General features: G+C 33.2%; 4 protein-coding genes and 1 pseudogene across 11 annotated transcripts; all 5 read right to left on the bottom strand.

Annotated features, from left to right (window-relative positions):
* Positions 1 to 2,720: 2,720 nt before the first annotated feature.
* Positions 2,721 to 9,655, bottom strand: LOC115963831 (protein TRIGALACTOSYLDIACYLGLYCEROL 2, chloroplastic-like). Of its 2 annotated transcripts, none has more exons than XM_031083015.1 (6): positions 9,507 to 9,651; positions 7,672 to 8,358; positions 7,191 to 7,520; positions 5,287 to 5,402; positions 3,360 to 3,450; positions 2,721 to 3,251 (listed from the first exon to the last, which is right to left on the bottom strand). In XM_031083015.1, the coding sequence occupies exons 2-6, from the start codon at positions 8,185 to 8,187 to the stop codon at positions 3,159 to 3,161; spliced, it is 1,146 nt and encodes a 381-aa protein (XP_030938875.1). In that variant the 5' UTR covers positions 8,188 to 8,358; positions 9,507 to 9,651; the 3' UTR covers positions 2,721 to 3,158. The 2 variants fall into 2 exon arrangements, 1 of the variants encoding a protein (XP_030938875.1); XR_004085927.1 differs by having other exon boundaries at positions 3,162 to 3,251; positions 3,360 to 3,467; positions 9,507 to 9,655.
* Positions 9,656 to 13,711: 4,056 nt separating this feature from the next.
* Positions 13,712 to 17,234, bottom strand: LOC115962719 (60S ribosomal protein L38). The gene is made up of 3 exons (XM_031081596.1): positions 17,131 to 17,234; positions 15,905 to 16,088; positions 13,712 to 13,964 (listed from the first exon to the last, which is right to left on the bottom strand). The coding sequence occupies exons 1-3, from the start codon at positions 17,131 to 17,133 to the stop codon at positions 13,942 to 13,944; spliced, it is 210 nt and encodes a 69-aa protein (XP_030937456.1). The 5' UTR covers positions 17,134 to 17,234; the 3' UTR covers positions 13,712 to 13,941.
* Positions 17,235 to 24,490: 7,256 nt separating this feature from the next.
* LOC115963956 (protein SHORT-ROOT) lies at positions 24,491 to 26,343 on the bottom strand. The gene has a single exon (XM_031083217.1). The coding sequence runs from the start codon at positions 26,225 to 26,227 to the stop codon at positions 24,923 to 24,925; it is 1,305 nt and encodes a 434-aa protein (XP_030939077.1). The 5' UTR covers positions 26,228 to 26,343; the 3' UTR covers positions 24,491 to 24,922.
* An 8,540-nt stretch (positions 26,344 to 34,883) lies between these two features.
* LOC115965547 lies at positions 34,884 to 51,657 on the bottom strand. Of its 7 annotated transcripts, XM_031084790.1 has the most exons (13): positions 51,364 to 51,657; positions 50,052 to 50,242; positions 49,904 to 49,964; positions 49,515 to 49,563; positions 48,247 to 48,301; positions 48,078 to 48,165; positions 47,270 to 47,388; positions 44,659 to 44,784; positions 43,245 to 43,338; positions 38,945 to 39,099; positions 38,693 to 38,786; positions 37,994 to 38,090; positions 37,693 to 37,880 (listed from the first exon to the last, which is right to left on the bottom strand). In XM_031084790.1, exons 1-13 carry the CDS (start codon positions 51,524 to 51,526, stop codon positions 37,841 to 37,843), a joined length of 1,332 nt encoding a protein of 443 aa, XP_030940650.1. In that variant the 5' UTR covers positions 51,527 to 51,657; the 3' UTR covers positions 37,693 to 37,840. The 7 variants fall into 7 exon arrangements, 5 of the variants coding, with proteins under 5 accessions (XP_030940651.1, XP_030940653.1, XP_030940650.1 ...); XM_031084793.1 differs by lacking the exons at positions 37,693 to 37,880; positions 38,693 to 38,786 and adding an exon at positions 35,027 to 35,106; XM_031084792.1 differs by lacking the exon at positions 38,693 to 38,786.
* A 5,452-nt stretch (positions 51,658 to 57,109) lies between these two features.
* LOC115966072 lies at positions 57,110 to 60,610 on the bottom strand (annotated as a pseudogene).
* Between the last annotated feature and the right edge of the window lie 11,479 nt (positions 60,611 to 72,089).

Below are 72,089 nucleotides of genomic sequence, written 5' to 3' on the forward strand. Positions count from 1 at the left end.
CAAATAAAACAGTGTAAAAGAAAAGTTGTTAGACACCACCCATAGTTGATCCAGGAAAGTATGTACTTTCTAAAACTATGCGAAATTCTCTACGACTTTGTTTAGCAAAAATTATTTCAAGAAAGCCTATATTATGGAGAATTTCGCATAAAATACAAGAATAACTAGGAATGTTAGAATTTTGTAGTTAAATGTTTAAATTTATCATATTTTAATAACTTGAACTTTTGGAACAATCAGTCATTTAACATGATATAAAAGTAAGAAATTCTAAGTAGTTAGAATTGTATAATTAAATGATTAAATTCATCATATCTCAATACTTAAATTTTTGAAACAATTGATAATTTAACAAGAAATCTATTTTGGGTACTAACTTTGTGGGCAAAAATTGCCACAAACCATGGAACAATGTTTCAAAAAGCACGTACTTTAAGAAACTAAGAGAAATTCTCTCTAACTTGGTTGGCACAATGCTAGAGTAGTAGCATGGAGGGCCGATTAACTATAGCATAGTGGACGGCATGATGTTACTTTTGAGAGAGACCACAGAGCCAGACTTCTTGAGGCCTCTTTTTTTAATAGCCACGTGACATGATTTTATTGGTAACCCTCTCCATATCAACATTAATTTGCACAAGATAAGAAAGAAATGATGGGTTTTGGTGGAATTTCATTAAAGCCCAAAAAGCCCACAGTTGCTTGAATTGAGCTTCCTTACTAAGAATCCACATATTTTTGGATGGGGTTTTTGGCCCATCAAGCTCTTCACTCCATGGGATAGGCTCATGACCCATATTATTTCTCAACTTTATAAATTGGGCCTAACGTTCTTATTTTCCCTACATCACGAATTGGACTCTTGACCTACTATTTTTCCTCACTTCATAGAACAAGCTCAAAGCCCAAATCTTGCTATTTCATTGATCTAGGCTCACCATCCACATCATTTCTCTCGTCATGTAATGGACTTCCTCAATGAAAAACCATATGTACACATAAATTACATAATAGGTTCAAAGGGAAAATGCCCAACTACAAGCCAATTGAATTATTTGGTCCATAAAGGCACTAAAGCATAAAGCCCATTAATATCTCTTGAAGAACAAAGTCTAAATGGATGAAATAAGACATCAAGTCCATTTCACTAAATGATGACAAATTAGTGAGAAGAGAAAAACACTCAAGATGTCAAAGGACAAGTTTTGACAAATTTCAACCAACTTTAATCCAGTTTAACAAAGGGTTGATTAAGGTCCAAACAGGCCTATTCACTTTGATTAAGTATCAAAGCAATGAATTCTATAAATTTATGGCCAAATCTCACATTTGACCAACTTTGATCAAGTTTGTTTGAGTTTGACCAAGCATTAGCCAAAAATCCAATCGTTTTATTAAAGCAAGTTTGGTTCCATCTTAAAGAGAACATTCATGAGTTGAAATTGGGTTTGGAACGAGAGAAATCTCATGAAAATAGAGAAAGTCTGACTCAAAACACTAGGCTTAAAAATGGGAAAACTTTGATAAAAACCATTTTGGGTTGCTATGCTGTCCTGCTTGTAACTTTTTATATCGAGATTTGAAGTGCAAGTTTATTACCATTAGAAAATTGGCGTCACAACCTTTCTAACACACGATCTCTTAAAATTTTTAGTTAACAAAAGATTCGTGCAGTCTCTCAAAATTCTTAGTTCATGTATTACATATATTGGAAAAGTAAAAGTGTTTTTGGAGTGCCTATGACCACATCGAAATGGATGCCTACTTGAGATAAGTGGGGTCTCACAAATGACCTATGTGGTCTGAGAATTCCATGATATTTTTAGAAAGCAATGTTGCAAAAGACCCAATTGAGATATGTGTGAGCCCACCCATGAAAGTCACATGCATGAAAAATGTCCAGAAATGAGATTTCCATTTGTCAAGTTCACAAATGTTCTCTCTTTCTCAACTCATTCAAAGGGAGCTCTCGCGTTCTTTCTTTTTAAAGAATTTGAAATTTATTTAGCGTTTCATGTTCACATGTTAAACGGAAACATCCAAAATTCAAATCCTCTCTACCCTATTGTAACTATCCAATCAAATAAATAAAATTTGAGATTCAAGAGTGGGTCTTATAAGTCTCCCAAGGGCTGGGCTAAACAAGGCAAATGAAATAATGGACACTAAGGCCCGTTTGGTAAGTGAGTTTGAGAATTGTTATTTAGAGTTTTTAGGAATTTTTTGAAATACACGTGGATGAAAAAATGTATTGAAATGTGTGTAAGTGTGTTTGAAATATGAAAATTGTTGTTTGAACTTGGTGACCAAACAGGCCCATAGTGCAAATCAGTGAAGTGAGCTGCTATGTGTGGACCATAAGATAAAAATATCTGGGTTAAGCCATACACCTTGAAGAAATTATCGGAGGTCGGATATAATTCGCAGTGGACCAGGTATGCCGACTGAAATTTAATATTTTGTATATCATAGCTTACACACACCCAAAAAATAGTTTGGCTTGTGATGTATACATTAACAAAGATATTAAAAAATAATAATAAAGATCACAAACAGTCACCGAAAGATATTAGGAAAAGGGGGCAACCCACACAAAAATATTTAGCCAGTTAATGAGTTTATAAAAACACGTAGAATAGTATCCATACATTTTTAGAGTGCACTAGTAAGTCAGTCACATGATAAACTTCCAAAAGCTTTCAACATGGAGAAATGGACAATTACATACTGCCAAACATAGTTCTGGCTGAACATTTCTGATAAGTGCCATGGAGTTCTTTGTATTTTATTAAGCTAAAAGAACTGAACCGATGGAAACAAATGGATCCGCCAAGATACACTTAGGTGTCCAATTTTTGACTTGAAATTAATGTTTTCTATAGTAACAAACATAATCTCCACTGAAAATCATTAACATTTTCACTGCTAACAGGGGAAAGGATAAACAGTCCACAAAACTCGTATTGACATTTCCACTCTGACAAAAGAATGGAACAATGTAGTATAGCGTTGGATGCTTTTGTGCTACCCAAAAACAAAAAAAAACTTAAGGAGCAACACTACGGTTTCTCCCCACCGATAAATGGAGGATAGCATTTTTTTTAATCAGCAAATTTGCCACTGTAAGCTACTGTCCTATTTCCACCTTTTCTTTGTCTTCACAATAGCCTGCTAAGGGACTTGATAAGCAATTTTAAATTCTGTCTTGTAGCCTCATCACCCGTGAATCCCAAAATATCAGAGCTTATATTCTACAATGGTGAAAAAATATATTAAAAAAAAAAAAAACCAAATTTGCGCAAGAAATTACTTTGTAACTTCTGCAATTAGTAAGCAAGCAACTGCAAAAAGGATCTCACCTCAATGTTCTTCAAGGTAAAAATCAGGGTGTAAATGGACTTTTGAATCACCTCAGTGTTCTCAGGGGTCATAATTGATGAATGCACCCTTCTGCAGAAAAATATACACTAAACCAAAGTAAGCCAGTAACTGAGAGAGACAGAGAGATCAACATCTTATGAACAGTCCTAGTTTCATAACAGGTCATGCACAGAAATCACATTCCAGTATTCTTAAATAAGAACTTGAACAAGCTTAAGAGTGAAATATGGACAAAGTCATTCCTCTCTCTCTATCTCCCCTCCCCCCCCAAAAAAAAAAAACCCCCACAGATAATTTCACCCTCCAAGCCTATTTATAGGGGTTAGAGATGCCATTTAGTCTAAAGACTACTGAAATTTGATCAAGGTCATTCTAAAATACATTGAGATCAGATAACCAAATCGCACACTTTAAGGTAAAATTACTGGACAAGCAACCAGCAGTTCAAAAGAATCTATGTCATCACATGTATAACCCAGGTGTTATGTTGGTATCCTAGACTAACAGTGTAAAGGTGCGAAGGGTACTGTAGTGGTGGCAATGGTGGTGGAACAGGACAAGATGGTTTAATGGAAATTATGACAAACGTGAATCAGGATGGTGGAATGGAATGATTGTCAACAATATTTTCCTAGGGAAAAATAAAGAGTACAGATCCAAAATCAAGGATTGCAATTTTCAGGTTTCACAAGTTATCTAATCCAACCCAACCCCAAAAGGATTCAGTTTCTAAAACCATGTTTATTCTCAAAGTCAAATCCATACTAAAGTAATAGTTGCATCCTAGGTCTTATTTCTCTCCTATGAAACATGGTTAAATTTTTTATTTTATATATATATACACACACACACATCCACTTGGTGGGTTTTGAACCTACGACCTTGATTTGCCTATTATGGTGGGTATAGGGTTTTGATAGGAAAGATAAAGAACTTGATTTGGGGTTCTTAGGAAGAAGGAAAAAAGAGAAATATATAGTGTTTAGTGGCTATATGAACAATAGTCATTAACTGTACCACAAGAAAGAGAAAAACAAAAGAGAACAAATTCATCTTGAATATACTTTTAATTCAATGGCACTCCACTCGTATATATCTTGAATATAGAAGTTTGCGAAGTAATAACAAATTATTCTTCCATGGCAGCGTCATTGTTAGACCTACATGAAATGCAGCTCAACTTAATCCTATAACTAGCCCAAAAGCAAGCCAAGCATGAGCTGCTAAATTATGTCTGATAGTCAAGCATGAGAAGAGAGGCTTTGGCACGTTTAGCTCATGGAGAGGTTTGGAGCTTCTTGATTTTCTTATGTCTAAGTTGAGGTAAGGCAAGCTTGCCTTGAGAAATTCTTGGTTTTCTGGTGGTCATCATTTTCAAATTATTGCCCAACAATACCATGGGCTAGTACAAAAACAAGCCCCAAAAAAGTCATCATTTTGAGACTCAAGCTTGGCTTACTTAGGAATGGCATTTTGTCTCATTTTCTCAACCTAACCTTGGATTAATAATTTTATACATAAAAGTATCACAATTCAGGACTTGTCATGACATGCCTCATCATATTGAACCAAGAAGGTGATGAAGGTGTCAAAGCTAACAATGAGACTTAAACCAAGGTCTGGATTTCACAGACGTTACCAAGGTCTCACTCAACCAAGACTAGTAATTTAACAAAATCTCCCCCCCCCCCTCCTCTCTCTCTCTCTCTCTCTCTCTCTCTCTCTCTCTCTCTCTCTCTCTCTCTCTCTCTCTCTCTGTGGTGGCATTTTTATTTTTTTTAAGAGGGGGGAAGGGGGGATGTAGAGGGGGCCTTACTGTTAGTTTCCATCTTCTAAAATATATCCACATGATAAAAGACCCTGCAGCCAAAAAAATAAAGACTAAAGGAGGTTGCAATAACTCACCTCAAATCCTCAGATGCTTGTGTAAGACTTCTGGTTAGATTCTCAACTTCCTTTAGCAGACCACTGTCACGAACCTCAGCCAGCAAAGGTTGAATATCATCAGCCATGGCTTTGATCTGAGACATCACTACAACAAATAAAATAGTTCTGCATTAAAATACATAAAATACTGAGAACAACTGTCAATATGAAATTCTGAACCATTTACATAGGACACAAGCACATAAACTCACACAATGCTTCTTTTTGGACAAGTAAACATACACACAAAATACAGTGCCATACATTACTAACTTGCCTCTGACCCTTGATGCCTTTTTAAAACTTGTATTTATCAGATATAAAAAGTCATTGCTAGAATGCAGTGTGCCCTCACAAGAAATGATGTGGTCCTGCTACGACTTTATGACAAGGAGGCACTTGCAACAGATGTGGAGAAGATAAAACTTAGTTTGGGAGGACCAGATAACCTAAACTGAAAGCAAGTCTAAAGTAAACTTGCCTTCATAGGAGTGGTATGCTATGACCAATAACTTCAACTGACATATTTTTCCAATTCAGAACTTCAAAAAGGAACATGACATACACCATCTAATTGTTTTCAATCCAGCTGCTCAATCAAAGTATAAAGCAACATACTAGATGACTTTTGAACATAAAAATGGATTTTTTTTTTTTTTACTAGATGAATTTTGAAGATTAAATTCAAATCCTTTTATTCCCACAAATCAACAGCTACATTCTCCTAATCCTAAATTTGAGAAATGAGAAGTTTCCACTTACAAAACAGATTGGTGTCCACCAACATCATGTAACACTCAATACTAAAGAAGCAATTCCTCCCAGCTGATTTCCATTAAAACAAGATGCAACTCACACTCTAAAAAATGCTAATCTCACAGCATTTTTTTCACAAAGGCTTCACAATTTCACCAATGATTCGAATTTTATTTTAAACATGTTCTTTTAAGGTTGAAACTGAAAAATAAAATAAAATACATTGGTGAATGCCAAAGATTGTATGAACTATGAAGTTACTCACCAGGACACACTCACACAAACTGAATATTAAATTGAAGCAAAATATCCAGACGAATTCAGGTTTTGTTAATGCACATGAAATTGTCATTGGCTTACATATATAATAAAAATATAGTTCTAATTCTGTTAGTTTAATGCTCAATTCTAACTTAGCAAACATTCAAAGAATTTTTTTAAGTTTATGTACCTACTTATCAAAAATTTAGAAAGTTCATGTTCCAACTTGAATTGACATCCATATACACTTGATACATTCATAACCTCAGTAATATTACTGCTTGGACGCGTCAATGAGCTACTTCTTTAATTTTGCAAGAACTTCCCTCATTTGTACAAATCCAAGGAGAGGCCCAATTTCTCTCTCTCTCTCTCTCTCTCTCTCTCTCTATATATATATATATATATATATATGCTGGATGCCAAATGGCTAAAGCCAATGTCCCTAAGTTCTCTCTATTAAATTTTTTACAATTACATTATACTCACACTATAATCCTTTGCCCTCCAGCATATCTTAATTAACAAACTTGTATCAGTGATGTTTCCAAGGTTGCACAGCCATAGATCACTCACTAAAAATGGGAAATAATTGTGCTTTAAGTAATTACATGAACTCTTTAAAGAAGTAGCTCATTTGGTGCACATAAACAATATGAATAATAAACAGCTTGGTGCAAATAAGCGATAAAAAACTTAGATAGTGAGGCCCAGTTTTGGTTAGTTATTACCAAACCATTTAGTTTAAGTATACTTTTCCTCCTTCCTACTCTCAGATAGCCTATGGTTATTCACTTCAACAATTTATTCAAGAGAATAGACTCATCATAAATTGAGGATAAAATAATAAGAAAGGCACATCACACCTTTGTAAGCAGTGGCTTTGCCTCTTCAACAACTAGAGATACTCGTTCAGCCAGCGAATAAGTATTGGCAATACCAATTTCCTCTACCTCCCGTCCAAGACGAGTAAATATCCCAACCAAAGCATCCAGACTTACTCCTTGATATCCCTTCAGCTTCTGCCTATCGCATAAGATAAGACCCTCTTTAACACATTCTTTGTCAAGAGGCCCTGCTGAAGGTGTTGGTATTGGATCTCGAGGTGTAATATCAATCATGGTTTCCATGAGAAGACCAGACTGGTTTACTTCAACCAGGGAATTCCGAGGTATGATTATTTTATCATCTTCAACCTACAAACAGGTGAAAAAATTAAGTAGTATCCACACCAAATAAAATCCTGATCACATCAACTTCAAAAACAACAAGTCCAGAATTTGATTGTAAGATGGAAACATAAGTAAAATCACATATCCATAATGAAAAAATGGCAGTCAAACACACCTCAACCTCTGCTTCAATACTCTTCAGGGAAGGATTAACGCGTATGACATTGCCAACAGTCACCCCTCTAATCCTCACGGGTGTTCCTGTGGAAATACCACAAGCCTGGGAAAATTCAAAGAAAGTATTGTACTTCCTGAATTTAGACCGGATTTGGAATGCCCTCAACCAAGCCAAACTGAGCGCAAAAATAACCGCGCCAGATACTAGAAACAACCCCACCCCACCTTCCCAAATGCTCCCACGTCCAAAACCAAAATCACTCAATGGCCGTAATGTTTGCCTCCAAATGTTCCTAGGAACATCCAAAACAACTGCAAGTGGATTCTTTTTTGTTGAAGAGGACGGCTGGCTATGTCCTGCATCAGCAGACATGGCAATTACTCTGGTGAGTTTCTTGCATGGTCTTGATGGAAGACAAGGCAAGCAATTTGAAGAACTAGGTGGGAGGGTAGTCAATGATGAAGATAGCACTGTTGGGCATGTTGAGACCTGAACAAAAGATTTACCAACCATCTTATTCAGAGTCCTAATCACCAATACTGAGATTGCAGAAAATTTCTCCGCACTATTTGTTCTCAATGCCAACTTCTTGAGCCAATTCTAACAATCTAAAAAGGGGTTTCTTATGAATCTTAAACTGCTGAAACTTCTAAAGAGCCAGTTCGATGGACTGCAAAACAAACCCTAGAAACAAAGGGGGGGAAAAGATTCATCAGGAATAGTTGTCATAAGCCTAACAATGGAACAAAAATTCAGTCAATTATAATAGGCATACACTGATAGAAAAAATCATTCATGCACAATTTGGTTAACAAAAACATGTAAAACAAGTTAAAATAAATATCGAAAGTAAGTTTTTATGTAAGTTGTTTTCAGTTAAATCAAAAGATTAAAAATTAAAAGATAAAAGCTAATTCGTAATTTTTGCATAGAAAAGGGAAAGTAATTAGATTCCAATGTTCTTGTTTTTGTTTTGAAACTGAAGGTAAATAAATAAGTAAAATTACAAAACATCAAGTTAGTAAAGCAATAGCATTAAGATCAGTTGCACAGAGGTAAGGTAATGTCCTAACCAACCACAATCTATTACTTAAAACATTGTTTTCCCTCAACCGTTCCTACATTTTTCTTAGCAACCAAACAGAGCATTGGACTCCCCCCATTTTCCAAAATTTTCATCTAAATCAAACAGTGCTTACATTACATATCTTCAAACCACTTGTTTTAATCAAATTCAATGATAATCCAGAGTTGCAAATTATTAAGTAAATAAATAAATCGTCTCCACATTACCAAATAACTAAAATCACACAATTCCCACAAAATCTACTAGATTCAAAACCTAAATAACCCTTTGTTTGAATACTGAAAATTTTCAGGAAATGTGAAAAGACAACTAAAAAAACACACTCATCTGAACTACAGTACTGCACTTAGTTTGTACTAACATAGTTGAAAAGGAAAAAAAAATTTGAGCTTTCTGTTTGGCCATTTAATTTCTCTAATCTTACAACATAATGAAGAAATATTTGTTTGGAATTCATCAAAACAAAAGATAAATCAAGACCCAATTGAGGAATTCACTCACAATAATGGAGATAAATAATATGTACCAGATGGATACAGTATGCAAGCTCAAAATCAAGACCCACTTTCAACTAAAAATGAAACAAACCCAAGTACAAGAAACAAAATCTTTTAAGTGTCTCAAATTTTTGCAAGCAACAAATCCCAATCCCAACAAAGACAAAAACCCATTAAAATCAATATAACTCTTGAAATAGGAAACCATTCTCAAAATGGGGACATGGGTTTTTGTTTTTTTTTTTTACCTTTGAGCTAGGGTTCGAGGAGTCTGAGGATTTTTTATTCCAGTGTCATTTGCATTTTCTCCTCGCAGATGCAGATGGGGACAAAGCTAAACGAGGTTTTTGATGATTTTATTTACTAAAGGAAACATAAACGTGCAAAAATGGTAAAGTATTTAGAGTTGGGTCATTTTGAAGGTTTTGAGGAGGTGTATTGGTAATTTTATTAGGAATGGTTAGTGGGAAATGGGACCCGCATTTTTTTTATTCAACCCCCCTTGGGTTTTTAGTTTGGTGACTCGGGTCTGGTTCAAACTATTATCATTCCAAGCACGTTTGGTACACTATAATAATTATTATATTAAAATAAAAATGAGTATTACAAGAAATACATTAAGTTAAAATGTAATAAGTATTACTATTTATTAGTTTGGTGACCATTTAGGAATAGAATCCTGAATACGCATCCACAATTTAATAGAATACAAAAAGAATGTGCAATTAAATCATTTTTAAGTCAAGTTTCCTAAAATACACTTATTTTAGGGGGGAAATTATTGTATACTTCCGGAATATCATAAATGTGTACTCCCTCTTTTCACATGAATGGTGGATCCCACTAATTAAATTCATGGTGGGACCCACCATTCATGTGAGAGGAGAGAGTATACATTTATAGTACTCCGGGAGTACTTAATAATTTTTCATTTTAGGGTATTCAAAATAGAGCTAATAATTAACAGGAAAAATTTATTTTATTTCCTTTTGAAGATGTGGTAACTAATGACTTTTTAGGAAATTTTTTAAAAAGTAATTACATAAGGTGAAGGAATAGATATTCAATACTTTTGATAAAAAATAATTACTCTTCATTTTAAAGAATAACTATTCATAAGGAATAACTATTCATTGTAATAAAAACATAACCAAACAACCGAATAATTATGCTATAGAAATATCTATTACATTACAGTATTTATTACAGTCTACCAAACGTACCCTTCATAATGAGTTTTCTCTCAACATTTTCCTCATCCATCGTCAACACAAACCTTCAAAGCTAAACTCACAAAAAAAATTCATTTTTCATCCTTAAATTATTGAAAATTTTTTATTTATATCCTTAAAATTTGCTAAAAGTTTATATTTCATCTCTAAATTATTGAAAAAAAATTTCATCCTTATTTTTGTCTCTAAAATATTGAATTTTTTTTTTCTACAAAGTTTAGGGATTAAAAAAGAACTTTTTAAAGTTCAAGAACGAAAAACAAATTTTTGATAAAATTTAGGGACCAAAATAGTATTTTACCCAAAAATCAAACAAAAAATGGGAAAATCAAGAGATTTAAGGCCAAAATCAAAATAGAAAATTTGGGAAAATGAAATAGAAGAGAGAGAGAAAGAGAAAGGATGACACCAAAGGGGATGACATCCACTTCGGTGATGGCGGTTCTATGCGTATAGCTTAGGCCATGCCTGGGCTTATGCAAGAAGAGAGAGAATCCAATGGAGGTAGAATCTCAGAGCAGTGGAGGTTTGGTGTAGAGAGATGGAGAGCCATGGGAAGCATTGAAGCAGGAAGTTTTGAAAGGAGAGAAGGCAGAGAAGAAGAAAGAGTCAATGGAGATGAGAGACTGTAAAATAATAAATAAATAAAACTTTTACCCTCACAAATTCAGAATGTTGTTATAGTGAATGCCAAAAATTTTGAGATTTGAGAGATATAGGTGTGTGGGGACCAGTTAAGTAGGAAGTATTGTTAAAGCAGCATTAATTGGGCCTATGGCCCAATTTGAGGATGTTAGATCATCCAAGGAGGCCCAAATAAGGTCATAAGGGGAATGAAATGAAGAGAGGAGTAGAGACAATGTGAGATAGGGCCCAATAACCGTCCAAGGACAAAAACCTTCTCGACAACATGTGTCCGAGGTGAATCTGAGTGCCTTATCATCGCGGACTTACTTCGGGGTTATATCACAACTAAGGGTAAGATATTGGGCTAGGGATAAGAATAAAAAAGTAGACAAATATCTTCAAAAGTTGCTACCTCTGCATTAATTGCCTCTCAACCAATTTTCTAGCCCCATTAATGTGGAAGTGACGCCTGAACAGTAATCAAACAGCCTTACAGCTACTGGTTGATAGTTCTAGGAAGTGTTGGATGGGACAGGAAGGAATCCCTCGAATCTAACCTACACGTGTGTGGTAAGGATGACACCAAGATTACAGTATATAACATGAAAGAATGCACTAAGAGATGGGATTGGAACTCTTGTACAATTTTTGTTTTGAAGAAAACCATATGAAACAAATAACTTAGTTTGTTTCGAGGATAAAATTTGCTAATCTTATTTGTGTCAAACCGTCTTGAATCATTAAGTCTAATCGTTTTTCTTCTGGGATAAATCTAGTTCTTCTATCCACGCTCTACAAATTTATTGTTTGGGCCGTTAGCGTTTAAGCTCAATTTGGTTTTGGGACCAATCCAATTTCAGTTCTTACAAGGTGGGTTTTTTGTGTGTGTGTGTGTCAAATGCTAAATACACCCGGTGTCAATGCTCCAAGATAAAATCATAAAAGTGGATTACCTTGAAACTCACTTTTTTTTTTTTTTCACATCTCTTTGGCATGAATTTCACATTTTTGTTTTCCTTAGCCACATTGTTTTGTCTTACTTCTAGCTAAGAAAATGAAAAATAAAATAAAATCATTTGTGTGCTAGGTTTTTATATTAAAATCTCCATATTGTAGTACTATTTGATTGATTGATTGAAGGGCTTTCCTCGATATTATTATATTTCAACAATTGGGCATTACTTCCAAATTTTTTAAAGATTGGTTATAGACCATCAACATATTAGTTGAGATTTGTCATGTGTGCTGTAATAAATGTCGTAACGTGTATCTTAACTCTTCAAATATATATTCATCAAATACAATTACCTATATTTTAACAAAGAAAATTTTGTGAATAAAAATTAAAAATAGAAACCAAGGTAATCCTCTCTCAAATCCTAATTCTTGACCTCATTACACGAAATTGAATGTCCTTTTTTCTCCTCTTTTAAGTTATTCTAGGAAGAAAGCTTTTGATGAAATGCAAGGTATGAAATGTAGCTTCTATTCACCTTGGTTTAACAATTAGCACATTAAAAGCCCAATGTATCAAAAGTAATTATTTATGATACAAAAAGTTCAAATGATGCCAACTTATAAACATGATTCAGGATGGCGATTCGACATGGCCTCCAGCTATATCAAAATAGATAGTGTTTATTCTTTCTTTTTCTTTTTTCTTTTTTTGGTGGAAAAATCGATCCTTAATCCTCCTCATAAAAAAGAGTAAGCAATGTTTGTCTAGAAATATGTGGTGATTTTTATTGAGTATATGTAATTGTTTTTTTTTTTTTTTTTTTTAAATTTTATGGTTCATTAATATTAGATTTTTAGTATTTTGTACTCATTAACTCACTTGACACAAAAATTAAAAAACTTAAATAGACACATGATACATGCTTAAGTGGATAATTATGATACAATCCCCACATAAATTTAGACACGTGTAAAATTGGATTATAATTTCAAATTCTAATTCAACTTTCTCTATGTTTTACCTATTAAAATATATATATATATATATATAGATGACTTATAAATTTAATTTTTTTTTAATTATATGATTATGTTTTTTATGATTTATTAAATTAGATTCCTCATTTTCTACACTAAATTAACTAATTTGACACAACTTTAAAAATTTAGATTAAATTTAGATTAGATGAGACACGTGACTCAAAATGAAACTCTAATTGAAATTAAATTTCTACATTAAATTAATTCACTTGGTACAAAATTCTGAAATTTAGATTAGAGGAAACACGAGGCGCAAAATTAAACTTTAATTGAATTTCAATTTGAAATTTAATTAAATTTTCTCTCATCTTTACCTATTATTATATATATAAATTAGTATGTATTTTTTTTTTAATTTAGTTAATATTCTAAAAATACTTCAACTAATCACATGCCAATTAATAATTAATTTATATTATTTAAATTGGTATCTTGATGAGATTTTACTTATTTAAGATCTAATTAACCATGCTAAAAGCCTTAAAAGGGATTTCTTGAACTCTGACCATGAACAATAATTAGAAAAGTGATAGTGAAGGCTCTACAGAATAATCAACTGGCCAGAGGATAGAATGCAACCATCGCAGCTAAAGACATAACAAACATGTAAAATGAACTATTAAATAGAAACTGGAATAATACAAAAATTAAGTTTAATCCAGAATCAACTAATGGCAAGAGCCAAGTACACCTAGCAATTAAGTAAATATCAATCTCAAATTTGTTGTTATAACGATGTATTTCAATCAAACAGCATAAGACAAAACTAAATCTTGGTCTAATCTCCCTAGTAAACATTTGACATGCCTGGGTCCATGGTCCACATTCACAGGTCTTGCACACTCAAACCTGCAAACATGAAATGTATGAATAAATTAATAGATCCACACACCACAAATTAACAGAGTCAACAAGCATAGTTCTCTCACACCAAGGGTGAAGATAGAAAATTGGACACAAAAAAGCCAACACTCCATCTTACAACCAGAGAACATCAAAATCAAGTTTAAATGCATAAAAAATTCTTCTATATTTGTTATAGAAACATGATCAGAATTATAATAAAACAAAACTAAAAGCTTGCCTTTTAGTTGAATTAAAATCAATTGGTGAAATCATATGTATAGTTTCAAGACCACACAGCCTAGGAGGACACAATTAACAATTCATTTGGAAGGTTTTGCATTTGACCATGAGGAAAAGCTTTAGAAGGGGGAAGGCTACCCTGTGAATTTAAGAAGGCTTACACACAAGAAATTCACTACCTCATTCAGTATAAGCAAGGCTTCATCACTTGACCCAAAAACATACACTATGTCATGACCCGAATGTCAACAGGGTATAGGCCCATGAGTAATGATAACAAGGAACCTGTAAAAACTCTAGATTCCACAAATCAAAGAAATCCCTTGTCTTGCACTTGAAACATCTTGGATCATCTTTCCACTTCTACAAAAATACCCTTTTGTAGCTAGAATATTCCAAATATATTCTTAACAAACATTTTGGGCTTAAATAATAATTAACAAGACAAGGGGTCTAGCTTGAATTTATGGACATCAAAATGTCATTTACAGCTACCTTTGGGGTTTGAGTTGTGAGAACAAGCACATAATATGGGGTAAAATACCAAAATCACACAAGCACCACTCCTACCATTTCACTAACTTTGTATGGCACATGCTATAGAAGAAATTGTAAATTTGAATATTTGAAATATATTTGATTTATACTACTCATATATCTTGCAAAAGATACTTGTGTTAGAATAGATGACCAAAAAGCCCACATGAAATTTTTCCTTCCTTGTCACCAACAAATCGGCACATAGTAAGTCATGAGGCATGGACTTAACTTACTCTCAAAATATGATAAAGATAATTGAATAACATTTGATGCATACTGATGTATCTTGCCAAGATTTTTGCATTTTATTCACAAATGGCTAAGTAACAGGTTAATTTATATATAACAACTTCTCAATGTGTGACAAAAACATTATAGTTAATGTTCTAGCACAATTAAGACACTACGTAAATTACAAATTTTTGTTTTATATATAAATATATGATTATGGTAAGGATGCCTGTAAATTGGTAAGGCAAGCTTGGCAATATAAAAAACTCTGATTTTTAAAAAAAATTGTAATATTTTGGGGGGTTGAAAAGAGGTGATGATGTGGGTAACATTGAGCTGGTAAAAAAAAATCAAGTAAGAAAATGGTAACACCTAACACAACAAAATAACTAAAACAAACATCAACATTTAAAAAAAAAAAAAAAGGATCACGTACATGGCAATCCATAACAAATTGTGATATTATGAATGACCATGTAAACAAAACATATTAAAATGGTTTGGTGATTGGTATATCATCTTTAATTGGCTCCATAATTTGAAAGTAGAATGGAATTGAATATAAGGCCTACTTTATTAATCTTAAGTAAAGGAACCATCTGACTATAATACATTAATACTCTAAAAAGAACAAGGCCTTGTCTAATTTATTATGTAATTACTATCAGTTATTATTTTTTTAAATGTAAATTTGAAGATAATTTTCTTTTATCTCCTATTTTCAAGAGACATAAAGTCACATTCAATGCAATGACATCTTAACTAGTTAAAAGAAAAGAAAAAATGAATGAATGAAAATTTTCTTATTACACTACAAATCCATATAGACAGGAAACAATTCCCCAAATGTGTTTGTAGTTTATTCATCATTAACAAAGATTCAATATAAAGACAATATATGTGATTCCTAAAGATAATTTTGCATCACTAACCTGGAGGAAGAGACTGCTTCAACTTGTCAGCCTTCTCAGAGTCGAAGACACACAATGTGTACAGATACTTGGAGCAACGGACCTTGAACTTAACCACATCTTTGCTCCTCTTGATTTTCACAGAGCGTGCATCTTTCCTTCTGGCAGTGAGAAGGAAGTCCTTAATCTCATGGATTTGCTTCGGCTGTAAACCATAATCCCAAACAGAACTTTGCATTAGAAGACAATAAATAAAAGCACAAATGGCATACAATATCAGTGAATAAGTTGGCATCTCAACCACAGAAACCAAACATTAATAACATTAACACAAACCATAGGTAACGAGTAAAACAAAAATAACATAGATAAGTCAGCATACTAGGTGATATGTCAACCACAGCAACCAAAAATGACAATATTTGAAAATTTAAACTAGAACCTATCAAACCAATGCAAGACACCATACAATGCAACCGAAAAAATATATCTATATCTATATCTAGCACAGGATCTTTTTTGTCACAGAAACAAGTTATAAGAGGATAATATGGATGACAGTTTAATCTATAATCAACATGACCCATATCAAGCCTGGATCACTTTTCTCTCAGAAACCACGATTCATGCTCTGCATGTGCATTTTCATTATTTTGCTACTTTTTTTCTCAATTTCTACACAAACTATTTGAATTTCCAATAAATAAAAACCCTATACTTTTCTCTCAGCAACCACATTTCATGCTCAACGTGCATTTTCATAACTTTACTACTTTTTTCTCAATTCTACACAATACCATATACCTTAAAACCCAACTATTTGAATTTCCAATAAATAAAACCCTATACCGTAAACCCTAAACCCAACTATTTGATATCCCATTACAACTAAATCATCAAATGAGAGAACAAGTTCCAATTAATAAAGCCTTATACCTTAAACCCAGAAAAACCAAATATTTGAATTTTCATTACAACTAAACCATAAAACAAAATAAACCCAGAAAACCCAAATCTCATATCAACTAAATCCTTCCACATAAACCAAAACCCAGAATAAAAAAACATTAAAAACCCACTTTCATACACTCAAAACAAAGATGTGACAACCCATTTTCATCATCAAATGAAGAAAAAAAAAAACACACAAACGTACAGATGCAACTACATGTATATACATATAAACATACTCAAAAAGTACCAGAAAACTGAACAAAAAAAATGAGCAAAAGACAGATCCAAAATACCATTTTGCTTTCGGGGATTTGAGGGCCTCTTTGGTGAAGTTTGGCAAGCTCCGAACCCTAGCTAAGTTTTGATCTTTGAATATAAATATATAGGTCACTCATAAACCCTAGTTTTAAAGTGTATTGACTGTTTTAGCCCTATGGATTTGTTTATATTACGCTCTGGACCGTGGAGCTATGGGCTTGGGTTTACTTGGTCTAGGCCTAATAGAGTAATTGTCTTGGACTGGGTTTGTGTTTAACTGAGTATCAACACTCCATAGCCCTTTCTCTTATAAAAAAAAAACTCCATGGCCCATTTTATAATTTTTTTTAAAAACACTCCATGGCCCAAGTACTTTTAATGGGTTGGTTTCTTAGGCTTGTTGGGTCAACGCAGATATACCAAAGCCCATGAGATAATGGACTTGAATAATAAAGTTGAATAGCGAAAAAGAAATCTTAGAGGTTGTTTGGATGCAAAAATTTCATCACTCAATTTCCGTCACTTAATTTCCATCACTCATCACTTATCACTCATAACTCATCACTTAATTTTTCACACCTGTTTGGTACCATCACTTACTTTCCATCACTCAATATTTTTCACACTATTTGTGGGCCCCATACCTATCACTCGATGTAGCCTTTCCCCCCCCCCCCAGTACTCAGAAACCCGAACCCAGTGAAAAAAAAAAAAAAAAGAAACCCAGGAGGAGAAGACCGAACCCAGGAGAAGAAAGAAAAAAAAAAGTCAAAAGGTGCGGCTGAGTTATGACTAGTGGGTTCCCCATGTGTGTTTAATTACAAAAATACCATTGAGTTATGACTTATAGAAACTGAAAACAGATTTCCATAATTCATAACTCAAAAATCAGATAATTGAGTGATAGAAATAGAGTTATGGAAACAGAGTTATCGTGCAGCTAAACGGATATTGAACTATGGGTCCCATCATTTTTGAGTTATGAGTTATGGAAATAGAGAATTGACTTATGGAAACAAGCCATCCAAACAGCCTCTTATTTATTTTGTACTTTCCGCTCTATGAGAAAATGGGCCATGGAAAACTAACTATTATTTATAAATAATAAATTAACATGGTTACATATTTGTAAGGACAAAATTTGTTTATAAATTAACATTGTTACATATTTTAAAAATCTAACTACTAGATTACAAGTTCTTTAAGTTTTTAATGTGCATGTTAAATTTTGTTCAAATGAGATATTATTTATTTCGTGATTCATAAACTTATTTCTTATGCATAACTTAAGACTACAAAAATTTGAAATATAAACATTTGATTGCTGACATAGCTATTAATTTTTTATTTTATGAAAATTTTGCAAGCATGAATAACATAATAAAAAAATGCAATCGAATGGTGGATTTGTCAAAATTCACATCTAATAATAAAAAAAAAAAGGCGAGTTTGTTGGCAAACTTTGTTTTTGTTTTTGTTTTTTGGGGAAAAAATAATAGTAGAATTTTAGTTTTAAATGATAATAGATTTTTTTTTTTTTTTGAATCATTTAAAGAAAGATACTTCCACGTAAAAAAAATCTTCAATTTATTACATAATGATTAAAATTCATTCATATATTCTTTTAATCACATGACATACTTAATATTGGTATATAAATTATTTAAATGACTTAATAAGTCATGTGATTAAAATACATGTGTGTCATCTTCTAAATCAACACGTATAAGTTAGAGGAATTTGGAGATAAAACTTATCCTTTCATTCATCAATTTTTTCATTAAATATTTTCAAAACACCTTTTATCTATAACTAAATTTTTAAATAAACGAGCTAAAACTTTTATAAATAGTACGTTGGTTAGAGAGGTTGATCTATAGATTCCCATCTATATCCAATCCCAACAAGAATAGAAGCAAGTCACTTCCAGCTTGGCTTGTAGTTGTAGTCTTTTAGCTTATGTGGTGGTTGGCCTTCCTACATGCACGCGCCCGCCAAAATGCCTCCTTGATTTTGGACGATATTTATTTGTTTGAATAAAATTTTTAATTATTCGTTTGTTTTCTCATCCTTCTTTGTCCAAACTACACTCCCTTATCTAGTTTTTCTTCTCTCACGAAAATATGAAATATCTTAGTTTTTCTAATTATATAAAATAATTTTTTTTTTCATAAATTTCATGTATGCATGTACCATAAACTGGTATATAACCATATTCGAACCTATGATGACTAAAAAAGAAAGCTGACTCCCAAAAATATCTTTTAATTAACATTTCATTTGTTTCAAAATCAAGGTGTGCATGGGTTAGATTAGAGAGTTCTTTCAAACCATTATGATCTTGTTAGGTTGAGAAATTTTTAATTCAATCTAACACATCACATTTGTAGAAACTAACCCAAACCACATGAGTCAGACTAGCAAGTTTTACTGAAATTCATATCAGGTAAAAATTTGGGATTTATTCAAGCACTTTTAAAATAAATCATTATAATTCACATAATATGCCTAAATTATATTTTAAATTTCTAAATTCATCAAAACTAATTCTCAAAATTTCATAACAAATCAAACTAAAAGTATTATAATAAAGGTGATAAAATAAATTTATATGCATCAAGTCAAGCTCGATGAGTTGAAATAAAATCAACCCAAACTCAACCTAATCCCTGAGGTTCAAAATAAAATTTCAACCTCACTTAACTCATGAATAACCTACTTGAGGTATTTGGGTTGGGTTGGGTTGAGCTAGGTTAGTTTTGTCCGGTTGGTGGGTTAGATACATAGCCCTAATTTCAATGGAAAATATTTTATGTTTTTTCTTGTGTTTGGTTTGCCAAAAGATCTTGTTTAACTAAAAATCTCTTCCAAAGGCAATAGAATATAACTCCAAAGAGGATGAAAGTGTTTTCCACTTTTGAGAAGCATGGAATATATATTTTCCATTATTCCTTTGTTTCCTTGCCCTTGTTATTTCTTTGCACCGCCATTGATAATGTCATCACCCCTACTGTCACTATTGCCATTGCCACCACCATCATCACAATTGTCGTCATCACCATTATCGTTGTTGTTATCACTGCACTGCCACCATTACATAATTTGAAAATCTAACCATTAGATTGCAAGTTTGTGCATCAAATTGGATATTATTTAATACATGATTCATAAACTTATTTTTTATGCATAATTTAAAACCACAAAATTTTGAAATATAAACAATTAATTGCTGACATAGCTATTAATTTTTTATCTTCTAAAATTTTTGCAAGCATGGATGACATAATAAGAAAATGCAATTTAATGGTAAATTTGCCAAAATTCACATCTAATAATATATATATATATATATATAGTTTGTTGGAAAACTTTTTTTTTTTTTGAGAAAAATAATAATAGTAGAATTCTACTTTTAAATGATAATAGATTTTTTTTTTTTGAATCATTTTAAAGAAAGATTATTCCACATAAAAAAATCTTCAATTTATTACATAATGATTAAATTCATTTATATATTCTTTTAATCACATGACATACTTAACATTTATATATAAATTATTTAAATGACTTAATAAGTCATTGTATCATCTTCTAAATCAACATGTATAAGTTAGAGGAATTTGGAGATAAATTTTAACCTTTCATTCATCAATGTTTTCATCAAATATTTTCAAAACACCTATATTTATAAATAAATTTTTAGTTAGAGAGGTTGGCGAATTACTATGATCGATAGATTCCCCATCTATATCCAATCCTAACGAGAATAGAAGTGAGTCACTTCCGACTTGGCTTGTAGTTGTAGTCTTTTAGCTTATGTGGTGGTTGGCCTTTCTACCTATACACGCCCATGAGAATGCCTCCTTGGTTTTGGGCGATATTTATTTGTTTGAATAAAAATTCAAATTATTCCCTTGTTTTCTCCCCTTTCTTTGCCCAAACTGCACTCCTCCATCTAGTTTTTCTTTTCTCAGGACAATATGAAATATCTTTGTTTTTCCAATAATATACAATAAAAAATAAAAAATAAATTCACAAATTTCATGTATGCATGTACCATAAACTGGTTTACAACCATATTTGAACCTATTATGACTGTAAAAAGAAAGTTGACTCCCAAATTATGATCTTGTTAGGTTGAGAAATTTTTAATTCAATCTAACACATCACATGTGTAGAAACTAACCCAACCCACATGAGTCAAACTAGCAAGTTTTACTTAAATTTATACCGGGTAAAAACTTGGGATTTATTTAATCACTTTTTTTTTAAAATAAATTATTATAATTCACATAATATGCCTAAATTATTATTCAAATTTCTAAATTCATCAAAATTAATTCTCAAAACTTCATAACAAATCAAACTAAAAATATTATAATAAAGGTAATAAAATAAACTTGTATGCATCAAGTCAAGCCAAATGAGTTGAAAAAAAATCAACCCGAACTCCACCTAATCCCCAAGGTTCAAAATAAACTTTTAACCCAACCTAACTCATGAATAACCTACCTGAGGCATTTGGGTTGGGTTGGGTTGAGTTGAGGTAGGTTAGTTTTGTCCGGTTGGATGCATAGCTCTAGTTTCAATGGAAATTATTGTGTTTTTTCTTGTGTTTGATGTGCCAAAAGATCTTGTTTGACTAAAAATCTCTTCCAAAGGTAATAGAATATAACTCCAAAGAGGATGAAAGTGTTTTCCAATTTTATATATTTTCCATTATTCCTTTGTTTCCTTACCCTTGTTATTTCTTTGCGCCACCATCGATAATGTCATCACTCCCACCGTCGCTATTGTCATTGCCACCATTGTCACCACAATTGTCGCCATCACCATTGTCGTTGATGCTGTCGCTACCAACAATACCACCATCATCACCACTATCACTCTCTCATTTCTAAATGAATAATAATTTTGATTTCATTTTGTTAAATTTTATACTTAAAACCATGAAATTTGATTATCTATATAAAATAACTTTAATTAATTAAGTTTTAATTCATCAAATTAATCTTGACTTGGTTATTATTAAATAAATTTATTCACCTGATATTTAAATATGAAAAATATTACTTAAATTTATTGCCTTAGACCCCAATCATGTTGAGTGGCCTAGTTAACGGCCAACAATTCCCATATTTCTCCACTCCCTATTTGTAAAAATAAAAACCTGTCTTCTCACATTTACAAAAACCGTTACGCCATTTTGGGGACTTAGCTTTTTATAAAGTTACAGATCTTTTTTACAAGCTTATCTGCTTTGAAAAGAAACATTGGCCGACCTTTCTCAAAAGATTAGTACTAGACATTGTATATAGTCTTGAAAAAAAAAGGTGGAAAGAGAAAAATAATTGTAAAGTAAGATGAAAAAATGTTCTCTAATAAGTGTCCTTATTTGTGCACATACGTGTGCACAAGCATGGCACAAGGGAAATGTGGTGACAGAGAGAAAGAGAGAGAGAGAGAGAGTTCCACCATTTCCTCCCAAGAAGATATGATAAACAAGTAACACTAAAGAGAACTGATAGTACCAAGTCTTATCTAAAACTAGAAAAGTTGGTTTCCACTATATAATGTTGGCTTAAAGCCAGTACATGAGTCTGGTAATTAAAAGGCAAATATGCTATTCAAATCACTGGACAGCAGAGCAAACATGGGATTCAGTGGTTGGCTTCTGCTTGCCACCAAGGTTTGTTTTGGGACCCCCCTCTTATTCCTTTATGTCAATTTACTTGTATACTTCCACACAACAAAGTCTCTCTATAGTCTACACCCTTTAAAAACTTTTCCAATGGTGATTCTTCTTCTTATTTTTTTTATAGAGAATTTCATGAGGCAGTTTGTTTCTCTCTTAATGGCCGGAAAGATGAAAAAAAAGAAAGATAATGACTGATTGCTCTCAAATTGCCAAAGGTATTGAAATTTGTCAAAGTGGGGTCTTGAAAATTGGAAAACTTTTGATGCAATTCTAACCTTCAACTATTCTGGTCTGAAGAGGCTGCTCCTGAAATGATTTAGGTGGAATGATACAAATACATGATTCTACAAAAGATATCCTGTCACTCGAGATTCAGAATGAAAAGAAAGGATATTGTGTGTATGCTATTGTTTAACAAAATTTTCTTTTTAGTATTTTAATTTATTTACTTATGTATAACTTTTTAAAATTTCACTTTTTTAAGTTATAAATATATTTTAAATCAATTTTTAACAAATAAGTTTTTAGTTAGGATATGAATTAACTCCAATGCACTAGAGCCGACATGATATGAACGTGTGTCCACATCGTGTCGACTCTTGTGCACTGAAGCTAGCTAACCCTTACTCTTTTGAAAAGGCTCCATGACGCACATGTGTATCAGCCTTAGGTCAACATGTAAATTATAGCCTATGTTTTAGAAATATAAGCCTATGTTTTCTAGTCTCCCTTGAACACCTCATCCCATCTTGCTTACCTTTGGAGAAACACTATAGGGCACTTCATAGGAACACTATATGTGTAAACTCTTTACAAAGTCTACTACATATTAGGGCACTTCATATGACAATGCCACCTTTTTCATTTGATTTTTTTTTTTTAATAAAATGTAACCTGTGGTTCCTGGGCGAATGCATGGGAATGATGATGATCTGTGATGATATGCATAACATGACAGTCAACTTTCTGTATCGCTTTGTAAAAGAGCTCTTGCAGTACTTTCTGTACGTTTAGCATTTTTTTTCTGAAAAGGAGAGGTCCCAAACTTGATTCAAAATATTTCTAAAGCTTAATTATCATTCAAATTTAATTACCAATGATTAGTTTAGCTTTTGTTTACTGATTTCATCCAAATTGTTTTTTATTTTTTGGTTGTCAGTCATGAATTTTCACTTTTATTTCTGATATTACATCTACTTTCCTAATTACTAGTTCTAGATATGCATAATACCATTTCATACCAGTAAGATTAATTCAACATTACTGTTGAGTAAACCACATTAGTAATCCACAGAATAGTTGTTATAGATTTGCAAGCCACCCTAATTTTTAATAAAATTAAACACAACCAGATAGCCAGCCAGATAGGCAACTATTTATATTCTGGTCTCAATATTTGGGGTCTATATCAACAGATATGAATTAGTAGGCTTAAAAAGTGAAATATGTCGGCAACATTATAATAGAAAACCTAGTTTCAACCCTATTAGCTTATTTGCTAATTTTTTATTTGTTGAAAGTATGTAAAAGTACAGATGTATCTGAAAAAAGAATTAAACAAAACGCATTAATCACTTGTATATATATACTAAAATTGCAGTAGACAAACTCTCCCAAACTACTCATGAGTCATGAGTCATGACACATATATACCCACAGCTTTGCAAACTGAAAAATGTAATATAAATAAAATCGATCTGTATTACACTTCAAACACTTACACAATGCACACACACATACATAGGCGTTTATATGTGTGTAATATTCCTTATACATAAATCCACTTACGGATGAGAGGGAAGGAAATAAGCAAGCAATCCAAACGGGAAGTACAATGCCATTGGATAAATTATAAAGCGAGGTACAAGTGCAAACACCTTCAAACAAGAGCAATGAAATAAAAAGAAAAAGAAGCAACACAAACTCCCAAGCATAAAGCTGAAGAAAAGTTGGACATAAATATAAGACTACAAATGCGCATGAATAATAAGAAGATAGAAAATAAAAAGATAAGATTAGCTAGCTTGAAACTCCATATAATGTTCATGGCTTCCAATAACTTGTGCATTAATCCCATGCTAAACTTGAGTGTATAGGCTAGCAATGGTCCTTATTATACCATATATCAATTATGGTTTCCATGCTGAAGCCCAAAGTACTGGTTCTTCCTTCCATGTCAAGTAAATTCCTGAGTCATCATGATCTCCTTGTGGTAGCACAAGTGCCCAACCAGCTTTGTACCTCTTTAGCAATGCCTTGACATCATCCACAACATCATCACTAAACCCAACTGGTGAAAATGCCTCCTTGAGCCTCTCAGACCATTGGCTCCCTCTCTCCCTTCTCTCAGAATCTTCTTCACTACTTTTTTCATCATCACAAGCCAAAACCCTAACTATGCTCCTTGAGCAATCCCTCTCCAACATTAATCGCTCATTACTTGTTGGGACAAAGCTTTCCTCTAGCATCTCAAAGTACAATGTATAGAACCTAAGGCACTCTTCAAAGCACTTCACAAAGTCATCTCTTGAGCTTGATAAGTCTGCTTCTTCTTCAACAATGGTCACAACTCGAGGCCTAAGCGATTGGAACATTTGAATCACAGCTCCTCTTTCCTCTACTTCGACTCTTCTCAAGGCCCCAATACAATTCACCACAGTAGCTTCATCCTCTTGAACACCTAGTACTTCTTTTGTGAGCTCTGCCAAATGATTTAGCCCCATTATAGCATTAAACTCAAAGGGTACTCCCATTAATCTTGCAAACTTTTCCATTCTCTGACCTACTTCCTTCATGACTGACTTGACTGTACTAGTTGTCACCACAACAGTAAGCTTTAAATGAGGGGTGTCATCATTTCTTGTAGCCAAAGCTTCTAGCAAAGTAGGCCATTGGGTGCAAAGGGTGTTGCTTATATCAATTATGTGAAGTTTGGTCTCACCCTCTAAAGCTTCCAAAATAGCACCATTTGAAGCTACATGACCAAAAGTCATCCATGGACTTACCTCTTGGAACTTTAGTATCAATTTCCTAGCTGAATCAAAGGAGTGGCTCTTTTCAGCCACTGAAGTTAGTGTTTTGTAGCATCGTTGGCCGGACTCCGTGGCCTTACAAAATAGAGCTTGTAAGAAATAAGATGCTAATTTCTGATCACAATCTCCATAAGGTGAAGCAAGCTCATTCAACATCCATAGAAGTTGATGGATTTTGCTAGAGTCCTTCTCGGATATAGCTTGTGCACACTCCTTGAGAAGTCTTGAGGCCCATTTACCTGATGCACTAGGCAGCACACCAGAGTCAGATGATCGGCTTGTCGATGTGTGGCTATGTTGAGGCTGATTGTTGCTATGCATATCTATTGCTGCCTGACCATTGCTCTGCTGGGTGGACTGGAAGAAGGGTGATTCTTCCGGAGTGAAAAGAGTTATGTCCATGTGGGTTATGGAGCCCCTTTGACTCTAAGCCACATTTGCAAAGCTCAATTTCATTTTAGGCTCAGAAATGGCCAAGTACAACACTGTAATATAGAAAGCAATATATAATAGTTGAGGTCGTTTTCGTTCTAGTTTATTTATAGCTTTGTATCACTATTAAATAAAATATTTTTAAAGGCTTATAATTATTTAAGACAAGGTACACTTGTGAACAAAAGCGAATTGTTTTCTATATATGCTTGAAAGAATACAAAGATATTGCAACCACCTGGGAACTGTAGGTATGGCTCTAAATTAACATAGTGAGGGTAAAATTCAAAACTGTTACTCCACAAAGTTAAAAGAAATAGGTCAATTAAGTTACTACAACGGTACAACCCCATCTCCCTCTAAATCCTTAAGAAAATGTCTATCCACAATTTTAGTTGCCACGGGCCAGGTTCTTCTCTAAAAACCGTTCTAAGGAAGAAAGGGATTAGGGACAACAATTCATTGAAATGGAAAGAGCCAATTTCACAATTATAAGTCCTAACTTTATCATTTGGATCTAATAGTTTATATAGTATTATATCATTTATAATTTTAAATGACATAATATTGAACACTTAGATTTACAATATTTAATCTTGATGATAAAATAGATTCATTATTTTATTTCAAATGAAGATGGTCTTTTATTTTTTATTTATTTTTATCATGTCAAATAAAGCTTAAAGAATAATCACATGATTGTAGCATCTAGATTGACATTGCCTGCCCCCAACAATAGATTTTGATGCAGGAGGTTTGGAAAAGAATAAATAATTTATTCTCTTAAATAAAATATGTGCATGGAAATGGAATCCCCATTATTTAAATAGCTACTCCGTCAAGCTAAAGGAAAAATAACAAACGACATATTTGTTTTTAGTTAAATCAAACAAAGAGATGATGATAAAAGCTATAGTACTTGAAAAAGACAGACTCTTGGGGCTTAGTATGCTCAGATTCTACCTCAATTTTGTCAACTTTTTACTATTACTACCGTTACTACAAAAAAAATCTATCTTACTAAAATTTTTGTGCCTGCACTTATTATTTTTATCATTGTCTTTTGTATATGTATAAATTGTTGACAATGACGATGGATTACCATCACCGCATAGTAGAAGAAATGACCACCAATAATAGCAATAATAATAATATCATGGTATCTCTTTAGAGTATATGTTACCTAGTAACATCAAAAAAAGATTAATTATATAATATATAGAAATGCTACTGTAGCTATATTTATCTAGTTCCACCACTATCATCAAGTTTTTTTTTTTTTTTTTTTGATGGGACTATCATTAAGTTATTGATGCTGTCTATAGTTACTTGTCACCTAGTAGTACTAGTCAAAGTGACACAACATGTTTATTAACCGCACTCGAAGAAGGGTCTACTATAAAGCCTCCATTTGATAAAGAAATTAGAGAATTGATGACGAAATGATTTATCATGCACTAATCACTTTACCATATGAAATAAGATTTCAGTATGAAAAGTATCTTGCTAGTTTATTTTGGATAATTTAATGTGTATCAAAAAATGGGAAATCCACGGAAAGTTACAACTCCCACCGCGTAACAGTACTGCACCTACACGTTTGTGATACATTAGCATTTTTGGTTTAATCTATAGTACTTTTTTTTCAGTTTAATAATGATAAACATTGGAATCTTTTTTCCTCTAATGGCAAAAGTACATGTCTGTTTGCCTCCACTTTATTTGTTTAGCTTTTATCTTTTAAATACAGTTTTTTAAAATCTTTTTTTTCTTATTTTTCAAAATACAAGTATATTTTAACATATTTTCAATAATAAAAAAACACTTAAGAAAAATTTAAATAAATTAATGTGAAAAGCACATGTAGTAAAAAAAAAAAAAAAAGGCATCCTAGGTTTTATAAGTACAATAGAATAAATTTCTCTTAGCATAATTTCATATTTTTCAGAGTATAACCATCCCAATTGACAAAGGTGGAGTAAAGGATTCAATCCTTTCCACAAGACCAAGAGAATCCTAAAAAGTAAGAGAAAAAGGATAAATAACACTTTCCTTTTGGTTGATAACGACAATCAAACACAAGCTGCAATATAAAAGATGATTAATTTATTTTTATTATTATCTTATTTTCTAAATATAGTTAATCTACAGAATATGCTTGGCATCACTTTCTAATCCTATATTGAACAACATTAAAGAAGAAAATAAAAACATTTTAAACGAAGTCATCCTCGTATAGAAATCATAGGAGAAAGCAAAGTCCCTCGAACACCCTTTAAAGTCTTCATCTATGCCAAAAAATTGGGTCCAATTTAAGAGTTTTTGCAAACTTTCATGTTTTGACGGCTAAATAAATTAACATTTATAGGAAAAATATCTATTCAATTAAGCTTCTATTAATATAAAGTAATGGTTTAGAAGGTGAATAAACCAAATTATAATGGTATCTAAATGAATGTTATTCCTTACCAATGATTAAAAAAGACGACAAGGTAGAGAAGTTCTTCATTTTTTTAAACAGCCAATCATTGGAGAAAATGTCTTTGCCTCAGCATCATCTTTTCCTTGATTATTATTAGGGTTGTGTTAACGGGCACCTTAGTGCCCATTAAGAGCAACTTTTGACCTTTTTTTTTTTACAATTTTTTTTTTCTTTGCAATTATATGTCATATTTTTTAGTGTGGGGTCAACTTTGTAGAGAAGAAAAATATATTAAGATAACCAAAATGATTAGTTTTATGTCATTTTCATTAATTTATTTTATTAAATACAACCTTAACAAGTACATATGGGTGCTTGTTAACATTATTATTATTATTTGTTATTTGTAAAAGATGGTCTCTTTTAGGCGATTCCATTCATGGTGGTCCATGTTATTGCAGCCTTCCTTGTCTCATCATTTTTTTTTCATAGAAAAATAGGCTCATAGGGTAAATCTAACGTGTGATACTCGAGCACGGCAACTACCTTACAATTTTTTTTTTTTTTTTTTTTTTGGAGAAAGACCTTACAAACTTTTGAGTTTCTTTTACCAAAAAAAGAACTTTTTCGTTTCAATTTCATCAAGATTAAGGCTGAAGCTGGACCAGCAGTCATGTAAATCAAATGAATGGACCACAGATCGATCTGATATAGCTGAGATAAACAAATTTATCAGGTAGAATTGGACAACAAGGATGGAAAAGTAATAGTAGAGAGTTGATAAACACGTCGAGCTTTTTCAAGTATTTGAATGTTTAAACTCGGCTCAACATTAAAAGTAAAATGTTCAAATTCCACATGAATTTGATTCAAGCCGATGTTTGAGCTTGAACTTGTCAAAAAAATCCAAAACCTCGAGTCTAGCTTAGCTTGACTTGATTCATTAATTCAACCGAACTTGAGCTCAAATTCAAGTTCAATATCAAGTTCATGGATCAAATACAAGTAAATTACCAAGTCATTTTAAGTATATTGTCAAGCTCATTTGATTTGGATAAGAAATTCAAACTCCCAATTAATTAAAAATTTAATAAGATATGAGTTCATTTTCAAGCTCATACAAAACTTATTAGTTATTACCAAGTATATAAATGAGTTTCTTAGACTATTTTAATCAATCCCCTATTGTTCACAGGTTTGTTCATGAACAATTTGTTTTGTTCGGGCTTGGCTCGTTTGCTAAACAATCCTAAAACTAAGGCTCAAACTTGGTTTATTTATAAACAAACAAACATGAAAAAAATTCATATCGAGTTAAGAACAAGCTATTTATAAATAGCTTGGTTTATTTATAACCTTAAGCATAAGTATATTTTTTCAACTATTTTGACATTTCTTTTAATATTTGCCCCTATTGATTGCATTTTCGGTTTAGCTTATTTTTATTCTAGGAAAAAAAAGTACAAATTTTTAAAACCATACATTTTTTGAAGCATGATTATATTTTTGTCCATCTTATTTTTTAATTAAAAATAAGCTAATAAAAAAAAAAAATCATACAACATGAATATTTAGGGTGTCTAGCTAGTTAGCACTTAGCACCATGAGAGAAGTGCTTTAAGAGTGTTAAAGCTCTTTTAGTAAAATTGCCAAATGTTCTTTAAGTGGTATTTAAAATTGATATTTGAAGCTTTTAAGAAGGAAAAAAAAATCTACAATTCGTTGTTCGTGCTTTAGAAATACAAAATATTAAAGTACCATTCACTATAATTTGTGTCAAATTCCGATAAATTTTTTTGTGTTAAAGCTTTATATCCCACAAGTTTAACTACAATTAAAATTCTAACTCTTATAATAATACCAAATCAACACTTATTTGCTAGAAGGTAAGAAAAAAAAAGGAATAAGTTAGCTTATTTTGTTTCTTTTTATATATATATATATATATATAATTTATTTGATAAAATGTGAGATAAAAAGTTGATTTAAGCCCAAAAAAGAAAAACTTGAAGAAAAAAAATTCTGCCAAAGGACTATACTCGTTTAGTATAGCTTATATTTTATACTATTTTAACATACTATAACTAGAAAAAAAAAAATAATAGTGGGTTCCAGTTAACTCAAATGGTAAAGTCTCTGATGGTGTTGAATAAGAGATCTGGGGTTTAATCCCCACCTACACCAGAAACTTATTGGTGTCTTAGCCTGATGATAAAGAGTTATCATTATGAGCTGACTTGGATTTTAAATTGGCAAAATTGGCAAAGATTAACCAACTAAACTTGAAAGTTGAAAGGCTGAAATAGAAAGTTCAAGGACACAACTTTTTAACTACAACTTTTACCACAATTTTGATGTAATCAAATGTGATTGATAGAGAATAAGTAGTGAATCCATATGAAAGTGATTGTTCACCACTTACAATCAATCACTTCAACAAATTGTGATAAATGATGTGATTCTAGAAGAAGTGAGGTAGAAACTATCACAATAATGTTTTTGCAACATGGTGTAATCCTTTTGGCTTTAACTTTTTTGTTTAGTTTTTAGTTTTTATGTGCAACTTTTTAAAACTTTACTTTTTCAAAGTATTAACTAGAAAAATGATATTTTAAAAAACTATATTTTAAATTATAATTTTAAATCGGAATGACAAAATTGGCAAAGATTAACCAACTAAACTTGAAAGTTGAAAGACAATTTTGATGCGATCAATTGTATTTGGTGAATAATAAGTAGCAAATTTATGTGAAAATAATTATCTTCCCCTTTCTGTTGATTACTTTAAGAAATTGTGATGATATAGTGATCTACGTGAGGGGAAACTATTTCAATAATGTTTTTACAACATGGTGATCAAGTATCAACACGTGGAAGAGGATTTATGGGAATTGCTGAAAAAGAACTGCGTTTTCCTCGTTGTTAGTAACAAAAAAAGTGTACTCACTGATGTCCCACATCAATTTCGGGTGTTGCATGTGTTTTGTAGAGAGGACTGCAGGTTTCCTACAGTTTTGAAGGGCAGGAAACCTTCTGTGTTTTTTAAAATGGATTTCCCTTCTGTGCTAGTCTGCTAGAAAGGGAAGAGAATTTTTTTGTTTTTCTAGGTACAATAATAAGTTGAACGAATTTTTTCCACAGAGAAAAGTACAGAATAGTATCACTAATGAGCAAAAATCTTGGTACTATCAATGTGATGCTGTCATAACATAATAATCTTCTTTTTTATGGAAGTCATAACATAATAATCAAAGTATTGATAGAATTATATGTATAACTCTTATTATTGAACATGTTAATTACTGCTAATTAGAATGTATGACACACATTAATAACTATTGAGATTTATTGTAACACATTAACACATTTTTAGTGTTTTTTTTATATAATTTATTTATAATTTAAGGTAAAAATTCTATTTTAACCTAAATCTAAGTGTATATGTGTGTAAAATTCATTTTTAGAGACTTGAATCATAACCCTTGCTCTCCTACTCCATAAGAACTTGTATTTGTAAAATAACTGTCATGCCAAGAGTGCATAGTGATACACATCTTTAATTTAATTCACAACTGTTGTAAAATACTCCCTCTAGATCCCTAACACCCCCCACCCCTCCGTCCCTTGACATTGACGTTAATTAATGTACCAGTCAAGTAACAAGATGTCCAGTCTTAGATTATTATTATTATTATTATTTTTTCTTCTTCTTTCTGTTTCAATATCCTCTTAACAAATACTAAAACTTCATATTATTGAAGTAACATAAAATCCCTTAATATAAATTCATTTTACTGTGTCCTTTTCTCGTTGGAATTATTTGATAGGAACTCATTTGAGCTAATTGGCAAGCCTTTAAAATTTGACCACTTGCCAACAAACTATATTCTATAGTCTATACTCGTTTCCTACTGGACGTGTTGAACTTTTCTCCTCTCTCTTTGCATCTTCCCTTGATAAAACCCAAGTACAAGCATCACTTCAAATTAAATAGTGAACAAGATGTATTATAGAGTTTGAAATAGGCACATAAATTAAATTTTTAAGAACTAAGACCTTTGGTTCTTTATCTTTAGTGGCTAGTTTGGACTGAGAGGGAGAGAGAGGGGGAGTAGGAGGGTGTAGAGTAGAGTTAGCTAAAAATTAGCCTTAGGGAAAAGATGCCAGTTTGATTTATAACCTCTAATGGTATGAAGGACGCATGAATGTTTGATATCACATTTGAAATTATAATTGAAGTTAGCCGAAAATTAGCCTTAGGTAAAAGACACCTTTTTGATTTGTATCCTATAATGGTACGAAGGATGCATGGATGTTTAATATCACATTTGAAGTGATAATTAAAGTTAGCTAGAAATTAGCCTTAGGTAAAAGACACCAGTTTGATTTGTAACCTATAATGGTACGAAGGACGCATAGATATTTGATATCACATTTGAAGTGATAATTAAAGTTAGCTAGAAATTAGCCTTAGGGGAAAGACACCAGTTTGATTTTTAACCTGTAATGGTACGAAGGACACATGGATATTTGATATCACATTTTAAGTGATAATTGGGAGCTCAAAATTTCATTACACTTCTAACGTGGAACATGGACTTTATAATTAAGAATCTCATGTGTCATCTATTTAAAATTGAGGGAAACTTACACAATTGAAATAAAATAAAATTGTTAAAAATTTTACCAATTTTAGGTGATAGGGTATCACATCAATAACATAATAAATAAATTTCTTAAATTTTAGTTTATTTTGCCTAAAGAATTTAAGAAATCAATTTATAATTTATATTAATAAAATTTGGATCACTCATAGCATAAGCTATGACTTATTGAGATTTAAAGACTACCTAAATTACAAGAATCCATGGAAGAGGAAACTCATGTACAACTCAATTACGCCTCTAAAATAAAGAAGTTGATCATCATAAAGTAATGATTTTTTTTTTTTTTTTTTTTTTTTTTTTTTTGAGAATCATCATAAAGTAATGATTAGTGATTAGAATTGCAATACATTCAAGAAAAATGTTGATTGAAAAAGTTGGAGTTTCTATTTGTCCAGTGTCTCACAAACTCACACTAGATGGCCCAAATGGATCACCTTTTTCTTCTTTTTCGTTTTGATAGTACCAAGTGGATTACTTCTGGGGTAGTGGTCGGCAATAATTATGTCTTAACCTTTGTTTGGATTAACTTTTTGTTAAAAGTTGAGAAAAAAAAAAAAGTTACCCAAAAGAAGTAAACTTCAAAAAGTTGTACAAACAGATAATAAATAATAAAAAATGCAAAAACTAACCCCAAGGCACTTTTATTGAATTCAAAAGATTTTGTGTAACCCAAAGAACCTGTTTACATTAAAATATAGTATTTTCAAAAACAGAAGAAAATTTTCTAGTTTGAAGTTTAATTATGAAATATCAATAATCAAAATTGATTAACATAGGAGCAAACTTTATGATGGATGAAGAAGTTGGTCAAAGTTTGCTGCTGCAAATGGGGTGATATTCACATTATTGGTGCTGTTGGGACTTGGGAGATAAAAAATTAAAGCGCCACATGACATGTCCCAACCAAAAAAGGTAGGAGAAAATAAAGGTACAACTTTTTCTTTCGAAAAAGGGAAAAAGGGAAAAGAAAGAGGGGGTGGGGGGTGGGTGTGGCCGGTTGGTCTGATGTTACAACATTTTACTAAAGAGCAAGACTTAGATACAGTATTTAGGTGCTGTTCCTAAAATTTCATTTTTAAGATTCTGTCATGTAGATTTTTTTTCATGAGAATGAAATTTATTTTTTAGTTAAGTAGATACATAACTGAATTTTAAGAGAAGAACTTAAGGAACAACACATAAGGCACTGTACTTAAGTTTTGTTATTTACTAAAATCATCAATTTCAAAACCAAAACCAACCCCCCAAAACAAAAAGAAAGAAAAGAGGTAATCTTTTTTCTCATGTAATTTCTTATTTCAGAATAGTTCTACTTATTTAGAAGTTCTTGTTATGTCATTGGTGAGTTTCCTGTGTAAATTACCACCAAAATTGTACCCAAGAAAAAAAAAATGGAACAACATAAAACAAAACAAAGTCTTTCAATTAGCCAAAACGATTAAGAAAGTCTCTCAGCTATAAGAAAGGCACTAAATCCCAAATGTAGTAGAATCATAGTCTATCTAATGATGGTCATAAAAGAAAGACTAAATAAGAAATAACCCCATTTTTTATGATAGACAAGCAAAACATGATGGATTGTCCAAATGTAATTATGCCAAACCACGACAACATTGAAGAAATTCTATCTTTTTTTTGACAAACAAGAGTGTCCAGACCTCTTCGAGTATCTGACCATTTCTTCGGGTGTATGCAGTTCCCCCGTCCCACACACACCGAGTTATTCCAAGGAGGAATCCCATGGGGGTAGCCCCAAGATGCTGGCAAAAAATTTTAAACTCAGGATCTCATGGATATCATAAGATCTTAGAAATCACTAAGCCAACTCCTTGGGGTTTGAAGAAATTCTATCTTTGAGTAAAGACATGGAGAAAAAAGAAATGTCTTTAGCTAATGTATGCTATATGCATAATGCATTCAAGAATCTTAATATTCATAATAGGAAATACTGATTTTGATGGCTCACTCAAACGTTGTTCAGATGCTAGCCACTGAAGCCAGGAAAATCAAATTGTTGACATAATCCTAATACAAGCAAACATATAAATGATATGGCTCTAATAATGGAATGGCCTGCAAAAACACACTTTTGGAAACGGTTGTTCTAATATTACCAAGTCCTTTCACTTCATCCTAGCATACCATGATATATTGTCATGATGTCGGAAAGGGTATAGCTATTGAACACTCCAAATGGTGGAAAATCGTTGGAAAAGAGAGGAATCCTTATTCATACACTTCAACTTAACACCCATATGGAAACTAAGTCTATGTTACATTGGTCTGAATTACCAAAGTTACTGACCCTAGTTATCATCATCAGCATCATCAATCAAGAGCTATGAATATCCAGGGTAGGTTGCACAGCTATGAGCTTCTAATCAACTCTACACAAGTTTATATTTAAAAGATAATTTGTTCTATATTATTCTTTGGTAAGGATTGATGGTGGCTTCAACTATATATGCTTTGGTGCAAATTTCTGAGGATGCACAAACTGAGTCTTGACCTATCTATAAAAGGAGATGCCATATAGAGTGGCAGTGGTTGTGTTATGGTGTAGTGACATTATTATCATCCTGATTAATATATAAACAAACTTAGCAAAGTATTTAGAAGCCAAGTTTGTTGTTGCTAAGAATACCTCTTGACAAAATGAATAGCTTTCAAATAAATTCCCCTGAGAATGATGATAAAGATAAACAGTATCTAATTGAAAGTAGAATTTTGGTAACACTTCCAAGTGATTCTCTAGATTATGATTCCAAAGAAGTGTTAATGCAAAAAGTGGTGTGTTTGGTTCAATCTAATAAAACACTAATCCAATAAACAATGATGATGCCCAAAAGAGAAAAGGAAAAACAAAAAAAGGAATCCCTTTTACTTCACAATTAGTTCTTGAGTTAAAAATGACCAAAGTGAGTCCAAGTGCCTTGGTGATTTGACTCACCCAAAATATAAAAAGACTTAGGTAGTCTGACCACCTATTTTCATTGACGGTACCAAACACTACTTACAAAATTTCAATTTACATGTCAAGAACCATCAAATATTCACTTAAAATGCATTACCCCAAATTGGATTGTGAGTGTGTTGTGTGGGCGTGTGTTGAGTCCCACATTGAGTGTTTACTAGGTGTATCTTAGGTTTATAAGTGATTGAAAGGAGCCCCAATTGCAACTTGACTAGTCCTTTTGGGATGTAGGCGCAAATGTGGCTAGTGCTTTCCTCTGGTTGTTAAATAAAATATCTTCACAAACCAAACACAATCTTAATACCAAGCTTTGGTCACAATTTTTTACTTTATTAAGCTTTCTGTCAATGGTTTAACCTTTTTTTACTAACGTGGGTGTTGCCACCTCAAAATTAATAGGGGCAAATTAAAATTGACTTAGACAACCAAATTTCATAGCTTGCATAGACAACTAAAGGAGCTGCCAGAAGTAGTGCAGGTGATGGTGACCAAACCATGTTGAGGTGGTGGTGACAGATGTAATTTGATAAAGGCAGAGGTAGTGGTTATGAGGCATCTGTGACACTGCAGTGTCAAGGACACGACTCCACTGTGGATTTTACTAGTTATTGTATGCAGATGAAAGAGGTGTAACAGATCAAATCCTATGAAGAGGCATGATGTGAAGGATGGTTGGTAGTGATGGCAAAGAGGTAAAAAAGTGACTACATATCAGTAGTGATTGTAGTGATAATGTGTTGGCCATTTATACACATACCAAAATCTGATTCATGCTAGTGGCCATGTTTATCATAAAAGGCTTGAATGTACATTGGCTTGAGATGCATGATAACAGCGATATCTAAAGTAACTCCCGTTACACTGTACCTCATATTAGAGTACATGAAAACAAGTAAGGGGATTGTTGCCAATGGAATTGAACTGCGTAGAAAATATAGATGTGTTTTAGTGGTGTAAGGTGACTGAGGGGTACATTCTCTACAACATGGAAACAATTAAATGGAATTATAAGCAATTAAGAACACTTTTTTTAAAAGTAAATTAAGTAAGCGCACTTCCGTAAGTTGAAAATAATTAAGACAGAAAAGGCCAACAGTCTTGGGACTAAATGGCACCTCCTGTCCCATTGATAAGAGGTGGAGGGTGAGGTCACGGGTTCAATCCCATACAGGCGTGTGAGTTGTATTGACCCCAAAAAATAAATAAATATAAGAAAGAAGAAAGAAGACAGAAAGAGGAGACAGTGAAAGATAATGTCGTCTTTACCAGAGAAAAAAACGGCCAAGTGATAATGACCAAGGACTGATATATGATATGCTAACCAACAGTGGATGATATGGCATGAAGACCAATGACAGAATCCAAAATCAAATGTTAAAAAGGTGAGAGAGATAGGAAATTATATTAGTAGGACTTTTATAGTTGACACCATGATTCATACAAGAGAGATTGCTGATTGCATCCAGGATTTTTACAATGTATTGTGAACACATCTCAGACATGAGATCCAATATTCATTATCAAAGCCAGTCACTTTCTCCCTGTCTGTAATAGTGGGGGCTGACAAGAGCACAAGTGCATTGGGAAAAAGATAAGAGGTCAAATTCGTGTATTACTGTAACAAGATCTTGTCATGAGAAAGATTGAATGAGTAAAACAATTGTTTGACACACCTATCAAAATTAAGCAAGTTCACCTTCCCAAACAACATTAGTGCTTCCATCCCTTTAAGTGACCGTCTTCCATGTATGGCTCTAGAAATCCAATAAACTGAAATGACAGAGGGAATCAGGGAAGCATAGCATTATTCAAATGTTTAGACAAAGACCATACAATATGCTTAAGCTTTACCTGTAGTTAGATAAAAAATATCTTAGAGAATCTTGAAAAATTAGTTTTGGCACCTTTTCTCCAGATGGCACCCGGATAAATTCTATGCCATTTAATTCAACGGTGCTTCCATAAATAATAATAATAATAATACAATGATGATTATATTTTATATGATAAAACCCAAAGAGAACATATAAAACACATACATATTCGCACATGCAACATTTTTAAGCCCAAGACACACAATTCAAACTTAGGTTCAAAAAGAAGAGAAGTAATAAGGTTAATGCTGCAGCCTTAATCCACTCCAGGTGTAAGTTTGAGCCTGGCCCCGGCCGCTCATTTAACTATTTCAACACCAGTTAGTTATCACCTAGGTGGCGTATGGTGAGAAGCAGACAAAGCACTCAATGCTGAGTTAGCCTTATATTCTACTGCTCTCAAATTGCCTGCCTATTCTATTAGTAATGGTTGGGGAACATAGTACCATGACTTACTAGATGAAACCATGATTGGTGAAAGGCTTAAAAGTGCCTTACCTAACTCAGCCAGCTCTGAAGAATTAATGGGCTGACAGGCAGGCTCAAATCCATATCTCCTCCATCTGATCAAGAAGGAAGAAAGCCCAGGAAACTGGACTGACTCTTCTATTACAATACCATAAAGGAGAATCCATTCTTGTCCTAATCAGTCCATGTCTTATTTATCTTATTAGCTTGTATGCTCATCAATGATGAAAGCCATTGAACTTAAGACTAGAGTAATATATGCATATAATGTTAAACAGATACCTTGCAACCATCTTTAGACCACCGTGCCCCATATCCATCAGCAACCCTTATTTCAAAGACAGCACCATGTGGTGGGACAATATGCACATTCAGCCAGCCACAATGTTCAATTACGTGACAGACAACATCCATTGCAAGCCCATTTTTATCATAATCTGGAGACAGCACAACAAATAGTAGGAAAACAATGGCCAGTCAAGAATATTAGAAATATGAGAGAGAGACACGTTGTATGTTAATTATAGTTCTATGAACAGAAATAATTTTTTTAATGGTAAGGTACACATGCACCTGATGGGTTTGAAACCCACGACCTCACCCTCCACCTTACTCTTACAAGAAAATGAAGTGCCATTTTAGCTCACCAGTGAGCTATAGCTCAACAAGCACTTCCTCCTCCCATAATAATGGGATGGAGAGTAAGGTAGTGGATTTAAGACCCATTGGGTGCATGTGTAACTTACCAAAAAATTAAAAAAGCTTGAGCTCATTGCCTTCTATGAAAAAAATTAGTTGTACTCATTTTCAAAGAATCCTACAACTATAATAACTTGTAATGCATTAAACTCAGCAACTTTGACCAATCAATTACTATAAACATTTTATTGCAAGATGGATTACAAAATAAATTGCTAATCAAATCAGGTATCATTTTTTGAATGATCTTAGATTTTCCTCTCTCACTTGTATTGATATCTAAGAAAGATTCATGGATCTTCTGATCCACAAACCAGAATGTAAAACTAAAGATCCTAAGTCACCTGATACCCTCCATCCACTCATCATAAAAAATACAATCACAAACCACACAAAATCCTATTCAGAATATAAACCAGATGTCTTCTCGGTAATGGCAACCTTCCCTATCTACAAAAATCAAATACACTCTAGGCAATGAGAATATGTTAGCCTACCTAAAATGTGGATTGACATCTGGTAGGCACAAGCTGCAAACAAATATGTTTTTCCTTTTAAATTACACATGCACCCAATGGATCTTGAACCTACAACCTCAAACTCGACACCATTCTTAAGGGGGGAGAAAGAAACATTCTCAATGGCATCTGCAGCATAAATATGTTATTACATGACCAAAATAGTGCCTATAACCATAGACATAGATTGGCGGGGAACACCTTACGACTCTTAACATGAGTTGTCCTTCATTCATAGGTTTGAAACCAGTCTAAGATTACCTATCATAAGACGAGGACCTCAGATGTGAAATTCTGTAGAACTCGCTATTTTAGATATGTTGGTACAAATAATTTCAAGGAGTGATTTGTAATAGAGAAATATGGTGACTAAGTTGAAGTCTCTGAAGTCTGTACTTGTTGATGATGAAAAGTGATAGAAAGTGGAAGTGTAGCATCAGGCAACCTTTTGGTGGCAAAATGGTCAGTGGAGGCAGTGATTTTGTGGCTTATGGTAGCAGGGTGGTAACAGAGATTCTTGTAGCAACTTATCTGTCACCTTGTCTTTAAAGAGCAGGGATAGCTACTGGATACATACGTGATCATAGTTGATAAATCATCATAGTCCTACTACTTTTTAAGGATAGGCCATCAGAGGAGGTGGAGAGTGGATGGTGAGTGCTAATTTGACAATATCATGATGAAGTGGCAGTTAATGATTTTCTTCGTTCTTTTTTTTTTTTTTTTTTTCTTTTATCCTTAGGGTTGTCACTTTTTACTGCATATCATAATGGCAACAGTGAGTTCATAAATGATTATGGAAGGTCTTGACTGCAGAAAAGCAGCAGTAACTAATTGGTAGTGATGGTGGTGAGGCCTTGCACTAGTAATAACAACAGGTGGGTGGCTGTGGTGACATTGTCATGGTACAAAGCTGCTGGTGATGATGACTTTAGTAGATATGATGGTGCCAGAAGCAGCTTACTACTGATGGTGATGGCTGTTCCTCATAATGCTAATGTGATAGTGATGATGCCCTTAAATCAGACTTTATTTATCCATTCTCGAATTCTTATCTACATTGTTGCAGTATTGTATATAAGAAAATTTTAGTTGCTCCCCATAACAATGTCAAAATCATGAAATTTTAGTAAACGATAAGCAAATAATGGAGATCCACCATTCCAACCTCACATCAGCTGGGGCCAAGCCAAAAGGCCCAAAACAGACAGTGAAAGAAAAATTTGTTTGTGCGTGTGTACGTCATGTTCACACATACAGATTTCTACATGTGTGTATTCATTTATTTATTTATATTTATGTCCATTCTCTAGAAGAATGATGCAAATCTTAGAAGAATTAAAACCATAAGAATATCCCAAAGAACCTTTCTCCTAATTTTTTGATAAATAATGAACTTTTTTGTGATAAAAAAATAGTCACCCAAGTAGATACAGTGTATACAACTGGGGACTATGCAGTAAAGCATGCAAATTACAAAGATCTATCACATAAAAAAATGAACATAGAGAATAGGTACACACTACTGACATCTAATCCAACAAAGTTTGAAGGAAAAAAGGTTTAAGATCCGGCAAGTACTCTCAGAACCTTCAAAGCTCTAGTTAATAATAAATTCTTAAACTATTTGACATAGGAAAAAACCAAAACAATGCAACAATAAAAGTGAAAAATAGAAAAATAAAGTAAAGATAACCTAGAACTTAGCACCTAAGCTTGCTTGGAGTCAGCACCAGGAAAAAGAAAACAAAACTTTACAAGTTAACACCTAGGGATGGCTGGAGTTAGACCTAGATCATTGGAAAAATTACAAGAGAAACTTTATTATTTAATCAAACTGTAATTTGTCTTCATAGGATATAATTCCGTGCTCATATAGACTACTAAAACTAAACCTAATTCTAGTTTACTTAGGAAACCCTAATTCTAATTGTCTTGGGAAATCCCAATTATTGAATTAAAAAAATAAACTTGACTCAAGGAAATTAATAAAATACTAATACACATAATCAGCTTATATGACACCAAATATACAATTGACTTCCTTTTAAAAAATAAATTAAAATAAATATTTCTTTGTGCTTGCCACATCAAACTATTTTGAGAAAAAAAAAAAAAAACACTATTTTAAGTTTCTCAAGGTGACATTTTCTTGGAGACATTAGTATGTAGACCTGGCAATAGTTCATAAAATAAAAAAACATTCCTAAGAGTAGGCAGTCTGCCTACACTTTTGAAGAAAATATCCAATGTTCTCCAATAAGCCTTTACCTTTATTTAATGTCAAATTCTAACACAAAGGCTTCTAGGTTGGACAGAGACCGTTATACTTTTTCTTGTTAGCATAAAATGTCCAAAAGAAAATTGACCATATATTAAAGCTCTTTTTTCTTTCTTTTCATTTCTTTTTTTTGGGTAAAAAATTAAGTACTGGAGTGCATATCCACTATTTTTTTCTTTATTTTTATCTCTTCATTTCTTTCTTTCCCAGTTTGGCAAGTATGCAGCCACATGTCTTGTAAAAATTTTTGCAATACCATTCATTAAAGTAAGATGGTGTGAAGTATCTCCAATATCCATTAATCTGGGGCAAGCTTTTTATTGTAATAAAATCTAGCTCTAATGTCTATAAAAAGTTCATTCCCTTTCCCCTGATTATGCTACAGATCTGTTGTCCTTGATAGATAGTTTCTCTATCTTTTAAATACTCTATTCCTTTTCTTTCTATGTTTGTTTGTTCCATAGTATGCTTGCTGTATACTGTGAATTTGTTTTCATTTTATTAATGAAAATTTTACTTTCTTACTGATCATATACATACATATATATATATATATATATATATAAAGTTCTCTGATTCCTTTCATCCCAATACATGCAATCTTTTTTCAATGGCACAGAGGCAGACTCTCTAAAGCAGAATTTTGGACTAGCTAAACATTAAATCAGAACAAAGAATTTTTATTATTGGTAAGTTACACATGCACCTGGTGGGTCTTGAACCCACGACCTCACCCTCCATCTTGCTGTTACAAGGGGAGAAAGTGTCAATTTAGCCAGAGTTCATTGGCTTAAGTCAGAACATGACTGACTTAAGCCACATTCCAATAAAATACTAATGATTAATAATCTGAACAATGTTTCCAAAGGCCTGACAGAAAAGTTATATTTGATAGTTCCTATTCTACTAGATGCATGAGGAACCAAAAGACGCAATACAAATGTGAGCGTGTGATAGATACATTTGACAGCATTTAAAATTTCTGGATACAAACTTGTGCAAACAAAAAACTACAGTAAGTGGAAAAAGAAAAAAGAAAAAAAAGAAATTAATCTCCAAAGCTCAAATTCAAATAGGACCTCACCGCTTCCTTCCAAAGTACCCCAATATTTACTTGTACTCCTATTAGCATGTTTTGCCAGCGCCCTAGCTCCATGAGTCAAGGTACAACCTTCAACCTCAAGCCAATGAGAAAATTTACAATTCAGCCATATATAATTTTCATAAACTAGTCTGTCAAGCCTCTCCGAATAAAGATGAGCAAGAAATACAACTATGAGGCTGTGAAAATATACATTTTCTCAACCATTTGTTAAACAAAGCATGTGTATAGTTTTCACAAAAGTATCACTAAATCCATCCAGGGTAGTCTTTAAGAAATGATGTACAGGAGATGAATCTTACTTATTATGCACTTCTATTAAAATTCCAAGTTCCTACTTCTGTAATTGCTTACAAATTGTCTACAGATTCTGCAATTAGATAAGCTGTTTCAAGTTTTGTACTTCCTGAGCTTCCCTTAGAAGCCATTAGGTTTTCAAGAGTTAAATGCTGGTGACTGTACTTTCAAAAATCTTTTATTAAAACTCAAGTTACATACCCTTTTTGGGGGGGGGGGGTGGTAATAGAGATTTCAAGGTTGTGGGATCCCACCCATTAATGGGTCTTGTTTAAGAACTAGATCACCAATGCTTATAATTTTCAATTTAAACTATTTTGTTATGATTTTTCAAAATGAAACCTATAAATGATTGACCCTAGCTCCACAGCTTAGGTGCCACGTGTATGGTGCAGACAAGGCAGAGATTCTCATCGTCCCTTACAGGAGATGAATCTTACTTACTATGCACTTCTATTAAAATTCCAAGTTCCTACTACTGTAATTGCTTACAAATTGTCTACAGATTCTGCAATTAGATAAGCAGTTTCAAGTTTTGTACTTCCTGAGCTTCCCTTAGAAGCTATTAGGTTTTCAAGAGTTAAATGCTGGTGACTGTACTTTCAAAAATCTTTTATTAAAACTCAAGTTACATATCCTTTTTTTTTTTTTGGGGGGGGGGGTGGTAATAGAGATTTCAAGGTTGTGGGATCCCACCCATTAATGGGTCTTGTTTAAGAACTAGATCACCAATGCTTATAATTTTCAATTTAAACTATTTTGTTATGATTTTTCAAAATGAAACCTATAAATGATTGACCCTAGCCCCACAGCTTAGGTACCAAGTGTGTGGTGCAGACAAGGCAGAGATTCTTATCATCCCTTACAGATAAGATTGGTCCTCTTTTATAGCTTAACTGCATAGCTGCAGAGAGGTGGCTTCTTCACCAAAAAAAAAAATCTGAACTTTTCTTCATTTGACTTGATGGTTTAGATGTTAAAAGGTTAAGCTAAGCAGTTCCAAAATGTCTTACAGAGAAAGTGATTCCTAACAAGGCATAAATTATTCTTCTGCATGCAGTGCAAAAGACAAGCAATTAATTAAAAGTCATCATCTTACATTCGGCTTATATGGAAGGGTAAATGATGATAACAAAGTTGATCTTGGTGGGGGAAGTGCATTTGGAATAGTCCCTGTGGTATGTGTCAGACCAAGAAGGCCTTGAACACCCCCATAACTCAATACCTGGACAAATCATGTAACAGTCAGGTTCGCATAAAATTGCAAACTTTATGTGACATAAGGCATGCAGCAGTCATTGAAAAAACTAGTCCCTACATCAAGACATTGGAGCACTAAGTGAAGATGCGCTCAAGAAAAAGAGGCATAATATGGACGTGCATATGCATGTATTTAACTGTGCACACAGGTGAACAGGTACTTGGGATTTATTGATTACAAGAAGTGAATGGCATGCAAGGAGCAATCAAGAGTGCTGAATTACAACCACTAGAACATGCATCCTTAGGACATATACATATAAAGAAGGCAATAAAAAAAGCAAAAAGCTAGTGAAACCATCTTAACCAAGAAAATGGTTGCCATATACATATCACTAAATCAGTAAATTTAATACACATAGCATAATTGTTTTATTTGTGAAAATTTAATTCCATTAGCCAAAAAGGAGCCAAATGATAGTAATGTGACCTCAATGTTAGAAAAGTTTTTATAACTAAGAGCCACCTGCATGGCAACAAACCTTTTCACTGTGTTATTCAAAAAATTCAATTCATGGTCCACATTTTATGTGATAATTCATGGCAAGCAACAAAAAGTAAACTAACGTCTTAATAATGCATCATGATTACAGATTTCAACACAATTGCTGAAACTTCCTTGCACTTATGTAAGAATTGTGTATTTGCAAGGGCAGTACAGTTTGGAATCCTGTGGAGTTGCGCGATTGGCACATTGGGAGCAGATACAATTGGGGAATTTGTTAAGTTGTCAATAGCACTCCAGGGCGATGTGGGTGGGATGAAGTGTGTAAGAAGGAATGGTTTGTGATGGCTGCTGTAACTCTTGGGGCTTTCTGGAAAACAAGGAATGACATGGTTTAATTAAAAAGTTGCAGATCCCATTGAAATTGTTAAATGTGAGATGTCTAGGATTAACAGCTGTAGTACGTAGGAGTCTGAGTAGAACTCTCCATATAGAGAGGAAAACTTATGAGTGGATTCCACTTCAAAAACACTGGCTAAAATTGAATGTGGAAGCTGTGTTGGGATATTGTAAAGCCTCTGCAGCTGAGCTGAGGAATGAAGAGGGTATTTTGCTGCAGCATGGTCCTTTAAAGTGAACTATAGTTCACCAATGCTTTCTGAGGCATTGGCAATCAGGAATGCAATTCATATTAGTAAAAGAACAGGAGCTGATAGAGTAACAATTGAAAGCAATGCCCGAGTGGTAGTGCAAGATGCTAAGAAGCAATCCTCAGAGGTAGCTTGTGAGATCAGTTCGGTAATTCAAGACATAAGGGATTTGGTTTCAACATTAAGTGGGAAGAATTGTTCTGTTTGATTGGGTGGCAAGGGAGTGTAATTCTATAGCTAATGGGTTCAATAATTGGGCATTGGAAAATAACTTTCATGGGCTTATACCCCTTTTTGTTTGTCTGGGATGTAGAAGTCTATTGTTTGTTGTTTCTGATTGACAAATACGTTCCAGTGACAGTTCCAGTTTGTCCATTGGAATGGTGTATTTTGGTACTGGTACCATTTCAAGGTTACCACTAATTTTATAATATATATATATATAGAGCGATATATATTTCTAACCAGAACCAGATATATATCTGGTTGGGTTCTGGTTGGGTCATCAAGCCTATTAGGACTTTTCCATGATTGTGTTTGAGACTTGATATGGTTTTATGTATTTAGTTGGGCTTCTTCATTTAATAGCTTAAGGTTTAGGGTTACTTATAAAAAAAAAAGCTAAAGGTTTAGAGTTGGATGCTCCAAGATGAAGATTACAAAATTCATGCTACATACTTCCAAATAGAGCAGGACAATAGCAATATTTCAATAACTGATTCTGATTACAAACAGATTCAGGTAATCTGTTTACATTCCATAATCCTTTTTAATTTATTGTTTACAAAGACTACAAAAGAAATTAATAATTACAGAAATTACAAATTTTAACTGTAATTTCTCCACTGCAACACCATTAGCATATAGCGTGACTTACAATCTTCGTGTCAAAAAAAGTGTCTTGGCTCTAAAGACATGATTATTAATGAAAAGTAAAAAGTTCAAGTCTTCATAAAATGTTATTCACCCTATATTAGAGATTAGTATAAGTTTTTATGAGAATCTTGTTTGCTTCTTTAAAAAAGGTGAGAATAGTAAGAGAAAATGTCAAAGCATTTCAACTTTGAAAAGTGGATACTTATTTTGGCTCCTTCCAATAAAGAAACTAAGACATATATCTTAGGTCAGCGCAGTATATGTTTACCCTAAAAAAATATGAGCTACACTTTCTATCCTATTATTCATTACATCACTTATATCTGGCTGACATATCAAATGCTCCAACAGTATAATGAAAGCTAGGTCACAATCATACCTAAGAAATTAGGAGAACGTTCTCTGTAAAAAGATATTAAGTCATTCTATTCATGCAATTGGATATGCAAATCATAACAGAGCAGCAACTAAGCACTTACAGAGAGTAGGGTTGCCAGACAAGCATAAGGCTGAACATCCACTTTCAAAACATGGATTGCAAGAACGCCATTTGTCTTTTCTTTCTCTTCTGTGTAGAAATTCCTGTAGATTTGTATACCTGGAAAACTGCATGCCTATATTACTCATGGACTAGTACAGGTAGAAATAACTTTAAAGTCAGAAATCAAATTCATGGATAAATTTTATTAGGTGAACCTCTCAATTGAGTACATCAAAGCAATTACAAAGCAGAAAATTTACTTAACACAAAGCAGAAAACAGATAATTTTAAGTTTTTATGACATTACTATCTAAATCTCCCTAAAACCTAGTAGGCCTTTCATATGGTTACTACAACCCTTCCCATGATATTATAACAGATTATTCCAGAGGTAATGGAGAGTTCATTGGAAGGCAAAGTCGAATGAATGCCGCCCCTGTTTCTCATTATCAGCTTTATGAGATAACTTTCTCATGAGTTGATTTATTCCCACAGCATCTGTTATTGTTATGATTACTCTAATAAGTTTTGGCCAACGGGAGGGGGAGGAGATTCTAACTAGTGACCTCTGCTTCCATTGGGTCTATTATTATTGTAACTTCTATTATTATTACTGTCACTGTTCCTATTACTATTATGCACAACAAAGTTTTGATTCTTAAAATTGCTACCATAATATTTTCAGCTGCAAGCACAAAATTATTTCCAGCTATTTACCAGAGCAACTTTTTTTTGCCTAGATGGATAAACATTATCACCATACAGGAAGTGAAACTCAATAAAACTAGCAGTTCTTAGTTTCTTACCTTCTTCAATGGTTTCAACTCCAGGAAGAACCTTGGCAAGACTCTCTGCCCCCAACATTTCAGAGAATGAAGCATACCAGTGGGCATCCTGCAAATTTATGAAGTTACAAAGAGCAGAGCTAAGTCAAAATAAGGAAGTACAAATTAATTGAAAAAACAAGATCGGCACCTGAACTTCAAACACCACACATTTGTTGAAACAGATCAAAGTTCCTGAACCAATTCTGTGACCATAAAAGGTAAAATTAAATGCAATCAATCAAAAAAGAAACAGTGAAGTAAAATTACCAAACATATAGAAAACCCAATAAAATAATAATCATTTAACTTTGGTGGAAAAATTGCTGTACAGAAAGTTTAAAATTGAACTAAAAAAGATTATCAGGATCCCGGAAGAATTTAATATATTTATAATTCAAACTTATTTTGGATAATCAAACTATATGATAAGCCAGCTTATTTGCTTAAACTCACTTTTTGTTCCTGAACCAATTCTGTGACCATAAAAGGTAAAATTAAATGCAATCAATCAAAAAAGAAACAGTGAAGTAAAATTACCAAACATATAGAAAACCCAATAAAATAATAATCATTTAACTTTGGTGGAAAAATTGCTGTACAGAAAGTTTAAAATTGAACTAAAAAAGATTATCAGGATCCCGGAAGAATTTAATATATTTATAATTCAAACTTATTTTGGATAATCAAACTATATGATAAGCCAGCTTATTTGCTTAAACTCACTTTTTATCTCACCTACAAATAAGCTAGCCAAATGCATACTTACCTTAATGGGTATATTCTGTCTACTTTTGGGGTGAGAAATTAGCTCAAGTGACCTTGTCTTACACTCTTATGGGTGCATAAGTTACATATTACGTTTTAAGCAAAAGTTGATCAAATCTGATTAAATGGAAATGAGAATAGGATCCTCTATATCTCAAATGAATCAATTTCATGGTTCAGATTTTAAACATAACAAATCTAAAGATGTCTACTAGTGCCGTCATGTATACCATTTAGATACAACAAATAAAATATGAACTGTGAAATGGACCATCTTCATTCCACTTAAAATTGAGAAGAACCTTGTCCGTTCAAATGAAAGTGTTCTTAGGAAAATTTCATAGGCTGAGGAGTATAGCATGGCTCCAATTATATGTTTTTGACACTAACCTCTTGATTAATTTAGAATCAGTGACAAAACCAACAAAACAAAATTACACCTCCTACATACATAACATTGCATTTTGGTGTCTAGTATCCATAGTAGGCACAAAAACCCATTCATACTTGTTCTCATTAAAAAGTATGAAAATAAAGAATTATATGTCAAACAAAGAGAGAGAGAGAGAGAGAGAGAGAGAGAAAGTAAATCAAAAAGCATTTACCAACTAATTCCCACTGATTTATGCATAAAAGTGGAATTCTTCATACCTATTGTAGTCACCAATGGCACACCTTCCTTCAATTGTTTTCTTGCCATCTAGAGACAATGTCAAATTACCAAATAGGATTCACTTCAAACAAGATTGGCAATAACTAATCAAGAGATTTAGAGTAAAAACTTCTGAGATTCATAGTTTATTTTTTCTTTTTTATTGGTAAGATACACATGCATCTAGTGGGTCTTGAACCCACAACCTCACCGTCCACCTTGCTCTTACAAAAGGAGGAGGTGATTTTTGAGCTAGAGCTCAATGGCAATGATGAGATTCATAGTTATGACAAGGAATTGGTTAAATTCTCTAATTATGACGAAAAAATCTGAACCAGTTATGTTCAGACAATAAACATGGAGATTCATAGCAGAAACGCATTGATACCTTTTAGCTGCGAAAAGAAAGGCTCCTGAACATGAAGTTCATGGACAACAGACTTCAAAATCTGATGAAAGAAAACATCTGCTAGATTAATATTACACAAGGACAATTTGGCATTGAATGGCACCTCAGTTAAAAATTTAAAACTTACATTCACAATTTCCGATCCCTTATCCAAAACCAGCTTCTTCCATTCATTTTCTTCTTGCTTCGAGGAGCTTCCTTCAGGGATAAAGTTCAAATCGCTATATTTCCTACAAAAGGCTTTAGAATTGATTGATTCTAATAAAGCTGATGCCAGACGCTTGTATAAGGGATATGGAGGGACTCCTTCAAAAGATTCTGCATAAGGAGTTTGAACCATAAAGAGTTAACATCTTCCTTGAATGTAATAAAACAGACATCTAAAATTCCAGCGCAAATTGCACTTTGCCCATTAATTATGGTGCAGTTTGCAATATCCTCTAGACTTTAAAACTCAGCAATGACAAGGAACTATAGTTCAACTATTACTTCCTTCTCCCATAATAATAGGATAGAGGGTGGGGTCATGGTTCAAGACCCACTAGGTGCATCAATAACTTACAACAACAGCAGCAACCAATCCTTAGTTGCAAGAATTTGTGATCAATTATAAATCCTCAACAAACTAGCCAAGGTCAGTGCGGCTTAAGGTGACTAAATTTTACGTTGTTTGTCAATTTACCGAAACCCTCCTCCCTTTTCCAGGGTAAGTACAGATAAAGGTGAAGCCTAGGTGCGTGTATAACTTGCCCAAAAAAAAAAAAAATTCAAAGCCGAGCAATATCACTTATTTATTGGTAATAAACACTGCCTATACTGTTAAGATTAAAATTCAAATTTTTTTGGGAAAACGTGTCTAAAAATATTTTAAATTTTATGTTAAATTGCCATACCTAAGGAGGTAAAATTATAATGTAATGCACACGGTTGTTTCTAAGATAAAAGAATAAAAATTAATTTAATTTGAGATAGTCACCCTCCAAAAAGAAAAAATTGAGAAAGAAAAAATTTTAAGAAGAAAGTGAGAAAATTGCATCTTATTTCTTCAATGTTGGAAGGCTGTGGACCACAAGTATTAATCTTGCAAATCTTTTTTTTTTTATATTAATAAATACAAGTTGTTAGCAAATCTTATTAGCCAAAAAACCAACTAACAACCTATGAAGCATAGACACAAGTTCACAAACACTGACAGGGACACAGTGACACATAAATTCTTGAAAGATTAGGACACGACACGGTGCAGAAGTGTCCCTGCGTGTCCGACACGTCTTGGCCTAATAAGTCTTGCAATCTTTACAACTAACCAGTGAACAAACTTGCTCTCTTCTTGAACATGTTTGGATTCACAATTTGCCCAAAATTCTAATAAGCAAGAAAACGAACCGTATATTAAAGAAGAGGAAGAAGAAAAAGTGATGAATTTATCAAATAGTTACCGGTCGCAGTGGACGTGTTGGGATCGTCGGGATCGAGTTTGAGAAGGTTGGAGCAGAAGGATTTGGAGAGGCCTAGATCGAATTCTAGGGTTTCGTTTATGTGAGACTCCAAAGTGTACTTCACCACCTCTTCCATCCAGTCTTTCAGATTAACCGGAGACATTGTCGTTGTTGCACTGTGGTGATAATCGTATCTTTTTGAAAAAGAAAAATTTGAGGTAACTTTTGAAAATTACGTGATGTATTTTTAGGCGCTTGATCGTTGATTTTAACCTGCTTATGACTACCAATTAATTTGAGATATATTTTGAAATTTTTTTTTTTTTTTGATGAAAATATTTTGAAAATGTTAGTCAGATGATGAAGCCGAAATGTTGCTGATATTCGAGCTTTCCGTTCATATTCTATACAACAATTGATTTTTCTTTTTTTATTCGTTGAACATTTTTGGAGATTTTTTGTTACAATATTGAGAGAGGTTAGTAAAATTATAAATAGTGCGAAATGCTTTGTACCTTGATTAATTACATAAATTATGAATTCGTTCGTGTCAATATAATGTAATTTGTTTACAATAAATCACTATTTCTATATTAACAAAACAAATATACTTAAGTCTTGACATTATATGTATATTTTAATACAGCCCCTTGGGGTGTTGTATGTTGATAGGAGTCTCGAATTGAGTCACACCTCTGGATTCAAAAGTTATCTGGTTCAAGTTGTGCACTTTATAAAAATGCTATGTCATAATGTGAATAGCCTTAACACACATAGAGGTGCCCCACGCCATGTGGTTTGCGGGTTCAAGTAGGCGGAGTAAATGATCACAAGCGTTAGACCCTTTTTTACAAAGCAAAAAAAAGAAAAAAAATATATATATATATATATGATATATAATAAAAAAATCAATAAATAAATATTTAATTAGCAACCAACTAAACCAAGTACCAAAATAACTATGGAAATATATGAAAAGTTTTAAGTTCAAAATCCAAAATAAGTTAACAAATTGGAACTAGCTAAAGCTAACTACAAATTAGTATTATCACCAAAAAAAAACAAAAAAACAAAAAAACACATAAACACTACATAACACCATAACTTAAGCAAATACTCAAAATACTAGGCCTAACCAAATACATCAATTGTGTTTTGGTTAGAGATGTTGGGGTTTCAGTTGAAGCTGCTCACCAAAATCCATGGGCAATTGTAAAGCTTCGGATGCAAAGGTGATAAGGATAAAACCCAAGGCAAACGAATCCAATCAACAGGGTTAGTCATAAGCGACAGTGTTGCCAAAAGAGACGAACGAGATGGCCTAACAATCAAAGAACTGGTGAAGGGGAATGCATCTCGGACAAAAGAGCAGATAGACGGACAAATTCTTCGTAAGGGACGGATTCCAATGAGACGGACAGACACAGGGCGGACGGTAGTAAAGTCACGTGGCACCTACGTGACCTAAGTGGTCTCCAAGAAACCTAATATGGAAATGTCTTGCATTTCATGCTTAACCGCTATCAAAGGAATTCCTTTAAAGAAAAAATCTCATGATATATGAGCACTTAAGAGGATCTTCTCTATAAGGAAATATCTTCTCTATTAAGAAACGGAAGTCAGCCGTATACCACTATAAAAAACCCCAAATCCCTCACAAACTAAGGTACGCGTAATTTTTTCCAACTCTGACATTCTAGAGTTATAGAAATTCTCTCTAACTTAACCTTCGGAGAGTATTTGGCCAGTACCACATCGATGTTCTTTGTAAGGTTTTCTTTGTTTTTGTTTTGTAGATTTTGTCTAGAGCACGTGAAGGCTACGCAACTCACTGATGATTTTTGGCATCATCAAAAGGAAAAAATGAGTTTTGAGGAATGAAAGGAGGAAGGTGAAAAACAAATGAAATGGGTATATTGATTGGTATGGGCTAAGGGTTCGAATTGTGGAGTAAAGGAGATAGTAATGAAAAGGAAGATAAGGGGAAAGAGAATCGTTGGGAGGGTGTGAGCTGTTCTAACTTCTAACTTGATGGCATGGACAGAGCCATCATTGGACTAAGGGGGCAATGAACCCCCATTAAAAAATATATATATATATATATATATTATATTATTATATGTATGTGTACTAATTTTAGCAATTTTGTTATATAAAATTATATTTTATTTTTCTTAAACAATATCATTGATTCTTTTAAGAGTAATACTATACTCACAAACTTTTTTACAACATTTTTACAAACTATTTTGGTAGCAAATTCTTATTGGTTCGCATTTGGACCCACTACTTACATCATTTTTTTACTTACTAGTAACTACTTATAATATCAGTAATTTATAAAAAAAAAAAAGTTTCTAACTCTAGTAATTTCCTCATTTTAGTGACCATAAAAAAAATTATAGATCTAAAATCTAAAACAAAATATACAAGCCCAAAAAAAATAGCTCAACAACAAAAATTATCAATAGTAAAACTAAAAAAAATTAAGTTCAATTAACTAATTTTATCTAAAATAAACAACCTTGCCCTTTAAAAAATTATAAACAAAAATAATTTTGTTCTTACCCATACAATAAAAAATAAAAAATCTCAGCAGCTAAGTATTAGCTGAGTTACAAGTTGAAATCACCACACACAGCCAATAGTTTAGCCGCTCCCCTAACTCAAAATTCTAGGACGAAATGGGTAATTAACCATAATTTCCCAACCATTTAGTTAGTAGTTCCGGTTCCTAAACTATATTATTTACTAACATCTCGAGTCTAAAAGACTCTATTTTGGCCTATAAATCGAGCATCATAGACTCGATTTCCATGCTCTAATTACATCCGATGTGACATATTTTTCCATGTGGCGCCACATGGAAATCGAGTCTTTAAGACTCGATTTATAACCTTTATAAATAAGAACAAATCAGAGGAAACACCAGAACATCAGAGAGAGAGAGAGAGAGAGAGAGAGAGAGAGAGAGAGAGAGAGAGAGAGAGAGAGAGAGAGAGAAACAGAAAGAGAGAGAAGATTGAGATCGAAGTGGGTGGCTTCAAATTAGCTTCAGAACACGGCCGCGAGCCCCAAGCCGTGCGCGACCAGGTCGCGCTAGTGAGGTTCTCTCCCTCTGATCTCTTTCTCTCCCTCTAATCTAATTATCTGAGTATCTAGGATTGGGATTGATGTGTTTGGGATTTCTTAAATTTTTTTTTGGGTATTTTGGCTTGTACATGAGACTTAAATTTTTTTTAAATTTTTTTGGGTTAGAAATCAAGTCTTAGAGACTCGATTTCCAGGTACACACCACGTGGAAAAAAATGCCACATCAGATGTGATCAATCCATGAAAATCGAGTCTCAAATACTCAATTTATAGGCCCTAAATCGAGTCTCTTAGACTCGAAATGCTAGTAAAAAATATAGTTTGAAAACTGTTACTACTAATTATATTGTTTAAAAATTAATGTCAATTTCCCATTTTGGCCCAAAATTCTGTTTTCGTCCCTACTTGATGGAGACACAACATGACCTCAGGTCCCACATAAGTGCAAATATTTACAACAATACCACAATATCTCAGTTTTTTAGTAATGAGTTATAGAAACTGAGAACAAAAACTAAACCAAACAATGAGTTTTGAGGTGGGGCCACATATTTTGAGAATTGGATGATGAAAACTGAGTTTTGAGTTAGATTCTTAGCTAAACCAAACATGGATTTTTTTTCAAAATTACCAAATCCCTCAATCAATTTCATTAGTTAGTAAGGTTTTGAAATTATTTAGCAATCTAACAAATCGAGTCTGTTAGACTCGATTTTGCTCTTTGAAATCGAGTATCACAGATTCGATTTGTACGAAATTTCCGTGGAAATCGAGTTTGTGAGATTTGAGTTTTGCAACAAAACCCAGAAATCATAAAACACCGTACACAAGCAAACAAGCAAAAAACAAATATCAACGAAGACAAAAAAGCAAAGAAAGAGGAACCCAAAACAGAAACCAACGAAGACAAAAAAGCAGAGAGATCAAATAGAAACCCAAAACAAAAAGACAAAAAACAGAGAAAGAGGAACCTAGAAACCCATGAAGAAAAAAAATAGAGAGATTTGGGTTTGTTTTTTTTGCTGAAGATGAGAAGGCGTGGGTTTGCTGAAGATCGTGTGGGAGAGGTTTGTGGGATCTACAAAAAACAGAGAGATTTGGGTTTGTTGTTTTTGGGTTTGTGGGATCTTTGTTGTTGTGTGAGTGTCGTGCTTGTTTCAATATGGAACTCGAGTGTTTCACCCTCGAGTATTAAACTTGAGTGTGAAACACTCGATTTCCAATTGAAACTCAACTCTTACTGACTCGATTTCAAAGAGCAAAATCGACCGTAAGGGACTCGATTTGTTAGATTTCTAAATAGTTTCAAAACCTTGCTAACTAATGAAATTGTTTGAGAGATTTGATTATTTTGAAAAAAAAAAATTCCCCAAACACCCTCTTAGTTTTTTTATTATTTTATTTTTATTTTATTTTTTATAATACAAGACAGAAATTCTACATACGGTGGTCCCTCTTAATTTCTCAACACAAAATAAACCAAAATATATAAAATATTTGCTATGGTAAAGGAATATGCCTGTGTTATGGATCCCATTTAATAAAGAAAACCCTTTTATTTCAAAAAATAAAATAAAATAAGGAAATCAACAATAGAAGATTTTATTTTTTATACAAGATAGAATTACTACTCTAACCTAATCTAAGTGTATATGTGTGTGAAACTCTTTCTTAGAGATTTGAATCCCAATCATTACCCCCCACACCCCACAAGCACTTATACTTGTAGAATGACCATTGCACCAAGGATGCATGCACAATGGTAATGGTAGAAGAATCTCAAAAGTTTATTAATGGATAAAAGCATTTATTTTCATGAATTAATCGATAGGTAGTTTAATAACTATCTATGTAAAAAAATTTAATTAAAACACCTATAAATGATTAATTTTTCTAAAATTTATATAAGAAATAATTGGTTTGGAAATGTAAAATTATGACTCATGTTGAGTTGCTTTCATAACAATTAAAACAATCACATGCAATAAAAAAATACAAAAATAATAATTATTATTATGCGTTTAAATTAGTGGAATTGAAACATTTGTCATTTCACTCAAGCAATACGTTTATAATTTTAACTAGTCGCTAACCCGTGCGATGCACGGAAAAGCTATTGTGTATAAAGATATAAAATGTTCTTTTACTCTTCCTCTTTAATTGTACATTAGAATTCCAATCTTATAGTTTCCTATCTTTGATATGAAACATTAAATTACATAATTAAAAATAGAAATCAAACTTAAGTTTAAAATAAAATGAAGAATTAAATCTTTAACATCCTCAATTATCCATAAAATGTATGAAACACAAATTTAAAGAACTACTTAATCAATATTTCAAATAAATTGAAAAAAAAAAATTAAAAAGTGTTTTTTGTATCTTCTTCCTTTGTTGCTTTGTAATAGTCACTAAATATGTCTTTTTGTTTTCCTTGAGCATAGATGTTGGTGTGAGTTGCCCATTGCTTTGAACATCAACTTTTTGAAACTTTGTAGAATCACCACCTTGTTCACTTGATAAGTTGCTACTACATTCATTTGAAGTATCACTGATGTAAGCCTGACAATAAAACAGGTTGATAAATGTATTACAACATAAACAAATTAAATATCTAATTTGTAATTTTGTTATATTAAAAAATACGTACTTTTGACATTTTATCAAACTAAATTGCTTTGTCAGTATTTTCAAAAGATGAAAAACTTTCTTGAGAGTGTAGAATTCTCATCCATACTTAAGATTATAGTCATTTAGTTGTCTTTGGAAAACAAATTCAGATTTTCTACTTGCACAGGAAGGACGACTTCTTCAGGCACCTAACAAAAGTAATATTTTTCAAATTGTACACTCAAGTAAAACTTGGACAAAGATGTTCTATTGAAAAAAGAAAATTGTTCATAGCAATAAACGGGAGTTCTACTGATCCATGTTTCCTACGGATGTCTCATAATGAGGTATGTACAAACTTTTTTTTTGATTGGAAGTAAACTTAATGATGAATGTTGACTATTTTGAAGGATAAAATGTTATACATAACGGTCGGAAGCAAAACTGATTTAGTGATTTTGAAAATTTTGCAGATATTTGACATATTCACCAATAACTTATAAATCATTCCTTGGAAGTTGACTGTATGAGCAGCATGTGTGCTTAGTCCTTCGTTGCAACAATATTTAAAGAGAAGGCCAATAATATTTGATTGAAAAGTTCCATCTTTTTTCAATAATTTTGACAGAGATTCATAGACCCAATAGTGAAACCCTTTTTGGAAAACCTTCAAGAAGGTTTCGTGATGGTCAACTATCATATATTTTATACATAAGTAGGCTAGAAAATTTTTAAAAAAAAATTAGAGGAAAGTAGCAAACCTTGGTGGTGGCGTTGATAAAAGGCAAAGATTGAGGGGGTGGACTATAGCGCGTGATTGAGAGAGAATGAGTAGCGATCAATCTGACAATCTGTATGAATTTCAAGCAATATATTTATTCAGCAATCTAGCCATAGGAATCCAATTTTCAGCCAACATTCAAGAAACATTAATAGAAGAAACCATTATGTTCAAAACTCTAATCATTAAAAAATCAAACCTACTTATCAATATCCCTTAAACTTTCAAATTGATAAGCTTAGAGACCATTATGATTTAATTAATCTCCTTTCTACTATATAAACCTATCTCACCATCAATACCAATCTCAATTTCTAACATATGAATCATAAAAAATTCAAACCCATAGCTCAATTTCCACTAAAAATATTCAAATTGATTAAAGCTTTTCTTTCATGAGACAACTGATGACAACCAAAACAACAATAAATGAAATTTTCTGGTAGTTAGAATCATCAACAACAAACAGGCAAAAAACTTTCAAAGTTTCAATTTCATACTCTTATTCAAAAGAATTATAAGAATTGCAGCAGCAACATTATTGCTTTGACTCTAATTATCTCTCTGCAGTAGATTCTTCCACAATCTAAGAAGCTTTAATCTATATTTTATGCAAAGAAGTGACTCTTTGCACAAACTATTGGGGACCAGCAGTTTTAGTTGACTGCCAGTGCCATGTCAAACTAAAGTAGAATGATCAATAATTGCAGAAATTTTGGTTCTAGAAAGCAATAAATTTCCTACAATTTTATTTTGATAAGTGAGTTAAACATGTGGAGCTAAAGCCAAAATGAAGATCTGTCCAGTTGTTTAGTCTCTAATAACTCATGATCTTTGAAAGAATTTATTTTTATTTTTTGGAAGAGGAGGGGAGCATTCTACATGGTATTCATGTTAAACAAAACATCAATCTATAAGAAAAATAATTTTAAGAATTGTTTACAGGAAAATAAAATTTATGCAAACAGCCTAAACATTTAGAAAATATAAAGATCAAACGTTACAGCCCAACTTACTTGTCACCAATAAATTTTGCCTGAGTGAAGTAGCCAAGAGAGAGCACCTCCATAAGATTATGTTGCCTATCAAGACCCTATTGCCCAGCGAAATGCATAAGCCTGTGGTTGTCTAGAGTATTTCCCCTGTGTGCATTTAAGACAATGTTAGTGGAATCTCCAATAGATTAAGGTTGCTTCATAGCTTCCTCGCCTATATAAAGTTATCCATATATTTAAAACTATTTTTATGCTTACGTGAGTCCTGAAAGGTTATATTCCAATCCATGGCCCCTAAAAACCTGAAAATTTGCAAAGCAATCATAATTATTTATTGCATACAATGACCAGCCAAATCAAACTTAATGCAAACTTGTTCCTGTAATACTCTTTCCTATTGATGCCTTCTTTTGGGGCAGAAGGATTAAGTTGAAATGGATGCCTTCTAATCTACAAATGTAGTTGATAAAAGATAAGAGTGGGAACACAAACATGCGTGCACACACACACACAAACACAGAGAGAGAGAGAGAGAGAGAAAACCTTAAAGTCATAGTGATCCTTAGATGCAGCTATAGCTTTGTCAAGATTTTTTTTGCCCACAAAGCACCATGGACACGCAGTGTCTAAATTGATAACTATTTTTATAAGCTTTTTCTGAGTGTTGTTTCCAATTGACTCGGGCGCAGACATGATGCCTTTGTAGCTGCAAGTTTTCTGAAATATATTGATTCAGTTTTGAATGCAGTGAAGTGCAGTGGTTTTTCTTCTTCACATGTTATAACTCAAGATAACATTTTCTACCAAAGAACTATTAACTTAACAGATTACAAACACATGTACTCTTGACTTGAAAAGCTGTATTATTCAAAATTAATAAAATTTTCTGCAATGACATTTGTGGCTTCATTAGAATAATCATTATTGATCTCCATCACATGAAATAGTATCTACACAGGGACAGAGCAGAAGCACTGCCACTCAAGTAAGCAATGCCACCCCCATGTCGCCTAAGCTGTCAACAGAAAAACCTGTCTGTCTTAGCCTAATTACATCCATCAAGTAATACAAACCAACATGCAAAACCTAGAAATATCCCTAAAAAATCACAAACTTGGTCATCCATAAAAAATAAAAACAAATCTGGGTATCCATAAACTTGGTCATCAAAAACACAAAATTTAAACTCTAATCAACCTCTAATCTATCCAAACCTACCGTATTTGAAATTTCAACTAAAAATTTTCTCAAATTTGAATCACATACACAGACCAAAATTCAACAAAATCAATCAGAAAAATCAATTGGTACATACAATTCAAAAGAAACCAATACTGTTTAATTTCAACAACCTATGTAAACAGATTAAATGTTTAGGACTACCCATCGATTAATCATAAAAATAAACTAATCAAGAAACTCAAAAACCTAAAACCAAAACCCTAAGTAGGAGTGGAAAATTTTAATTAAAACCCTAAGTGGGTTTGAAAGAAAACAGAGGCGGATGCTAACAGATGTTTAATTTCAACAACCTATGTAAACAGATTAAATGGTTAGGACTGCCCATCGATTAATCATAAAAATAAACTAATCAAGAAATTCAAAAACCTAAAACCAAAACCCTAAGTAGGAGTGGAAAATTTTAAGAAGCAATTTGAATCTATATATCTACCAAAATTGAAAACCCAAAGAGTGAGGGAGAAAAACCTGAATTACCAGTGTTCCAAAGACAGAGAGAAAAGCTTCAAGCAAACCCATCCGTGCAAATGGGGGGAAGTGGAGAGTTGTCTCTTGGGTCAATCCACCACAGATCTCCATGGTGCTGTGGAGCCTCTCTGCCGAGTGCATTGTGTAGTCGTTGTTCTCATGTTTGTGAAACAATGGAGAAGAAAGTCATTATCGGGTTTTTTGTTTTGAAGAGAAACAGAGGTTTTTTATGACAGAGAAGTGGAACGGGGAAGGAGAAGGGGAACGGGAGGAAAAAAAATCAGAATTTAGTTTTTTTTTGTATTATTGGGTTTTATGTGTTATCGGGTTTTAAAAAAAAATCAGAATTTTTGTTTTTTTTTTTTTTTAAATAATGCTGACGTGGAAAATTGTGGGAGCTTCAAAAGCTTCGGTTTTATATATATATATAGATTATATTAATCTTAAAAGATTACATTTTGTTCTCTTTTTAATGACATCATGACATGTAAATTAACTGAAACTAATTTCCTAAATATTATAACTCTTAATAAGTATTATATTTCTTACAAAATATTTTCAAATGAACTTATACCATATCTATATATCACACAGGATATTGACTAGTATTTATCAATAATGCATACATTTGTTCATTATTAGAGTCTTACGAACATACTCACATCTTATTTTCTTAACAAACACGAGACTCGACGAAGAACATAGTTGTTAGTAGTATGAACCCAAAGGCAACAACAGTAGATCCAATCCATCCAAGAATTTCTGCAACCCGTGGCTTCTTATAGGTTAACAAGATAGCAATCATGCAACAAAGGTAACCCACTAAATCATTGACCAAAATACAATCTAGGAAGATCCTAGAATGTTGGCCACAGGAAGTACTACGGGAGCCAATGCTAGCAGCAGTTGTTTGGACTGTGACCATGATGGACATCTTTATTAGTTTGGATATGGGCGAGCTAATCCAATTCATATCTCCACTTCCACTTTCTATAATATCTAAGCCTTCTCCTCCATCTCTCCCATCTCCCCCATCATCTCCACCTCCGCTTCTGCCTCCGTCTCTGCCTCTGCCTCTGCCTTCTCCATCACCTTCGCCTACGCTTACCTCTACATCTCTGCCTCTGCCTTCAACACTATTGCCAAGCTCAACAACTCTTAAGTGCTGCACATTAGGGCTCGATTCGGGACACTGCAATGTGTCATTGTCGTTGAAGCTCACTCGATATGAACTCATGGATGACCATGGATTACGAATTGGTACTAGCATTAGCAAAATCAACACACTTAGCAGGCTCCCTATATAGTCCAATAGCACCCATGCATCACGTCCCTGTCACCAAATGTTACTCAAAACTGGTTATTTTCCTAGTGCTAAAAGAATTCTATCAACATGTTCTTGGATTATATATATATATATATATATATATATATATATATGAGCTAAATCTTATGTACAATTTCTTAGCTGTTGTGTTTTAAGGTCTTTAATTAAATTTAATCATTTGATTGTATTGATCAATAAACGATAGTTGAATTTAATTAATTATCTTTAAAACATATAATATAGTTTTTGTTGTATTTGTTAATACATACAACCATATTTTGAATTCAATTAGAGAACATAAAAAATATGCATCAACTTAGCAAATGTACATAAGTTTGCCCATATATATGTGTGTGTATTTAGTTACGTAACGTAATAGCAATTTCCTTCTCTCATTCTAGAATCACTATTTTGTACATCAACTTCATAATTTAAATTAAATATTACAAATTTAAAGATGTATGCAATTTCACTTTATTTAGAATAGTCAAATTTGCATACTAAAAAAAAAAAAAAATAGAATAGTCAAATTTTAAAAATATAATTCCAATCATTCTTAATTTCAGGTAATATAGAGAAAATCATATTTCGAGCTAAAAGGGACACTTACATGTTCTAAATCTCGTTATGTATTGAGGAATTGGGGGTGAATACTAGATTGGCTACGAAAGTGTGTCATAGTTTTTGCCTACATCCAAAGGAGGTTATGAATATGACACTTTTAATTTACTGGTTTGTAACCCATGCAATGCACTATAAAGTTTAATATAATATAATCTTTTTTTATCTTTTTTATATTTTTGTCTAAATATAAAATTTGAAAATCATGGTAGTTATTAGTAGAAATTTAGTGTTTTTATATGGAACTATATATTTTATCATTTAAAGAAATTATAATACACCAAGATTCTAAGGGTTTAAATATAGAATATAGTTTAAATTTAGTATATACTAGTGTAATGCTCGTCCGGTGCACTATTTAATATAGAATCATATGTAACTTAAACAAAAGATTACAACAACCAAATTTTTGTATTTATCTAAAAACTTGATTAGATATTTATAGAAAACTGATAAGATAATTATAATTTTGTGTCTATCCATGAGGTGTTTTAAAAAATAAAAAAATAAATTAAATGTAGATATTAGTAGTTGTATACGTGTACTATGATTTTTTATTATTATATAAAATTAACGGTTGATATGAACAATTAGCTAGTGTGAAACCAAAATTCTAATCCCCTAGAATGCTAGAATTCATAACTCATTAATGAGTAGTAGATTTCCAATTGCTAATTGAATAAATCACTTAGAAATTATAGATAAATTAATAATAAAAGGATTAGATGAAGAATTTGGATTGTAATCAAATTAAAATTTTTATCAACTTAAAAATTATAAGAGAAGAAGATAAGAACAAAAAAAAAAAATTATATAAATATTTTAAAATCTAAAAAAAATTTCTACAATTTAGTGAAGCAATTTAGCACAACCATGACTTCTAAAAAAAATTTCTTCAATTTAGTGAATCCACTTGGCATAATCACGATTTCTAAGCCAAATTTTTATTATATAATATATAGTATATGATATGATATAATATATATATATATATATATATTAGAATAGTGATGCATAAATTATGAGACTTTAATAGCTTATGTGGCATAATTATGAAGCCAATTAAAAGTCAAATAATTTTGATTTTATAGATTTGGGACCCAATAATTTGTGGCCTTGGCCCATTTATTCATTGGGGCCCAAGGCCTAAGCCGAGGAAGGTTATAACCCAGGATCGGTAATACAAGTACAAAATAGTCTTGGGACACAGTCGAGGACGATTCAGTCCTCGGCATGTCCGAGGTCTCACAGGAAGAAAGGGCAAAAACGGTATAGGAACAGTTTGAAAAAAAAATCTAAAATATCTATGTCAATAGAGAAGGATACGTTGGAAAGTATATCGACCAGGGAAAGCTGCCTTTACTGCCATTCAATATTCTGCACCTGATAGAGCCATACTCTTCAGCTTTTACAACCACCCCCAACCACTCTGGGTATGGGCTGATGGGACAAGTATCAGTCCCGAAAAATCGAACCCACACGTGGACGATGGATAAGGAACGCATGCTAGTACAAAAGGAAAAGTAAACAATCCAGAGCAAGGGCTGGGAAAAATGGCCAGAAACCAAGACCTCCCAGCCCGCCTCCAGGAGAAAAACTCCTAGGGCGAACATGAGTTAGCTACGTACGAACACCACGGAATACCCACTGTCTTGTGACCAAGGCCTAACCTTTCAAACCCACGCTCTATAAATGATATTGTTTGGGCTTTTTTACTTGCGAACCCAATATTATTAAGGGTCGTTACAAATTGTGGCCTCACAATTGGCGCCGTTTGTGGGAAAGGCTTGTGTGTTGGCACATGCGGTAGGTCGAGACAGTCCCCTTATCATTTCTAACAGCCAGTTGTAGTGTTCTAGCATAAAGTTCCACTAGGGGCTATGTTTCTTTACTAGGGGCTGCGCTTCGTAGCGTCAGTAGCATGGATGGTTCCAGGGGCTTGGCCGAGGAGCTAATTCCCCTAAAACCAAGGTCTCATGCCGTAGCCGAGGGGTTAATTCCCCCAACTACTTATCAAAATCAAGTTTTGGACAGAACCAGGGTATTGTATGGTCCTCGGACTCAAACCTATGGGGAAACCAACTACTTATCAAAATCAAGTTTTTGACAGAACCAGGGTATTGCATGGTCCTCAGACTCAAACCTATGGGGAAACCAACTACTTATCAAAATCAAGTTTTGGACAGAACCAGAGTATTGCATGGTCCTCGGACTCAAACTTATGGGGAAACCAACTACTTATCAAAATCAAGTTTTGGACAGAACTAGGGTATTACATGATCCTCGAACTCAAACCTATGGGGAAGCCAACTACTTATCAAAATCAAGTTTTGGACAGAACCAGGGTATTGTATGGTCCTCGGACTCAAACCTATGGGGAAACCAACTACTTATCAAAATCAAGTTTTGGACAGAACCAGGGTATAGTATGGTCCTCGGACTCAAACCTATGGGGAAACCAACTACTTATCAAAATCAAGTTTTGGACAGAACCAGGGTATTGCATGGTCCTCGGACTCAAACCTATGGGGAAACCAACTACTTATCAAAATCAAGTTTTGGACAGAACCAGGGTATTGCATGGTCCTCGGACTCAAACCTATGGGGAAACCAACTACTTATCAAAATCAAGTTTTTGACAGAACAAGGGTATTGTATGGTCCTCGGACTCAAACCTATGGGGAAACCAACTACTTATCAAAATCAAGTTTTGGACATAATCAGGGTATTGCATGGTCCTTGGACTCAAACCTATGGGGAAACCAACTACTTATCAAAATCAAGTTTTGGAAAGAACCAAGGTATTGCATGGTCCTCAGACTCAAACCTATGGGGAAACCAACTACTTATCAAAATCAAGTTTTGGACAGAACCAAGGTATTGCATGGTCCTCGGACTCAGAATTTTGGAAAGGTCGGCTATTTAAGAAGAATTCTAAGTCACCCAGTCCTCGGACCAAATACCAGAAAAGGTTAAGGCTAGGAAAGTTGTTAGGAAGATGGCGAAACGCCTTATTACTCAACAACTTGCAGGGGCTGTTCATTTTTTTGCTGTATATTCTCGGCAGGTTGCTTCCTACACTACACCGAGCATTCAGCTGTCATCTCGGTTATTTTGGGGTAAATGTTGTTTTCTCAGGTCGGCATTATTCTACCAAGCAACTCTATTAAGTTCATAATCATATCTTTTTCTTAGCAAGGGCTTCGACCCTAAGTATCACTTGTTCAAGTTAGCATTATGGTGCCGAACAGCTCTCATAAATTCATAATAACATCTTTTTTCTTAGTAGGGGATTTCGGCCTTAAGTATTGCTTTCACAGGTCGGCGTCATTATGTCAGACAGCTTTAATAAGCTTATTATAAATACCTTTTTCTGTTTTTCTTAGTAAGGATTTCCGTCCAAAGTATCATTTGTTCAAATCGGCATTATTATGCCGGATAGTTTCAATAAGCATAGAACAAAGTCTTTTTCTTAACTGGGACCTCGGCCCTAAGTATCGTTCGTAATATAAAAATAAAAGAGAAGTCATAAGATAGTACGTCTATTCATGGCATAACTATTTCAAAAAGAAGAGATAGAATATACGAAGTAAGGCAATGACGACTTTTATTAATATAAAGAGGTATTACAAAGTACAATGAAGGGCTTAAACAAGCCTATATAGAAACCAGTTACAAAAACAATAAAAAAAAAAAAAAAAAAGCTAGAAATCTTTTTTAAAACTCTGCTCCCAAGTCTTTCCAAATTTTGCCCCAGTAGCACCCATATTGAGAGGAGGACCTTCCTGGGTGGAAGAGGAGAAGAAGAGGAAGAAGGAAAAGCACCAGGATGGATCTGGTGATGGGAAAGAAGAAGAAGGGGAGGCAAAAGAAAACACCAGTGAACGAAGAGAGGAAGAAGCAGGGACACTTAATCCCTGCGTCAGTCCTGACTCCTAACACGCTGGTGCCATGTTAGCTATGTTCATAAGAGAGCGCTGGTACTTATAATGGGTGACCCCAGCTCAGTCACGCCAAAAGTTTGACGCGATGAGCCCCTACTTTGGATTTTGGCTGAAAGGAGGGTAAGAAGGATCTCGAGTCTCTGCCATCCCTGCCCTGACCGAGCCATTTTGAGTTTCATAAGAACATGGTATTTCTGGGAAGGGTATGGTTCCTTCATTACTTACTCCTATCTCGAACGTATCGCAATTTAAGGTGTAACTAGAGTATAAAGTAAATTCTGGAGGAGGCTAAGGGTTTCAGATTTCAGAAGGATTAAAAGGGTCTCTGTACAAGAGAAATAACCTCTTGCTTTTCTTCTTATATGAAGGGCAGAACGGAAGGTATTTAATCTGTCCAGATTTCCAAGAAAATCTGTAAACGAGAATGTACCCGTTCCACTTCCCCACACCGTCAACAGTCGTCGAATTTAAATGGTCTCGTAAATGGAAATCATTAAAGGCGCGTTTTGGATAATCAAACGGCAGGAATGCATTGTGAAGGAATTCAGAGGAATGTCTCGAAGCCCGGTATGTTCTCTGAGTAGATGAAGAGACACCAACATTAATGAAGGACAGAGTTAAACGAGTCGTAATAAAGACTTGGCATTACCAAAATCCTCCTCTCCAACCAAGAGGTCGGACAGCAGGATTTTGAGGGGTTATTGTGGGGCCCAATAATTTGTGGCCCTGGCCCATTTATTCATTGGGGCCCAAGGCCCAAGCCGAGGAAGGTTATAGCTCATGATCGGTAATACAAGTACAAAATAGTCTTGGGACACAGCTGAGGACGATTCAGTCCTCAGCATGTCCAAGGTCTCACAGGAAGAAAGGGAAAAAACGGTATAAGAACAGTTTGAAAAAAAAATCTAAAATATCTATGTCAATAGAGAAGGATACGCTGGAAAGTATATCGACCAGGGAAAGCTGTCTTTACTGCCATTCAATATTCTGCACCTGACAGAGCCATACTCTTCAACTTTTACAACCACCCCCAACCACTCTGGGTATGGGCTGATGGGACAAGTATCAGTCCCGAAAAATCGAACCCACATGTGGACGATGGATAAGGAACGCATGCTAGTATAAAAGGAAAAGTAAGCAATCCAGAGCAGGGGCTGGGAAAAATGGCCAGAAACCAAGGCCTTCCAGCCCGCCTCCAGGAGAAAAACTCTTAGGGCGAACACGAGTTAGCTACGTACGAACACCACGGAATACCCACTGTTTTGTGACCAAACCTAACCTTTCAAACCCACGCTCTATAAATGATATTGTTTGAGCCTTTTTACATGCGAATCCAATATTATTAAGAGTCGTTACACATTGTGGCCTCACAATAGATATTTTAAATTATAGATTATAGATCAGTGGAGTTATGGGTTTATTTTTTATGGTTTGAAATTTCCACCACTCGATTCCTTTTTTTCTTCCCTTCTACAAAGAATGTACCATCTTAAAAAATTGGGATAATTAAAGTAAAAAAGTAAACTATTATACATTTTAGCCACTAAACAAGATCAATGACCAGAAAGATGCAGTTTTACAAACAAAACTCTCAAAAATTAATCACAAATTTTTGCATCCTTCCAAGCAAAAATTACAAAACTAAAAAAGAATAGAACTAGCAAATTACACTACTGTACTATTCAAAGACATTCACGCGTTTTTTTGGTCAACGAAGTGCAGACATTCACACGCCATGAGGTTTTTTCTTTTTCTTTTTTTGAGAAAAAACTCGCCTATGAGGTGATGACTCATGACTCTGACCGATGAACGTGCAAAGGCCAAAGAGAAGTATGTACTATGTAGTAAGTACATTGAAAGCTGCCGTCAATCATTCAAAAATTAAAATGGTCACTTCACGTGGATCTAGATTTATTGATCCTACCGTGCAATACGTGAATTGAAAGTTTTTTTTTTTTTTTTTTTTGGGGGAAAAGAACGTGAATTGAAAGTTTATAAATATTTAGTCAATGAATTAGATTTTTTTTAAAACTTTTATATCTTAATTATTCTATATAAGTTCCAAATCTTTTGCTATTCAAGACTCACTACAAAACGCGGGGGCCTTGGGCCGCGTTTTTTAATCCGCGGCCATAAAAAACGCGGCCCAAGGTGAGGCTAAAGCCCCGTTTTTAAAAATGTGGCCCAAGGTGAACCTTAAGGCCGCGTTTTATACGCGGGGCCATAGACAGGTTCTGAGGCCGCGTTTTTTTGAGATAAAAACGCGGCCTAAGGACTTCCGCATTTTATTTTTTCCCAAACTCTTTTTTTTTTTTTTTTGTCTTCTTTTACTGTGGCCGCATTTTTAAAATGCGGCCCAAGGTTGAGCCTAAAGCCCCGTTTAAGAAAACGCGGCTTCACAGAACCTTAAGGTCGCGTTTTGTACGCGAGGCCATAGACAGGTTCTGAGGCCGCGTTTTTTTGAGATAAAAACGCGGCCTAAGGACTGGTTCTGAAGCCGCGTGTTTAAAACGCGGCTCTAGTTCGGTTCTGAGGCCGCGTTTTCTTAAACGGAAAACGCGGCCTAAGGACTGGTTCTGAAGCCGCGTGTTTAAAACGCGGCTCTAGTTCGGGATGGGGCCACGTTTTTGAAACGGGGCTTCAGATTTCCCCTATAGCCGCATGTTAAAAACGGGGCCACCTTTTTTTTGTAGTGACTAAAGGTAAAAAAAAGGAATAAAAAAAAAAAGAAAAAAAAAGACTAAAGGTAAAAAAGTTTGATACTTTAGGATTTAACTGTTGTCTTACTTTTTGGCTCTAACTAAAAGATGGCTTAGAAAGGTTTTTTTTTTTTTTTTTTTTGGGTGTGTGTGCACTTGTGTTTTTTGAGTATCATTTAAAAGTAATGTTGGTGGCACATAAAATAGTGCAATTTATGCCACAATTCACCTATGTGGTTAGTACATAAATTTTAAAAGTAATGTCATCAATAAAAGTACACTATGCCCCCTAATAAAGTCATCGATTTTTATAAGAGTAATATTATAGCCAAAATTTTTTTTACAACAATAACCACTCACCATAATAGTAATTTGTTTTTTTTTTTAATAGGTAATAGTAATTTGTTAATTTATGTTTTTTTTTTTGAGAATCAATTTGTTAATTTATGTAGTTTTAGTATTTTCTACCTTTTAAAGGTCATAAAAAATTGATAGATTATATCTATAAAAAAATATAGAAACCCAAAAAAATTAGCCCAACACAAAAAAAAATACCAATAGTAAAGCTAAAAATAAATTATGGCCAATCAACCTATTTTACTCAAAACAAACAACTTGACCTTTTAAAAAGTTTTAAACAAAAGAATTTTTTTTTTCTTATCCAGCACACACGAAAAAAAAAAAAAAAAAAAAAAAAAAAAAAAAAAAAAAAAAAAAACTCATAAAAGTCTAGTTTATCTAGATTGACGTGAATACTATACCAACGATATGTTATAAAAGGCTTTGATGTGATACGCACGTGGTGTGGGGACAGAGGGTGTGTTTGAATAGAACTTATTTTACTGAAACTGAAAATTAAAAACACTGTAGCAAAATAATTTTTAAATGTGTGAATAGTGCTGTGAGACCCATTTTTAATGAAAAAATTGATAAAAAATGAAATTTGTGGGTCCATGAACAGTACATAGACCCACTGATTGACAGAAAAGTAAAAAAAAACAGGGCCAAACAGTACTCTACTGTTGCGCTTGTTCCCTGAAACGCGTATAGAAAAGAAAAAAAAAAAAAAAAAAAAAAAAGCAAAACGCAAAACGCAAAAGTAAAACTCAGACGTGGATCCAAACTTACACAGAGAGAATCTATCTCTGGATGCACCCAGCCACCCAGTCATGACTCAAAACTTGCACTTACTCATAGACCAAGCAGGATACAAATCATTGTGTGAACTATTTGAGGCAGCCAAGGCTTGTAGAAAGAGAATACTTCACACACAATAATAGCTGGCAGAATCTAATGGTAGAGAGAATTGATGAGGTAATAGAAAAATAGGGAGCCATTATATTGAAGGCAAAAACTTGTTTTACGTAGTTTGTTTTACACCGATGCAATTTATAATCGAAAACGTAATTTAAAGTCATGAAGTTATAGAAATGCAATGTATACATGTAAAATACACTGTAAAACAAACACTGATCTTATGTTTATCTTGCACTTCTGCTGAATAGAAGAAGAACAAGAAGAACACCAAATAGCTAGATCTACTATATGCCTGGCGTCAAAACAAAATTTGAGGTCAATATAGAAGCGTCAATTTGTGCGGAAAAAATTTTGTAACAATAAATCACAAATTTTGACCTAATAATACAAGATGTCAGACAAAAAAAAAAAAAAAATGCTACATCCAAAAAAAAAAAAGTAGGGAACTCTTGTGCATATTCTAGCTTTTGACAGTTTGGTCTTCGGTTGTTGGTCTACGTACTACATATAGTAATTGTGCATATTCTAGCTTTTGACAGTTTGGTCTTCGGCTGTTGGTCTACGTACTACATATAGTAATTTAGGTTTGAGATAATTAAGGACAAAAGTTAGGTACAATATTTAGATACTGTTTCTTAGATTTTTTACATAAAATTTAGTTATGTGACTATTTTGTCATAGATAAATGTATATTTTTAATTAAATACAATCACATGGCTGAATCTTGATAAAAGAATCTAAGAAATAATACTTAAATACTGTATCTAAGTTTTACTATTAAGATAAATTATACTAAATCAAAGAACAATGATTTTCTTGAAACCAAAAAATAATAATAATAAAAAGTAATTTTCTTAAAACTACTCTTGTCGATAGTAAAATATAATATTAATTTTATTAAAAATGAAGTTAAAAAGGACCTTTTATAAGTGAAAATTTAATTTTTAGGTTAATTTTTCGTTTTTTAAACTTACAATTTCATCCTTAATTAATAATAATAATAATAATAATAATAATAATAAAAAGCGCATCAATTTCATTATTATTTCCATTTTCTGTTAAATTATATTCATGAGAATCACCACAAACAAAATATTAACAGTTGACATGGCATGCTTCAAAAAATTAAAAGTTTAGTTCCATATATTCATTATATTCACGTTCATGATTAATGAGAGCATTTTTTTTTTTTTTTTTGAAATAATGGATGAGAGATAATACCGGGACCCATGACTTGTCATTCTCTACACTCCCGTAGTTCAGATGGTGAGTTCTAAGGCTGATTCTCCTGTAGGATTCAAGAGCAGTGAATTTCATGAAATGTCAGTAATTTATAACTAAATCTAAAGATAAGCCAGAGATACGCCCCCCCAAACTCCCCATCCATGGCAATTAAGGAAGCGAGGCCAATAGGCTACTGACTAGGGAGCGAATGAAAAAAATGCCCTAAAATATTTACCAACAGAGGTATCTATGTAAAACTAGAAGTATTAATTAAGTCATAATTATTCATCAATAAATAATATTTAGTTTTTTTTTAATCAAAGAAAAATCAGTTAAAGAAAAATATTTTCATTAGATGTGGTAATAACTACTTATTTTTCTCAGTTTTAGAGTATAGAACTCATTAATCTCTCACACATGAATGTTAAAAGAACTCATTAATATCTCCTTTCTAAAAAAAAAAAACTC

The sequence above is a fragment of the Quercus lobata genome, chromosome 10 (genome assembly GCF_001633185.2).
Source record: "Quercus lobata isolate SW786 chromosome 10, ValleyOak3.0 Primary Assembly, whole genome shotgun sequence".
In the NCBI taxonomy this organism is placed as follows: Eukaryota; Viridiplantae; Streptophyta; class Magnoliopsida; order Fagales; family Fagaceae; genus Quercus; species Quercus lobata.

Excerpts from the sequence above, each read along its gene's own strand:
- LOC115965547 (XM_031084790.1), bottom strand. The coding sequence starts at position 51,526 with ATGTCTCCGGTTAATCTGAAAGACTGGATGGAAGAGGTGGTGAAGTAC. Across the intron at positions 44,785-47,269 it reads GTCTGGCAACCCTACTCTCT|GTATTGAGTTATGGGGGTGT; the intron begins GTAAGTGCTTAG and ends TGATTTGTCCAG. Across the intron at positions 38,091-38,692 it reads TTCAGAGCTGGCTGAGTTAG|TTTATTGGATTTCTAGAGCC; the intron begins GTAAGGCACTTT and ends CTGTCATTTCAG.
- LOC115963831 (XM_031083015.1), bottom strand. The coding sequence starts at position 8,187 with ATGGTTGGTAAATCTTTTGTTCAGGTCTCAACATGCCCAACAGTGCTA. Across the intron at positions 7,521-7,671 it reads GTATTGAAGCAGAGGTTGAG|GTTGAAGATGATAAAATAAT; the intron begins GTGTGTTTGACT and ends ACCTGTTTGTAG. Across the intron at positions 3,451-5,286 it reads CAAGCATCTGAGGATTTGAG|AAGGGTGCATTCATCAATTA; the intron begins GTGAGTTATTGC and ends ATTTTTCTGCAG.
- LOC115962719 (XM_031081596.1), bottom strand. Across the intron at positions 13,965-15,904 it reads GAAGCAGTCTCTTCCTCCAG|GTTTGAGTGTGCAAGACCTG; the intron begins GTTAGTGATGCA and ends TCATGTTTGCAG.
- LOC115963956 (XM_031083217.1), bottom strand. The coding sequence starts at position 26,227 with ATGGACATAACTCTTTTCACTCCGGAAGAATCACCCTTCTTCCAGTCC.